General features: G+C 38.9%; 1 pseudogene; it reads left to right on the top strand.

Annotated features, from left to right (window-relative positions):
• Window positions 1–2,521: 2,521 nt before the first annotated feature.
• Window positions 2,522–58,761, top strand: LOC148521443 (uncharacterized; annotated as a pseudogene).
• Window positions 58,762–72,089: the final 13,328 nt, after the last annotated feature.

Consider the following 72,089-nt stretch of genomic DNA (forward strand, 5'->3'; position numbering starts at 1 on the left):
CAACTCCAGTAGTATCAAGGATGGGATTCAGTACCATCAAGAGTAAAACCCTGGGGAACCCGTCAGTGCATGCCTTTACCTGGTGCATGCAATAATTGTGGCCAACAGGGACACATTAGTCGATATTGTAAAGTCCCTGTGCGAGGGCGAGGCCCTGTATTTCAGGATGATCCCCCTTCACAAGAGACAGAGTGGGATCCTCGCATAGAGTTCCATGCAGATTGCAGATTTAAACCCTCACAGCCCAAAAGGAGAGGTTTTTTTAACCCACATGCTGCCCCTTTCCAGCAAAGGCCTTTTCCCCCTTATTGAAGGGAGGGCCATGCCTGTGTTCAAAATGTTTTTTCTGTGGATCCAGTAACAGAATCATTTGTAGATCTTACCATACAGGGGGAGGATTACAAATTCTTGACTGACACAGGTTGTGCCAAATCGCTAATTAATGATTTACATGCTTTACCATTGTCAGCTAACACCATCTCCGCAGTGGGGGTGACTGGACAGTCACATAATTACCCTGTTACTTCTCCTGTAACAACAACGATAGGGCCTCTAACATGTGACCATGCTTTTATTCTAGCTGAACAAGCACCAGTTAATTTATTGGGATGTGATTTGCTCATGAAAATGAACTGTGTGATTTATTGTACCCCGGATGGTATTTTCCTTGACATGCCTTATGAGGATCATCAGGCTCAATGTGCCCTGGATACCTTGCACTTGCCTAACCATTTAATGTTTGTAAGTATACTTTGCAGTTTCCTGAAGTGGTTACCCGAATGTTGTCACAGGTTCCTAAGCACCTTTGGACCACTGATCTACAGGAGGTTGGGCTCATGCATCAGGTAAATCCAGTACATATTGAACTGAAACCAAATGTGAGACTTCCACGGATTCCACAGTATCCCCTTAAACCAGAAGCAGAGATTGGTATCTTTCCAATCATACAAAGGTTTTTACAACAAGGTATAATTATTCGCACACATAGTCCGTGCAATACTCCGTTGCTTCCTGTATCTAAACAAAATGGCCGCAGTTACCGAATATGTCAGGATTTGCGAGCCATTAATAAAATCACAATTCCCAGTGGTGCCAAACCCTGCCACTATTTTAGTGCAAATTCCACCGCAGGCCACCCATTTCACTGTTGTAGATTTATGCTCAGCATTCTTCTCTATCCCGGTACATTCAGATAGTCAATACCTGTTTGCATTTACTTACAGAGGAGTCCAATATACGTGGACTCGAATAAGTCAGGGGTTCATTCATAGCCCTAGTATCTTCTCTCAGGCATTACACGATTGTTTGGCAGGGTTTTTGCCACAAGGTAATTCAGTGCTGATTCAGTATGTTGATGACCTGTTGCTGTGTTCAAACTCTTTGCAGGAGTCTCTTACTGATACTTTTTTGTTGCTGCTATATCTTTCTGAGACAGGACATAGGGTTTCAAAGGATAAACTACAGCCCTGCCAGTCCAAGGTAATTTATTTGGGTCATTGCCTTACAAAGGGGAAGCATCATCTTACACCAGAAAGGGTTGCGTTTATTCTCAAGCACCCACTTCCTTGTAACCAAAAGCAGGTGCGTGCATTTTTAGGTCTTTGTGGATATTGTAGACAGTGGATCGTAGGATTTACGGCACTGGCCCTTCCACTTCAGTCCCTGGTTTCACAAAATCTCCCTGACAGAGTACAACATACTGACGAATCCATTGCAGCATTTGAGGCTCTTAAACAAGCTTTATCAGAGGCACCAGCATTAGGTATTCCAGATTATACTAAGCCTTTCTGTCTCTTTTGTAATGAACAACAATCCGCTGCTTTGGGAGTTTTGACACAAAAACATGGGGGATCATATAGACCCATTGGGTATTATAGTTGTACACTTGACAGGGTGGATTCCACTTTACCCACATGTTTGAGAGCTGTAGCGGCTGCTGCAGCCTTAGTGGAGAAAGTGCAGGATATTGTATTGCAGCATCCCCTTACACTGTTTGTTCCACATGCTGTTGCTTCTCTCATGAACTCCTCACAGACACGACATGTCTCGAGTGCACGATTCACTCACTGGGAGCTCATGCTCCTAGCTCCACCGAACCTGACCATTGTCAGGTGCGGAATGTTGAATCCTGCTACTCTGCTGCCTTATGTGACTCAAGAGTCCCAGAGGATGGAGTCCGGAGAGTATCAGGATTTGGATCATGATTGTGAGAAATATTTGCAGCAAAATTTCTCCATCAGACCAGACATCTCTGACACACCACTGAGTGGAGCGGACCTTACACACTACACAGATGGCAGTTGTCACAGGCAAAATGAAACAGGATTACTCTGTACGGGATATGCGGTAGTATATGATACAGAAATCCTGGAGGCTGGTCCATTGGGCCCACCTCACTCAGATCAGGTTGCGGAACTGGTGGCTCTTACCAGAGCCTGTCACCTGGCTGAGGGCCGGATGGTTAACATTTTTACAGACTCCAGATTATGGCGTCGTGCATGATTTTGGTATGATATGGGCTATGCGGGGATACTTGACTGCTTCGGGTGCCCGAATATCTCATGCCGGACAAGTAAAAGAGCTTATTGAGGCTATACAACTCCCTGCCCAGGTAGCAGTTGTTAAGTGTCAATCTCACACCTCACGAAATGACCCCGTGTCATTGGGTAACAAGAGGGCGGATGAAACCACCAGAATGGCAACTGTCGTGAATCACACCACTGTAAAAATTAATATTTTTCAGACTATAGATCAGCAAAAGCTAATAGAAGCGCAGAAGGTATGCACTGCACAGGAACATGCCATGTGGAGGATGAAGGGATGTGTGCAAGATGGTGATGGTCTGTAGAGAGATGGTAAGGGTAGACCAGTGGCTCCTAGATCCCTCCTTCCAGCGCTGGCAGAAGCTGCACATGGGATGACCCATGTAGGAAGAGAGGGAATGTGTAAAATTATTGGGAGCTACTGGTGTGCACCTGGGTTTTCATCTTACGCAGAGGGTAAGTCTTGCTCATGTCTCATCTGCCTGAGGGCGAATCCTGGGAAATCGATTCCCACAGAACCATCCCACATTCCTCCCTCCACTGGTCCATTTCAAAGATTGCAGATTGATTTTATTCAAATGCCTAAAGTAAGAAATTTTCAGTATGTCTTAACAATAACCGATATGTTTTCAGGTTGGGTAGAAGCATTTCCCGTTGTCTCATGTACTGCGTCATTCACAGCAAAGAAATTGGTACAGGAATTTGTGTCTAGATATGGTATACCATTTGTTATTGAAAGTGATAGAGGTACACATTTTACAGGGAAGGTATTTCAAGCAATGTGTCAATATATGGGCATAAAAAGTAGCTTACATACGCCATATCGACCTCAGGCGTCAGGGCAAATTGAACGAGTTAACATGACTATTAAAAATAAATTAGCTAAGATGGGTATGGAGACTGCCATGAATTGGCTGGAGGCTTTGCCCCTGGTTTTGTATAGCATCCGCACCACTCCGAAACGGCCACTTAACTTGTCACCTTATGAGATACTTTTTGGAAAACTGCCTAACATGATTGTAAGTCCAGCAGTAGACTTGTCATTGTCACATGATTTAACTACGGACTATGTTATACAATTCTCACAGCATCTGAAGACATTGCAAGAAAAGCAAGGAAAGCTTATGAAAGGACTCCCAGAGGGACCTTGTCATGATGTCCAGCCTGGATACTATGTAATGGTGAGAAATTTCTTGCATTCTGGTTGTCTCGTAGATAGGTGGCAAGGCCCATTCCAGGTTCTGCTAACCATCTCGACGTCCCTAAAAGTAGCTGAAAAAGACAATTGGATTCATGCGGCACACTGCAAGAAGGTTTCCGACCCAGCGGAGAGGCCAGTTACAGCAAAAGGGGACGCAGATAAAGACATTGACTGTGGTTTGAATTTAATAAAGCTATTTGGCAATCGGCCTGAATAAAATCATAGTTCAAACAACCAAGATAAGGTTCACGGAATTGGGAAATATCCTTTGTGATGTTTCTGTGGGTTGTGAATAAAGAAAAAGAAAGATGGCTATCGGTGATCAAGTCTCTGTGTATTCATTGATTGGGACAATTATTTTTGTTGCATTTTTAAATTTTTTAATTTTTGCATAAGGGCTGGCAAGCATTGGTGATGGATGAGGATGGTGTGGAGAGTTATCCTAGGGGTACTGCTGGGGTTATGATGGTAGACTCCACTCCTGTTTTAAAATCCATGATTGTAGGGAACATCATAAAAGACACACACACTTCTTTTAATACTGATACTCTCAGGTATAGGTATGGATCAGAGGATGGTCCAAAGACAGAGGTAAAAATTCTTAAAATGGTTGAAAAGAAAATACAGGTAATTAAAAATTTAAATACTGCAATCTGGTACCTGGCAAAAGATCGAAGAAGAAGAGCTGTAGTAGAAGGGAAAAAATGTGTGTTGTCTCCAATTCCAAGGTGTATATGTGAATATTGTGGTCTAAATCCAGAAACAAGGTGTGTACAATGGTGTAAAGATAGTACCTCTATACAAACTGACATTTCTTCACTGGACACCTATCATGAGTTGATTGGGAAAACAATAAGGTTAACTGATTGTTGGGTATGCAGTCATCTACCATACCATTCAGGGAATGTTGGGTTAATGGCTATTCCATTACACTCAAATCAAACAACATTTCACTCGTTATGTGGAATCCACACACTTGAACCTTATAATGTGAATGGCTCCATGGGTTTAAAATTAACAAAGTATCAGAGGTATAACCAAGGTAATATTACATGCATTAACAAAACGGTATGGGAAGAGGGAGCCGAAGGGACCTATTTGGGAACCAGCGTGTGTAACACAGTCTTGCAAGAAGGTCCTTTTAAAACCAAACGTGACTGGGGAAAGGCTCTTTTAGAAATGATTAAATACACAAAACCTAACAATAAAGAATGTGTAAATTAATTGGTGAAATGTGTGATGGCAGATGGAGTGTTGGGGTACAATATAACATGCAATCATTGTATGGTGGAGTGTGCACAGGAACAAAAAGGTACAGATGAAAAGAGTGCCCGTTGCAATGTTCCTTATGATACTTTTTCAAACATATTGTCTAATAGACCATGGACATGGCCACAGGGGTTATATTACGTGTGTGGACAGAGGGCTTATAAATGGTTACCGGTAAACTCTTTTGGAATATGTTTTATAGGAACATTGCTACCTGACGCAGTGGTAATTAAACATAAGGATCTAAAAGAAACATATATGCAACATTCACTCCCGGAAAAGGGAAAAAGGGTAAAAAGGGAAATAAATTTAGTACATGAGAGGTACAGACATCTTTTTTCATTGTCACAAGGGTACAAGGTTGGTTTGGGATTTGGTAACATTTGGTACATGGGGAATAACTGCAAATCAAAGAATGATACAGGAACTAGGAGATCTAATAAATAATATCACAGACATATATGATGGTACTTTTAGATTTGTGGGAAGGGAACTTCAGGCCATAAAGACAGAATTAATGCAACATAGAATGGTGTTGGATTATCTTACAGCGGCAACTTCAGGATATTGTGTAACATTACAGACGGTGTATGGATTACAGTGTTGTACCTACATTACAAATTCTTCCAATGCAGAAGAAGTAATAAAAGAAAGGTTAAATGAAATTACTCAGGTAAAAAATGAATTTGCAGAACGAAATAAACGTGAAGGTGTGATTCCCGACAGTTGGTTCACCTGGTTGAACCCCAGCACGTGGTTTGCATGGGTTGGAAATTGGTTTGGCGACATTATGCACGCAATGGGAAGATTAATATTTTTTGTCATGATAATGTTGATTTTCCATATATTAGTGAGATGCTTCAAGAAGATGTTCCAATGCATTAAGAAGAAATCAGATGATGCGACATATGAGAGATATGAACTTTCTTCAGAGATATGAACTTTTTTCGGAGTTATGACCCCTCAAATTTCATGAGGATGGAACTGATAACGCCGGAATATGTGACCGTACATATTCCTTCAGCAATTCACGAATATATGCATGCTTATGTCTTTCATTATTTTCATTGCAATTAAGAGTACATAGAAATGATTTAGAATATATATTAGTTGTAAGTTACGGAGGACCGACATGTGTCGAATGGCCTCAGGCCTAGAGATGAGGTGTACCCTCTCTCTAAAGTAGGCAGGTGTGTGTCTGAAGCAACAAAGCAACAGTTATTATTGGTTAATATTGTTTAATCTAAAAGGTATAAGTGTTATTACGGAAATAGGTATAAATCAGAACTGTGGAAAACTATTTCTTTACTAGACAAGACAGAATCATGGGTTAGTACTAACAGACTAGAAGACAGGATGTCTCAGATCTGTCTAAGCAAGAAGGGAGCTAATCAGAACAGCCTTGGCCTATGAGCGGTCACCAATATTTTGAGAACATAGAAAGGAGATTATAGGTTTTGTTATGATTAAAACATATTATCAGTGAAATGTTTAGTGCGCATGAATATTGAATTAATTAATTAATATTCGCCATTTTAGAATATGTTAGTAGCAGAGAGGAAAAAGTGTAAAAGATTGATCAAAAAGGGGAGGGGCGGTCAGTCGGGCTGAGCAGGAGAGATCGTAGGTCATGAGAGTCGTGGGGCGCTGGGCTGTAAGTATAAACAGGGCTGACTGTCACCTTGTGCATCTCTGCTAGGCATTGCAAATAATCATTTTGTCACTGTTGCTGAACTTGTTTGTTTTTTTATGTTGTAAGTCTGATTTGACATTAATACCATAATACATGTATAATTGATTTGCTTGTAGAGTAGAACATTGTCATTTATTTTAAAGTTGGTATTGGTGTGAATTATTCCATTTCTTCCTATAATAAGTAAGGTTTAAAAATAATATCCAAAACACCTCGCGATTTCAGTTGTGTACTATGTATTTTGGCACTTGTGTAAGCTTTCCTTTCTAAAATGGAGTCTTGCTGCCATTCACAAGATGGCGTCGTGCAGGTTTTCCTGATTGGCAAACAGATTCTGTCCTACCCAATTATTCGGTTTTGACAGGTAGCATAGTGGTGCAAATCACATGTAGACTTGTAATCTTGTCTTAATGATGTCAGAATTTTGATTACAATTAATACAATTTTGATTTAGGGCCAAAACACCCATTAAGTACAGCAATATATGCTGCCTTTTAAACACACACAATATTGGCAAAGCCCATAATGAAAAATGGTGCATGGTGGAATTGTCCTTGGACCTTCCACCCACCCTTATGCTGTATATTAAAAATTACATGTACAGTCAAGCACTTCAGTGACAGGAACTGCCACTTTTCTGACTGAAGTGCTTGGTTTGTTTTGGCCCCCTCAAAAGAAAACATTTTATTGCTTTGGTTGAACTAAGCTACCAATGGGTTTAAAGCTAACAGTGGTAATCATCCTCAAAGTTGAAGATGTCATCATCCTCATTATCACCCTTGTCACTGTTGTTAATATCATCATCATCATCATCATCATCATTATCATCATCACACAGTATTAGCTCATCCACTCAGGAATCCACTGTTAAAGTCTTTAGGCCTGATTCATTACAGACGGCTATTGCATTTGCAGCTGCAATTACTTATGCAGTATTGCTGCAAAAGTATGGTAATGTTTTACAACTGCTCAGCCAGCATAAAGACGCCCACTACCACTTTCTCGCATTTGTAAGACCTTGCAGTCCTGCGTATACATTGGTACATTGAGTAAAATTGGACCCTCATGCAGAATTACAGCAAGTCTCACCTGTCTCAGAAATTGCAAGTCTTGTCACATGCAATGAGTACTCCAGCTGCGAATGCAGTGGCTATTTTATGCACAACCAGGAAAAGGAATTTAAACAGGCAGACATGCCTGCATTTATCCAAGCACTCCCCCATCACCACCCCCAAATGCTGATGTCATGTCACTCACTCTGAGATGGCTTTGTAACTGTGTACATGACAGATCGCAGATCGCATGCGCAGTATGCACCATCAGCTGAGCTGCGTATGCTGTTGCAATTGCAAACTGTGATGAATCAGGCTCTCTATTTGTAATTGGTGGTATTCCTCATAGAATTTGCAGTTAATTTTGATGAACATCAGTTTTCTCACATTTTTTGGAAGTAGCCTCGTATGACAATCGCAGGTAGTAATACACCATAGCTAGTTTGTACAAGGGGCTCCAAATATGTACAGTACCAGTCAAAAGTTTGGACACACCTTCTCTTTCAATGGATTTTGTTTATTTTAATTATTTTCAACATAGTAGATTAATACTGAAGACATCAAAACTATGAAAGAACACATATGGAATTATGTTGTAAACAAAAAAGTGTTAAACAAATCAAAATATGTTTTATATTTTAGATTCCTCAATTTATCCCCCTTTTGTTTTGATGACAGCTTTGCACACTCTTGGCATTCTCTCAATTAGCTTCACAAGGTAGTCTCCTGGAATGGTTTTGAATTAACAGGTGTGCCTTGTCAAGAGTCAATCTGTGGAATTACTTGCCTTCTTAATGTGTTTGAGACCATCAGTTGTGTTGTGCAGAGGTAGGTTTAGTACACAGTGGACACCACTATTTGACTACTGTTGTAATCCATATTATGGCACCAACCACTCAACTCAGTAAAGAGAAACGACAGTCCATCATTACTTTAAGACATGAAGGTCAGTCGATACGGAAAATTTCAAGAACTTTGAATGTATCCTCAAGTGCAGTTGCAAAAACCATGAAACACTATGATGAAACTGGTTCTCATGAGGACCGCCCCAGGAAAGGAAGACCAAGAGTTACCTCTGCTGCAGAGAATAAGTTCATTAGAGTTACCAGCCTCAGAAACCGCTACTTAACAGCACCTCAGATTAGAGACCACATAAAGTCTTCACAGAGTTCAAGTAGCAGACAAATCTCAACATCAACTGTTCAGAGGAGACTGCGTGAATCAGGCCTTCATGGTCGTATTGCTGTGAAGAAGCCACTACTGAGGATAAACAACAAGAAGAAGAGAATTGTTTGGGTCAAGAAACACAAGGATTGGACATTAGACCAGTGGAAATCTGTACTTTGGTCAGATGAGTCCAAATTTGAGATTTTTGGTTCCAATCACCGTGTCTTTGTGAGATGCAGAGAAGGTGAGCAGATGGTTTCTGCATGTGTGGTTCCCACTGTGAAGCATGGAGGAGGAGGTGTGATGGTGTTGGGATGCTTTGCTGGTGACACTGTTGGTGATTTATAAAAAATCAAGGCACACTTAACCAGCATGGCTACCACAGCATTCTGCAGCACCATGCCATCCCATCTGGTTTGCACTTACTGAGACCATCATTTAATTTTCAACAAGACAATGACCCCAAACACACCTGCAGGCTATGTAAGGGCTACTTGATCAAGAAGGAAAGTGATGGAGTGCTACGTCAGATGACCTGGCCTCAACAATCACCTGACCTAAACCCAATTCAGCTGGTTTGGGATGAGTTGGACAGCAGAGTGAAGGAAACACAGCCAACAAGTGCTCAGCACCTCATGGAACTCCTTCAAGACTGTTGGAAAACCATTCCAGGAGACTACCTCATGAAGCTGACTGAGAGAATGCCAAGAGTGTGCAAAGTTGTCATCAAAGTAAAAAGGGGCTACTCTGAGGAATCTAAAATATAAAACATATTTTGATTTGTTTAACCCTTTTTTTACAACTTAATTCCATATGTATTATTTCATAGTTTTGATGTCTTCAGTATTAATCTACTATGTTGAAAATAATTAAAATAAACAAAAACCATTGAATGAGAAGGTGTGTCCAAACTTTGACTGGTACTGTACATTATTATTAAAGTAATTTTTCTCCATTCTATTGATTCTTACTGTATCAGATAGAGTCATGGTAGAGGTGTTAATATATGTCAACAGTTCTTATAAAGCTTGACCAGATGTCATGATGTTTCTCTCTGGTAAGATGAGTTGACTCATATTCATCAGTGGGTCTCTTGTTTTAATCATCCTCAAAGTTCAAGATGTCATCATCCTCATCATCACTTGCATCACACAATATTAAACATCTCCACTGGAATCCACCATTACAGTCTCTGTTTGTAATTGGTGGCAAAGGTATTCCTCATAGAATTTGTAGTTCATTTATATGAACATCAGTATTTCCACATTTTTTGGAAGTAACCTCCTATGTTGATCACTCACAAAGTTAAACACTCTTTCCAAGTACACACTGGAGGGTGGGCAGCTTAAGTACACCATAGTTAATTTGTTCAAATGGCTACAAATTGCTATTTTTTCATCCCAGTATTCAGAGGGACTGTATGAAAAGATAATTTGTGCATTATTATTAACATTATCCTCCACCATTCTATTGCTGCTTACTGTATCAGATTGAGTCATCATAGAGGTGTCAATATACTGTACATGGGCATTTCATTTAAGCCTGACCAGATGTTATAATGTTTCTTTCTGGTGCACTGAGTTGACTTATCATCTGTATGTCTCTTGAAATAGAATTTGCAGGAGAAATTGAAGCAGGAGATGTTGTGTCATGTGCCACTTAAGCTGAAAACTTGCTCACAAGCAGCTCTTTGCATCTTTTGGGATCTCTGTCAATTGGAAAGAAAGACATTACATAGGACTTAAACCTAGGATCAATCATGGTTGCCAAAATTTAATTATCCAATTGCAAGATGTTGCAAACCCTATGGTCCTGACAAAGCAAATAAAAACATATTCTACAAGTCCAACAAACTTAGCAAAATCACTAACTTTCATCTCCTCCATCAGCTTCTCTAGCTGCTTTTCCAGTAGTTTAATTAAGGGTGTGACCTGACTCAGACTGGCAGTGTCTGAACTCATTTCAAAGTTTACAATTTAATATGGTTTTAGTAGCTTGAATAAAACTGAGTATTTCCTGGTTTCCTGCAAAGTGGTAACATGTCCCTCCTCTCCCTATTTCATGGCTTGATGTGTATGTCATAAGGCCTTCTTGCTTTTCTTCCAGTCACTAAAGCATATAAAAGGTTATTTCCACCTGGTTACTACCTTTTGCTTAAATTGCCAGCATTTCAAATGGAACTATTCTTGCAACTGCTGCAATGCTCTACAGAAATTTACAGGCCACAGCCAGCATCAGACCTGAATTAAAAGAATTGATATTTATTTTTAAACCAGAAAAAGTATTTTTTTTTCAGGTATTATTATTTTGGGGTGCCTCAAATGGGGTCACAACACCCAGCCAGTACAGTAATATATACTGCCTCTCAAACACAAACAATCTTCTCTTGAGATATATACAGAAAATTAATAAAAAGTTTTGATATTTTTAAAAAAAGAAAAATATGTAAGGTTTTGGGGTACAGCTCATTCAGACACATCATAGTAGTTTTGGTAAACTAAGCTTGCAATCACATTCTTTGTCACTAATGCACAAATTGTACACACATATACACCAAGATATAGATGTACAACCTTTACATGTGCATACATTAAGTACAGCTCAGACTCTCAAATACAAGTAGGAGCCTGTGCAGATTACTAACTTTAGTGTCTGTACCTTTATCTCCCCATGACATGTACATTTTACAAGACTGCTTCTCTGTCCACCAAATAGTCAGCAAAGTTTGAAATCTGATCACAGTACTGTCTCTTCACCATATTAACATTATATACTGCAGTGTAGATAGAGATAGCCTTGTGAAAGACAATTGTAGGTGCAGGTCACTTCAATAAATAAAAACAGGAGTAGGCTGCATTGCAGATTGCTTGCTAGTGTCTGATCCTAACAGACATACAGATTGAAATTGCATTCTTCTACACCCTTTGTCCACCCACTCCATCCATCTACAACTCTCTCTAATGACAACTTTTGCAACACAGCCACAGCTCGCAAACCTCCCCATGAACTCTCCTTTATTAGATGATGCCTGAAATCACAAAACATGTGAGATAAAAGATTTCTGAGAAAATTATGTTTTGCCTCATTTTGAGAACACAATTTTGCCGGAAGACCCGAGTCACAACTCAGTTCTACTTGGAAACCATAAATTTGGTTCTGTCAGATCTCTATGAATCCAAACCATTCATCTCTAATGTGACCTGAAGCAGAACTCACTTACGATGTTTCCAACTTCAAACTGGCTCTCTGAAGTACAAAATGGCTTCTTTAGATTAAAGAAGATACCTTATCTTACTTTATTAAATGACTGTAAATAAAGTCGCAATGTGGATTAAAGCACCAACAAAGAGCAAATTTTTTTTTTAGAAAAAACAACTGTGATCCTGTTTATGTGGACCTAAACAGTAAGTTGGCAAGATGGCTAGACCAATTAAATGAAGATTTGCAGAACTCCATAGAAACATACTCAATAAAGTACATGCACATTGTGCACCAGGATACCTCCTTTAATGTTATAAGAGTGATCCTTCCAAAAACAAATTCATAGGAACTGAACAAGTCCCCACAACACTGATTTTTTTTTTCATCTTTTTTCAACATATTCTCATATTCTCTCTCTCTAAATATATGTACAGTATGTATATAATTTTGACTATGTATCTATATATACATAAGGGATTATTTATGACATTTCATCTTTGCATATTAAGTGTATTTTCAATGTTTTAATACATTTTCAAAATAAGAAAATAGGAAGAGGAACATAGGCATAGGCATTATATTATCAACTGCAATATATTTATACTTGTTTTTGCCAAGTTAAACAAGTTACTTTATTTTCTTTGATGCTTTGTTCAAAATATTTGAAATAAAACTAAGTATTTTACTATTAATGTAATAGAATTATTTAATTAGTTGCATTCTTAAGTGCAGAGCTGGACAAACCCTAAAACATATATAGCCAATGTACTTACAAATTTGCAGTGATCTCCTAACTTTTGAGAGTAATTTTCATAGTATTTATATTAATGGTACATATCTTATTATTTATTAACAGTTATTGATATAGCACATACACTTTACAGAATACAGTATTTGGCCATTCTTATCAGTCCCTGTGCCAGTGGTGTTTACAATTTATAATTCCCTACCACATGTACACACACATACACAGTAAGGTTACTGTTTTTCAGGTGCCAATTAACCTACTGATATATTTTTTATTGTTGGAGGAAACCAGAGTACCCAGAGAATCCCATGCAAGCATTGGGAGAATATACAAACTCCACACAATTAAGGTCGAGGTTGTATTCCAAGCCAAGACTTCAGTGCTGTGAGGCAGTAGTGCTAACCATTACACCAACATATCTTTCCTGGTTCCTTAAAAGTTCCTGATGACTCTTATGTTTGATAAACTGGCTTCTGAATACTCCATTATTTTGTTATTCTCAGCTCTAGTTGGGTTCATCTTATGTCAGCTGTCAAATTGCAGCTGAGGATGTGTCTCCAATGAGAGGGGATATTAGACAGTACCCTGCATGCAAATTGCTTTTTGCACCATGGCCAAAAGTTGCCATAACCGACAGTAGGAGGTGAAGACTTTTAAAATACTGCTCCACTGAATTTGCGTAGGCTGATAAAAGTGGTTGTTGATTGGAGGCAAAACATGAATGCCAAACATGTTAGAGGTTTGTTACTAGGTTGAATTGAAGACTGCAATCACACCTTGCTGTTTCCATCCATAGCACATTAAGAATAGTGCAGGCATCCAGACTCTCACATGGTGATTGACAATCCTTACAGTATGCAGTATGCATTGGACATCTTAACAATCACTATGTCAACAGTCATAATGAAGACACCAAATGGAAAATGTTGACATCTAACATGTCGACAACTGGAAAATGTCCACATGAACAAAATGTCAACATAGATAAAATGTTGGCTTTAGTATTAGGTTTAGGGGTTAGAGTTAGCATTAAGGTTACTATTACCTTAAAAATGGCTTGTCTTCATTCTGATCATGTTGACATTTCATCAATGTTGATATGCTGAACATGCAAACATTTCACCATGTCAACATTCTGAAGTCGCCATTATGAATTTCAATATGGTGACTGTCAACCTCATATACCAAAGTCCATGGGCATAGCTATAGTGGGTGCAAGAGGTGCCATTGCTGTGGGGCCCAAATACTTAGGGGGCCCCAGACCAGGCTGATATAGTTGCCAAGTTCCTGAAATTGCATGCTAAGAAATTGGGTCTGAACAGGGGGACCCATCAGTGTAATCTCTATCTTCCTCTCAATAAAGCTCCACACTGATAAGATTAATCTCCTACAATCCTGTTTCATGCAGAACACAGTTAAATGAATCAGTAATCCCAGCACTGTCGGAAAATAATGTTTTCCTTGTTTGTGAAGGTGGGGGGGCAGGAAATGAGCTCAGAGATTAAAACTGTCCTAGAAAGAGACAATGGCCCTCATTCAGAGGTGGTTGCAAGAAATGACTGCTTGTTCTGAATGAGGGCGGCCACTTCTTTTTTTTAAGTGCGGCCTCCAGGTCACTAGCTAAGCTTTGGGTTACCACCCACAGCTTAGCGACCGACCAGGGTGATGGTCGCGATGGTGAAGACCATCGTGACCATCAGGGTTTGCGATGAGACCCTAAGGTTGGGTCTAGGCAGCTGCAAGGCCCAGGGAGCTTCCTGCTCTGATCGAGCAGGAAACTCCCCACTTATAATCACTGCTGATGTCAGTGCGGCTGCCCACAAAACTGCAAGCATTTCATCAGGAACACCTCCACTTATGTAACCACCCCCATGCCCCACCTACAAAACGGGATGAGCTGTCAATCAACATCAACAGCCGCCCTTTTTGTAGTGAGCTCTGGAGCGAGAGAGTTTCTTTCTCGCTCCGGGGCTTGCGCATGCACAGTGTGACCACTGCACGTGCGCAGGACCAAAACATTGAGTTGGTTATGAGCGCTTAGCGCTTGTGACCGACTCTGAATGAGGTCCTACAGTCAGGTCCATAAATATTGGGACATTGACAGAATTTTCATATTTTGGCCTCTATTCACCACCAGAATGGTTTTGAAATGAAACAAACAAGATGTGATTTAACTGCAGACTTTCAGATTTAATTTGAAGGTAATTACATCCAAATCAGGTGAACGGTGTAGGAATTACAACGGTTTCTATATGTGCCTCCCACTTTTTAAGGGGCCAAAAGTAATGGGACAAACTAAACAATCCTAAATCTAACTATCACTTTTTAATACTTTGTTGCAAATCCTTTGCAGGCAATTACAGCCTGAAGTCTGGAAAGCATACACATCACCAGATGCTGGGTTTCATTACTGGTGATGCTCTGCCAGGTCTCTACTGCAAATGTCTTTAGTTCCTGCTTGTTCTTGGGGCATTTTCCCTTCAGTTTTGTCTTCATCAAGTGAAATGCATGCTCAATCAGATTCAGGTCAGGGGATTGACTTGGCCATTGCATAACATTCCACTTTTTAGCCTTAAAAAACTCTTTGGTTGCTTTTGCAGTATGCTTCGGGTCATTGTCCATCTGCACTGTGAAGCGCTGTCCAATGAGTTCTGAAGCATTTGACTGAATATGAGCATTTAATATTGCCCGAAACACTTCAGAATTCATTCTGCTGCTTTTGTCAGCAGTCACATTATCAATAAATACAAGGGAACCAGTTCCATTGGCAGCCATACATGCCCACGCCATGACACTACCACCACCATGCTTCACTGATGAGGTGGTATGTTTTGGATCATGAGCAGTTCCTTTCCTTCTCTTCTCTTCCCATCACTCTGGTACAAGTTGATCTTTGTCTCATCTGTCAATAGGATGTTGTTCCTGAACTGTAATGGCTTTTTTAGATGTTGTTTGGGAAACTCTAATATGGTCTTCCTGTTTTTGTGGCTCACCAATGGTTTGCATCTTGTGTTGAACCCTCTATATTCACTCTTGTGAAGTCTTCTCTTGATTTTTGACTTTGACACATATACATCTACCTCCTGGAGAGTGTTCTTGATTTGGCCAACTGTTGTGAAGGGGTTTTTCTTCACAAGGGAAATAATTCTTTTGTCATCCACCACAGTTGTTTTCCGTGGACTTTTGGTGTTGCTGAGCTCTCTGGTGCGTTCTTTCTCTTTAAGAATGTTCCAAACAGTTGATTTGGCCACACCTAATGTTTTTGATATCTCTCTGATGGGTTTGTTTTGATTTTTCAGCCTAATGATGGCTTGCTTCACTGATAGTGACAGCTCTTTGGATCTCATAATGAGAGTTGACAGCAACTGATTCCAAAGGCAAATGTCACACCTAGAATAAACTCCAGACCTTTTACCTGCTTAATTGATAATGAAATAACGAGGGAATAGCCCACACCTGTCCATGAAATAGCTTTTGAGTTGATAGTCCTATTACTTTTGGCCCCTTAAAAAGTGGGAGGCACATATTGAAACCGTTGTAATTCCTACACCGTTCACCCGATTTGTATGTAATTACCCTCAAATTAAATCTGAAAGTTTGCAGTTAAAGCACATCTTGTTTGTTTCATTTCAAAACCATTGTGGTGGTGAATAGAGGCCAAAATCTGAAAATTCTGTCAATGTCCCAATATTTATGAACCTGACTGTATGTGCCTAAATAAGAAGGACTCAACATAAAATGGAATGTCCTGCTTTAGGAAGTATCCCCCTCTGGAGCTGGTTGCTCCACACCCCCTGTGTGGCATAATGCATGCAGGAGGCACCGTGAGGTATAGGGCATACTGGCAGCACTACAGTGTGGAAAATTATGAACTGAGGGGAATACAATGTGACATAATATGAACTGATGCCACTGTGTTGTATAATAAGAACAAGGGCTCATCTATAGGGCAAAAAATTAACTAGGACACAACTATGAAGCATAAAACAAACTAGAGCACTAGTACTGTATGATATTGCATAAAATTAACCAGGGCAATACTATGGGGCATAAAATTAACAACTACTGGAAGGGGTCCCTTCAAATGTTGCTATGGGGCCCACAAAGTTTTGACAATGCCCCTGCTGATCCCTCGTATGTCTTGTCTATTCTCAGTGTTCTATATATGCTGCCAGACTTTTAAGAAACTTTCACACTTAAGTTTTAGTGTCCAGAACATCCCAACCATTGGAAAGCTCAATTGACAATTATACAGGCAGTGGATATCTATAATGAATAAATGCTCACTGGACCTGATCTGCTCAATATCAATGGATCCAATAATGAGGTCACAAAAGCCAGGAGTGAAATCCAAAACATTGAGACTCAAATTTGTAGCACTATCTTTACAGACCAACTACAAGTTTGGCAAATCAAGTATAAAAAAACATTATCGACAAACATCATTCTGATTTACTTACCTTTTAAAAGGAAAAAGGAAACGCCCAAATACCAAAATGCTGTCATTGCAGAATATTCAAACATAAAATACTGCCATTGAACAAGATACTGTATATTCAACAGTGTCACTTCTCTCAGCATCACAGACTTGAGTAATCAAGGACACAATTTAAAGTTTGTGGTACATTTTTTAGGAACCGCTACAAGAGCAAAGTATATGACTCAAATAGGAGAAGTACTATACATGACCAAACAGATGTGGGCACCAGTGGCAATGTCAAAAAGTGGAAAGGGGAAACCTATTTATACTTTAACCTTTCAGACTACCAGTTATCAAGAAAGCAGGAAAAACGGGATGCAATCGGGAAGCCGGCTGACATGATCCCGACAGCCGGCTTCCCGATTGCTTTATCTCGGCATGGGTTAAATGACAGGCATCTATATCTAGACGCCTGTCATTTTCCTGACGCCGGGAGACAGGCGCCCGGCATCCCGATCGAAGGGGTGCCAAGCGCTGCGAGTGGACAGCCATGGGGTGGTAGGTTTAGGTGTAGGGCACCTGGGGGGGACTTAGGGTTAGGCATCCCCCTGGGAGGGTTAGGGTTAGGCTAGGGGGAGGGAGGTTTAGGGTTAGGCACCCTGGGGGTGACTTAGGGTTAGGCAACCCCCGGGGGACTTAGGTTTAGTCAGTGGGGAAGAGGGGGTTAGGGTTAGGCACTTAGAGGGGGGATTAGGGTTAGGCACTTGGGGGGGAGGTATTTCATACCGATTCCAGAAAAACTACTGCAAAGAGGTCTTTCTTTTGTCCTCACAACCAAATTCTCCAAAGTTGAATAGAACTCCACAGGATGGGACGTAACCTTACATTGAAGGATTTCTTCACCAAACATGAACATTCTATCCCTTTGTTATTTAGAAGACCTATGTGCCTCTGAAAAAAATAAAATCTATGTCTGTTTGGAGACTGAATGCTCAATATTTGGCAATTTGCAAAGCCACAAACTGTTTCTCAAACAACCAGAAAAAGCTGCATTTTTAGACATGATTGTCACAGACAAGATAGCTTAATGCACATCTGTGTTATCTAGCTTGTCAGAACAGAAATACAAATAAGGTAAATAATTTTTAGGGAGAGAACTTTGAATTATTGAAGAGACAGTAATAAATAATTTATTAAGGAGCCAATATTCATTTATAATTTTATTATAGTCAAAACTAATTAATGTTTTATTTTGTGGACAATGGTGATTAATTATGGTGAAAATAATAGTTTATTTATGATGAGGAAACACATATTATATCATGATAGGGGCATAAATCATAGTGAAATTTGGAGCTAATTCCCCATGATAAAGCCATGCAGGTGAAATGTGCGTCGGTCCCCAGGGTGCCCCACAACTGCACATACCCCTACATCCAGGTTGTATTTATTTATATCCATTTGATGCAGTGGTGAGCGTTCTTCGGTATATCAGTTACATGATAGGACTGTTGGTTTCCTATAGTGTATGTATGTATATATATATATATATATATATATATATATATATATAATGCATTCTACGATCTGAAGAGGTGCCTTGCAGTCCAGAGGGCATATTCAATTAGCCGCAGGGTTTCACCCTCAGCTAATTCTCATGCAAAAGTCCTGTGATGCAGGGATTAGCTATTCAATTAAATAGCTTTTTCCCCACATCATAAGAATGGGACTCTTGCGCGAGAACACACTGATTCCGTGAGAACTGCGGAATCAGTGTGTTATACTCTGTCACGTGAGGCCGAGCAGGGAGGCTTCATGCTGATTTGCTATCATGAGGTAAAGCCCAACAGTAGAGACTCATGTGCGGGGTCTCAGGGACACCCGCACATGGAATCCCCGCTAATTGAATCCCAACTAGTGTGATAATTAGCGCTAGTTATTCAGATATATCCAATTAGCCATGGGGTAAACCCAGCGGCTAATTGGATATGCCCCTAGCAATGTCAGAATTGTTCTTTATTTCAGGGTATCCATACTTTGTCTGACCATTTGGTTGCTGTTAATCCAGCAGTATTAAGTTTGTGTAGCATAGGCACTTTATACACACTATGGCCCCCATTTATTAACGAGTTTTATCTCCAAAATTAGTGACAAATTTCACTGTGTATGATAAATGGTGCTCCAGCCAATCATCTCCCAACTGTCATTTTTCTAACCGTTAACAGTTGGGAGCTGATTGGCTGGAGCACCATTTATCATACACAGTGAAATTTATCACTCGTTTTGGTGATAAAACTCATTAATAAATGAGGCCCTATATCTGAATAAGGTGAATGCTAGCAAATCAGCTATATTTAAGATACAGATCTTTGGCTTTTTCCTAAGTGATAACTGGTAAGCCAGCAATGATATAATTGCAGAACACTAACACTTTCTTACAAATAATTACACTTGTTGTTTATTAGGTAATAACTGGTAAGCCAGTAATGATTTAATTGCACAGCACTCGCACTTTATTACAAACAATTATATTTGTTATTCATTAACTTTTGTTTCTGCTGTTATCTATCGTTTGATGTATACAACTGCATGAATTGCTCTCCTTAAATTATTATACAGCTCGAAAGATAATCCATACAACTGATTGTTTCCAGACTCAGCACTAGCAGCTTACAGTTGTATAATAAATTTATTATGCTATTGTGTTTTATAATTGAAGCATTACCTTGATATATGTTCATATCTCCATCTGCTGCTTCTATAGACATTTTTTTTGAAGATTGCACTCTAGTCCTTTTTCATTATCAGTTAAATTGAGGATAGAGATAGAGAATGATTAACAAGTGAAGTGAATTAAATAATGATGAACTGAGGCACCTTGCCTGGTATCTTTACTTTCTTACTGTATATTTCCTATCAGCCTTCACGATAGCCATTGAGCCCTCTCATCAGCTGTCCTATACCCCTGGGCATGACAGCTGAAAGTAGAAGTGAATGACTATAAACAGTAGCTGATACTTGCTGTTGTTTCTATGGGTTTCTGTATAACACAGGCAGGGGCATTTCTAGAGAGGAGAGGGCCCGTGTGCAGTCTCCGATACAGTCCACTTCCTCTCTGTCCAGCGGCTGGCAGCGCACTGAGCTGTGCATGGCCAACGCCGGAGTTATAGACCCTGGGCACTAGAGTGCGCCCAGATTCTATAGAGTATGCCCAGGTCACCGGGAAAATGGTTGTGGCAGCCATTTTCCTTATACTGCGCATGTGCAAATGACAGAAAATGGCCGCAGCAGCCCTTTTTCAGTCATTTTTACAGTGCCAGACCCCTGCACCGACGTGGGACTCCAGAGAGGTAAGTAATACTATGGGTGCAAGGTGTGCGGTGTGGGGCCCCCTGGACCCAGGGGCCCATGTACTCCACACACCCTGCACTCATTATAGATACGCCCATGAACACAGGTCTCTCACTCCCTATCCAATACCTAGGACAAGATAGGAAGATGCAGAACCTGATGTATAACAGATCTCCCTGACTTTTTCCTAATCCTATTACGAATTGATCCTTTTAGAATTACAGCAAAATTTCTCATTATTATTACTGCTTCAAATTTCATGAAACCTAGCATATGCATTACAATTTTTCTGTCTGGACCTTGTGTGTATTTTAATGCAATATATGTATATTATGTGTCATTGTATTATAATATTTTGCCGCCCCAAGAAAAACCTAGGACACTGTCTCACGTCCCTCTCACCCTCACTCCAATTTTGAAATTCACATGCACGTTCACCCCTTTTGTATTGTTTTATGTTTGTAAGGTTATTTTAATTATCTATGTAGAAGACAATAAAAGTTATGTTTTATTGATCGAGATCGATCTAATTGGTGCTATAAGAATGCTCCCTAATAGAGTCTTTTCTGGTCTTATTAGACCTGTCTATTTGTATATACAACTTACTCTGAGCAGCCCCACCACTATTCTAAATCTATACATATTATTACTATGATGTAAAATTAGTGGATGTAGCATTTTCTACTTATAATCAAATAAATGTAAATATTTTTTAACCTGTGCAGTGATATCCCTCCCCTTCTCAAACCTTTACTTGTAAGCACAATTTATAGTGCTCTCATTGTGAAATAATATAGATTAAATACAGATAAGATCGTTAACTCTACCAAGTTCAATAATGATCCATATATAACATGTGAACATATCAGTTTAAAATTAGGGATAAGTACCAATACATTATATAAACAAAAAAGAGCCTGTGTGTAGGATTAGTAGCAGCTTGAACAATTAAATGTTCATTTTACCTAGGTGGTTAATTAAAGAAACACCACTTAGTAACAATTCAGAGAGTCTTAATTTCCTAGTTTTCCTCCTAAGCACATGGGAAAATAAACAGTCAGTGTAATACCTCTGGGTATAAACAGTATTAGGACAAATCTATATTAGAGAATTGAGTGCTCTGGGGTGATAAGATGTATGGATAAGACTAATGACTGTGGGGTCTTATTTAAATAGTGTCTAGGAATCCCTTAGTTAGTCTGATTAGAATCTCAACCATGAAGGGCCCTTGAAAAAGTCTCCAAGTGGGATGAAATGCGTTGGGCTCTAACACTCGTTATATGTATTTTAAATATCAATCCCTGTTTGAAGGGTATTCATGTGCTAATTCATTTGTTCCAGCCAAAAACACAATAAATAGTGTTTTTAATATTATTTTGAATTGATTCTCTCAGTAACTGGTTGCACATCTAGGGCCCCTCATGCACACACATATACAGTGATTAAGGATGCAGGGAAGTGATGGACCAGCAGACATCATGCTATGGTAAGTTTGTTTATCTTACCGAACACTGCACACCTAGTGTCCCTGTCACCCTGATACTACATTCCTTTCCTGAGGTGGTGAAAGCGGTGAAGGAGGTGGTTATCTACAGCAACATTGAATGAGGATTGCATCTATCTTCACAACACACTGCCTACAGTTTTTGCATACCTGCCATATTAACCCTTGTATTGGGATACTGACTGCTTCTGTCACGACTGATCAAACTGTGGCCAACATCTTTTATTGTTGACGTAGATTTGTGATGATCATTCCTTCATGGTTGAGATTCTAATCAGACGATCACTGGATACAAGTTCTGAACCTTCAGCCTCAAGTTATTGCCCACCAGTTTTTTTTTATTTTGATTTATGACATTAATTTATATACTTATGGACGTAATTTGATAACTAAGGGATTCCTATATGCTATTTAATAAGACCCCACAGTCATTAGTCTTATCCATACATCTTATCACCCCAGAGCGCTCAATTCTCTAATATATATTTGTCTTCATAGTTTAAGGAAATTGGGATACTTCCCGAGAGAGCAGCTAGTGGTGAGAAACTTACCCTTTACCTATGAGCACCGACTGACCCATTTCTGGTCTAATAAACTGTATTAGGCAAGTGTATCCAAGTATGTATAGTGTCCAACCTCTAACGGCTAGTAAGGGGCGTCCCCCTAAGGCAGGTCAAAGTAGCTTAATATCTGGTACAGCCAGACTCACCATCTGCTGATTGTAACTGACAGGCGGGAGAAGCTGTGATCACGGTGCCGCATTCAATCCAGTCTTATAGCCGGAGCGCTGGCTACCATTGCTTTGTCAGGTATACTGGTCACGGACTGTTGACTGCTGTATGCCATTCAGGTCAGAGGATACCACACAAGAAGAAATTCAAATCACCAGTTGTTCCTGGTGCATTATTTTCAGAGATTTGGCAAATTTCAGAACCATGTCTAAACAAATTTCCTATTATTTGCTTGATATTGATACATTGCACAATTTTCATACATTAAATTAGTAAAAATTGGTATTGTGAATTCAGAACTGTTATTCTGAAATAATGCAGTTTGATGTGTGGTTCTGCCTTTAGGAATTCACACGGTTTACAAAACATACATAAAACTGACAAAAATGATGCAGTTTAGAAAAACCTTACTTTACTAATTCTTCCCTTTGTATTTCTTATAATGTTGTTAAATATTTAACAGCTTCTAATATCTATCATAAACAAATCACACATTTTATTAAATATTGTGTTATGTAATGAGGCAGTTTATTGTAACATTCACAACACTTGATACAAATAACTAATGGATTATTTAAAGTATATTCTCATTATCATAATATGCAGCAATAATAATAGCAAATAATTTATTGGAAGTAGAATGTGAGACTAAGTTTCAAGATAATTGAACAATTTATGATGCTTTACTGTATTTCACCTATTTAATAGACATTGTATTTATATATTGTAAAATGTCATTTTTAAAAATTGTTAGTTTCTATTGTTGGTTTTCACTAATATGTTGCTCCTATATGTAATAGAGGTGAATTATCTGAACTTTTTACTTTCCAATATATTTATCTACAGCAATTTTTATAAATGTGCACATATAGCTAATCCATCTATATTAGACACTTATAAATTATTAGATCTTGCCGTGGCTTCACCCATGATGAAATCACTTCTTATACATTTTAGCAATTTGAGGTTTCACAGGAGTGGCCCACGTGACCAGCAGCGATATATAGACATTGGGCAGCAGTGCCTTCACCCAATGTCACTGTTGGCCTGATTCAGCAAGGAATGCACGCTAGCAGATGCATGCACCCAGCCATTGCTAGAATATGATAATCAATACATATGCACGGAGACCGCAACACAAGAAGCAGACACTCAGAAAAACATAAAGCCACCCACCTATGCCATGATTGACAGCATATACATCGGGAACATCGAGTGCCATTGAAGCTGCGTGTAAGCTAAGGGTAGACCTCACCCTGTCGCAGGACTTGAGAAATTCCTGCATGCAGAGAGGCACCCAGCTGCATGCGGCACTGCTGAAATTAATTTATGCATGCCCGTGTAACAGTGTGTGAATGCACAAGCCTGCATTCTGCCAACCACCCCCTGTCACCACCTACAAACAGCACTTCCTGTCATAAATTAGTGGTTATATGTAATGTAATCAGTGTTATAAATAAGTGGTACCTGTAAAAGAAGAAATAAGTTATACTTATGTTTATAGATCCTTTATGGAGATTTAATTATGGTGGGTCCCGTTCCAAAGTCACTATGAGTTATGATGAAAAAAGCTATCTTTCCCTATCTTACTTTTCCTAAGGACTCCGATTCCTCCACCCTCTCTCCAGAGAGATATCCGGGCTACGGTAGGGAGCTAGTTGTTCGAGCCTGGCTCAATGTGGGATGCTGGCATTTGGCTGTGAACAGCCGGGGATGATGACGTCAGCAGGTTTGCGGCGGGCAGAGTGAACGGTCATGCGGCCGGGGTGTCCAGTGTTCGGGGAATGACACCAATTGGCTCCAACGTGTTTCGTGCGCTTGTGCACTTTTTCAAGGATGGCATGATTGTCAGCAAAGTGTCTTAAAATACACAAAAAACGTAATTAAACTTGATTAAAAAACAGAACTTCCTCCCGGAAGTGTGTTAAAGGAGGTATCCATGTGCTTCTCCATGTTGGAATAGATGATTTATTCAACATTAGATTTGATAAATAAAATTCGGGTTTTGCCATAAATCTAATTTTGTAAGGTGCCACATAATGATTAAAATTGGAATTAAAATGTTACTTGTTAAAATATGCATGATTTATTAAAAAATTAAATATTAAAATGTTAATTTGTATATATGAAAGGGAACCGATTCTTTCAAATACTTACAGAAATTATTTTTATAGGAAAGCATTCAGTTTAGTTTCTGTTCTTCTCATTATTAACTTTAGGCATTTTTGGGTCTTTATTGTGTATTTCAAGAAAATGGTTGGAAAGGCTATATATCTTTAAGCCTCTTTTTATATTATATAGGTGTTCTGCCAACCTGACCTTCATCTTTCTTTTGGTTTGGCCCACATACTGCAGTCCACAAGGGCATTTTAATAAATATATCACTTCTTCGCTTTCACAGCTTGTGAATTCTTTAGTTATATATGTTGTTCCCGTGCTTTTGGATATGAAATTTTGTGTCGGCTTTATAGTCGATATTCTCTGATTTTTACATGCTGCACAATTAAGACAATAGTGATGTCCTTTTCGCATTGAAATTTGTTGTTTGTCTTACAAAGGGATGAAACTCCTGACTAACTCCTATTTCTTTGCTTTTTTTGCTTTTTGTAAATGATCTGTGGATTTTTTGGAATTTAAGTATTTAGGTCCTCCTATAATTTCAGAATATGCCAATGTTTTTATACCAATGTTTTCTATAACAGTAGTATTGCTATTAAATTGATCAGCAGTAAGGCTAATCTTAGAGTAGCTTCTACAGAAACAAATCAAGCATCCAAGTTCATCCATGAGCCTGCTCCACCCCTAGAGGAGGGGGTGGGGCCCACCGGGGATTTCCCTTCCCTGTGGGCCAGTCCGACCTTGCACTGGTCTGCTAACTACATCCCCAAAGCCATATGTCTATAGTTTACAGTATATGCAGCAGTAGTGTAAAGGAAAGTTCACTCACTGAACAATGCAATTACTGCTAGCAAAATATGCTGGGTCATGACAAATATACAGAGCTTTTTTCTCTATAACACTTTACATCATCCATATGAATATTACTGTACATTTCCACTTATTTTTCAGGCTCATGTAAACTAGTGCCATTTACATTTTTAACGTGTCATGTAAAGCAAACTGTTTTGATGTAAAGGGGACATACTGTATAAAGATTGTGCTAAATACTAGTGATCTAGAATAAAAGAAACCGATTTCTATATAAATATATTTGCAACTTATTGCGGGATGCAATCGGGAAACTGGCTGACATGATCCCAGCAGCCGGCTTCCCGACTGCTTTATCCCGGCGTGGGTTAAATGACAGGCATCTATATCTAGATGCCTGTCATTTTCCAGACATCAGGAGACAGGTGCCTGGCATCCCGATCAAAGGGATGCCGGGCGCCGTGAGTGGACAATCCGGTTAGGTTTAGCACACCCGGGGGGACTTAGGGTTAGGTGACCTCCTGGGAGGGTTAGGGTTAGGCTAGGGGGAGTGAGCATTAGGGTTAGGCATCCCCGGGGTAGACTTAGGGTTAGGCACCCCCCTGGGAGACTTAGGTGTAGGCAGCGGGGAAGGGGTGGTTAAGGTTAGGCACTTACAGGGGGGATTAGGGTTAGGCACTTCAGGGGTAGGTTAGATTTGGGGGTTAGGTTAGTGATTACTTACCTTAGGATGATCGGGATTTCCGGCGCTGTCAGGCTGCCGCTGCTGGGATCTGTTCAGCTGTCAGGCTGCCGCTGCCGGGAATCGAACCGATTCCACTTATTGCATATATAATTCTATAAAATAAAAGTACTATTCATAAAATGACACATAAAGAAGCAGTGATTGGAGTATAAATTTAATTAAATACTATTACTTACCAAATCACAGAACTATGCTGTCTTATATACAGTGAGCCATTTAAAACCAGCCAGCCTCAAGCATGGCTTTGTGGCACAATGTAGGGGACAATTAGTATAGTAAGGAAAGAAAACTAAGAAGCTATAGTAGTACTTATTTTTATTTTCGTGGTATGTTGGACGTGGGCTCCCTGTGAATGTACACATTTTTATGCATGAATAATTATGTTGAAGTACAAAGTACGCAAAATGGTCAATTGTTTCGATAGCATTTTGAATATTCTCCTTCAGTCCAATGTGTGGGTGGTTGTGCTGTAAGCTACCCCCCTTCAGCCCCACAGAAAAATCAACAGTATGTGAATCAAGAGAATGTGAGCGCCACAATCCTTCCCTGGTAAAAGCATTATTAACATGACCAAGCAAATTATGAGATGTGTGACAAGTTGCTCCATCTGTTGGAAGAAGCAGTTCTCCTGCTCATTATCATTTAGTTGTGCATAGAATTAGTTGAAAAATCCAAGAAACACCTGTGTGTTTACAAAAATATTTGACCCACGATACAATTCCCAGAAACAACCTGATTTTTTTTGGGCATGTAGTGGTTTCTAATACTACTGTTGTGGGTTTTCTGCATATCAATGCCAGATATAATTCAAATTTTCATGGCCAGACCAATGAAACTATGTTTCATCACTCATTAAGTACTGCAAAGAGTCTTGTTTACCATCAATGATCTTGTTTAGAAGCCAATGACAATAATTAACATATTTCACCCTATCAGCCTTTTTCAATTCTTGCACACAAGTTACACAATATGGTTTCATATTCAGAGAATGAAGTAAGTGATGGCATGGTGTGTATTTTATACCGCTTTGTTATGATCAAAGCCATTCCTCTGGAGTGCTGACAGAAATTAGACTGTGCCATCTGGCATTAATTACATATTCTGTTGAATGCCATTTTGTGACCAAGTCTTGTATGCTGCTCTTCACTGTAATGCTAGACCTTGGAAACTTATCAGCAAATATTGCATGTGTTTCCTTAGTGGATCCCGTGTGCACATACGATTCCACTTAAGCATTCTTATCTTGCAGAGAAACTGGCATTCTAGGAAGTGGCTCACCCTCTATAAGTTGATAGTTCTCTGCACAAAAAAAATCTATAGAACATATAATTAGGGGAAGATTACAGAACTCCACAAGTAACTACTGGCATAACTCAGAAGTTATTGTTCCATTAAAGTGACGCAGCCAGTTTTTAACATAAAGGAGAGTGAAAATGGAAAAACAAGACCATGTGTGTAAAAATTCAAAAATCAGCATCAAATTATATCAATAATTACCCCTGACATTACATTATTACCTCCATATGCACATGCACTATGGAAGCAGTTTAAAGCAACAATGCCAGAACTCAGTGACTGCCATACAATAAACACAGCCTCTAGTGACCATCATACAACACACACAGCACACCACCATAAAAACCATAACTCAAATTAATATAATTTATGTTAAATTATTTGTTATATTTACAGTATTACTTGTAATCTTTAAACTCTTTCATATTCAACCGCTACATGTTTTTAGACCACCACACATGCCCCTTAAATGCCACTCAGATAAGAAGCAAGGGATCTTATGTGATGTCTGAGACCTAGATGCCTCAGATAAGACCCACCACTGCTCTAGAGCTGGCCATGGATATAATGAGAGATTGTTAAATATAGTAAATAGGGCAAAATAAGGTAGTTGAGTATATACTGTACAGAAATAATGGTGAAGGGATAAAAGATCTGATGTGCAATAAGAAATTAGTTATGTGTACGCAGTATAAGGTGTATAGGTCAATCAGAAGAGAGAAAGAAATAAGTATGTTGAAAACCATCTTTTAAACAGAGAAGGGATACATTGAAAAATATATATATACATAGCATTAGAGTATAGAAATGGATTGGACCTTTGTCAAGAGATGGATACCTATCAAGGGAATGGGTGGGTGCATCTTAAGAGTAGGTGGCTCTATGGGCAGGAGAAAATATAAAGGGAATGGTTATACTAAGTTGCAATAACTGTGGTAAGTTACCTGTAGTTCAATTGTAGGAATGTCTGCGATCCAACAGAGGGTTCTGTGAGCTGCTCTCAGACAGAGTAAAAGAGGAGAGTTTTAGAAAGCCATTATGTCATCTGTAAGGGGCAGGGTCCCCAGCCTGTGCACCCTCCCTCTTTTCTCTTCAGCAGTATTGCTGATGGGGTTGAACATCAGTTATCTGTCCTTGGCCCCTCAAACTGATTTTGCAGATGCATGGGGGGCCCTGGTAATCCTTCCCTGATAGTGTAGCTGCTGTATTTAACATTCATTCAGCAGGAGGAGTGATTACAATCCCTGCACCCCACCGGCTACACCACTGCTCCATTGTATATAATAATAGTGTATTCCTTACTATACAATGTTCACACAAACTGATTGCAGGATCTGTGTGAAAAATACAAGTGTGGGTGCTCCTTTCTTTATCACCAATGGTACTTGATATGTTTGGCAATTAATTCTGACCAAGGGCTCAAAGGTGCAATAGCACTTAACACTTTTTACTTCCCTTATAGACAGTTTCTTCAGAAGGTCCTTATAGGCAGTTTTAGAACAGTTTTAATTTGTCTTATTTCTTAAAGTATTGACAGAAGCCTTACAGATGGGATATAGTCAGTTTACCTATTATCAGGATGCTGGCAGGAGAAATCCTGGCACCGGAATCCCAACCTGCGGCCACAACACCAGTGCCAGAATCCTGACATCAGGTGAGATGCCGATGCCAGAATCCCAACAGCCGACAACCCGATCACAAGTATAGCAGCCCAGGTTAGCTTTTGGCTGCGGGTGTGGGAGGATTAGGTTTAGACAAAATGGAGGGGTTATGGTTAGGCTGTGGGGGTGGGAGGTTAGGATTAAGCACCACCAAGGGGTGTTAGGGTTAGGCACCACCAAGTGAGGGTTAGGCACTAACTGGGAGGGTTAGGGTGGGTTAGGGTTAGGATGCAGGAAGGGAGGGCTAGAGGGTGAAGGAGGAGGGTTAGGATACTTACCTAGCCCCTGTCAGGATTCTGAGCATTGGGATGCTGCTGTTGGTCTTTTGACAGCCGGCATACCGACTGCCGGTCTTCCATACCCAACCCCTTACAGACTGCTGCTTGTGCTATTATTTAGAAACTAAATACATATAATTTGTACTGATTTATGTTATTTGTTTTGCTAGTGTGAAACAATTTTTGTTTTTATGTAAAGAAGGCAAGAATAGCTTAACATTTTTCATATTTTCTTATCACAGCTACACTGAAGCAAATACTAGTGTGAAAGCCCAATAACATAACCCCTATAATCTATTGAAGGAGTCCTAGGTAAGATAACCATGTCATGGTGACAAGAGAATGTATGTTTTCTCATATCTATTTCCAGCAACACTGAGTAACATAAACTGTGATCATGATAGTCAGGTGCACTAAAGTCTGTGACCAGATGTCTGTGTACAAAACAACATAAATCTTCATGTATTCCACAATAGTTTCCAGATGATTTCAGCAAACGTGTATCCAGACCCAACCAATTGTAAGACTAGCATTCACATTACAGAGCTTAAAAAATCATTTGGAATTATTTCAATTGGGTTCACAAACACAGGTAGTACATTGATTGGTTAACGTTATAATAGATTTAAATGAAAACCCCAAAATATTTATTTACTAAATATATAAAAATGTATACAAAATATAATTACTCTTAAGATAATAAAATAAACAAGTACTGATGCAGAATTTTAATAATGTGTATATTTATAGCAACCAAGATATCTATTTTATTATTTTCTTTATCCAAAGTTAAAAACTAGGACATGCAATTTACTTCAATCTCTTGTTTAAACTAATTTTGGAATCATTTCAATTTATACAAAGACTATTAAAATTTTCTATTGATATTTTCTATTTTATGCCATAGAGTAAACTGAATAATAAATAAATTGTCTTAGTTTTCTTTTAGCTTTTTCACCAATATTTTTTAAAATGGTATCTGTGTACTTTACTGAACCAATATGGGGTTATCATAATCACAATTCCTCCAAATGTACAAACATTTGTTAAAATGAATATTAATTATGCATCTCTTATGGTGACAACTTGAATGATTTAAGTATGATTAACATTAGTATCTGGGGACTCAGTAACTGTGGCATTATTAATAATAGTAATATCTAGACCTAAATATTAGTTATAGAGTAATCAACTACATATTTTAAATTGCATTTATATTAACATTTACTTATCATCAGGATGAACTGTGGAGGAGACATACTGAATCACTGAATGATGGAGGAGACATACTGAATGGTTTGCAAAGATCTTTCCACAAATTTAATAGGTCTCTCTCAAAAAAAATAATTGTTGGTGTTTAATAGATAAAGAACTATTGTTTATTAAAATTAATTGTCATCAACAGTGACCAAAATATATTTAGGTGACAAATACTTAATAGTTACATATTATATAGTAATTATCCTGAGAAACAAAATATGACTTTTGAGATAGTTAATGATGACAAAAAATGTGGGGAATAGCATTAGAAGTAGGTAGCTCATGGAAAATTTATATTAAATACAAAAAAATCTGCTCTAGAAATATATTAATTGGATTTAGCCAAAAGTTTTCAATTATAGTGAAAATCTGAATATACAGTACATTGAATCTTTAGTGGATTCCCTTTATTTTGAGAAAATGGTCTACATAAAGCACACATCCCAACATCGGCTTAGGCTAATTTGGGACAGAGTCTTTGATACAATATAATGTGATGTGACTGTATGAAAGTATGTGTGGCCATTCTTCATATAAAAACACCATTATATGGCATTTTAGTGAAAATACCACTCAACCAATGCCAAATCAGGAAGGTACCTAAATTGGGATGTATTAAGACATCGTGTAAATAAAAATTAACTAGTGAGAAAAATTAAACTTAACAACACAATATGGTCAACATCATCATAATGGCCATGTCAGCATTCTCATGTCGACACCCATTCTAACCACTCTCACAGAACAAATGTCCGATTATCTGTTCCTCCATAATATACTGTAGGGATGCTACAGTATATCCATTATACATTTATGTATTGCAAACAGTGGGGTGTGCAGTCTCAAATGTGTTCCTTAAAGCATCTTCTTTCTAAGTTTGGTGGTTTCATCAGAAGGGTAGTTAGCTGGTTTCAGTCTGAGAATATACATTTATTTTGGGTCATCAATTATCCAGGCAGTCTTAAAATATATGATTCTGCACAAAGCAAAGGCAGATCGCGAAAAAGCACAATGTCAAATCATCACTAAAAGAGAACTGGTTCCTGAGAAGTTACAAAGTTCTCAATAGTGAGCAAACAAAATGTTAAACATTCAGCTAATATGATCTGTCAGGTTTAATTGGTATAGAACAACTTTTCTGTTAAAAAAGGAATTTTTCAACTTGGCTATTCATTTCACCACTGACGTGTAATTAATTTTAAATACGCTTGTGGTTAACATAATATACTTCTCTTTGTACATGAACCTTAATTGGCATGTGTTCCTAAGAGCAATTAATTATAACTATGCAGACTGTGCATCCATTTGTTTTGAAGGCATCAAAGTCAGATACAGTAGGCCTAAAAAATAAAAATTTTGTCTGGTTTTGTAATATAAATACACTAACGTTTTCTGCAAGCTCATGAATACAGAACAAATGTGTCCTCTCACATCTTTGCTCATAGCACGGCATTCAGGCAGTTTTTCATAGAGAGATCATTTCAGGTCCAGTACTCGTAAAGTACTCTGCTCAACTTCATGTATTACCCTGCACTTTCCTCATCCCTTCATCTCTATGTTAAGCCACCCAGCTGCATTAGACTCTGAGCTACTGTAGACATTGTATGACATACACAACAGGTGTGAATGCTGATATGGCTGGCTTGCGTGGGCGAGTGCGTAAGGTGAGCGCTTTTACATAGCTGGCGCCTTGGGTGCGAGGCCCAGAAAGGGATGATGTCATATTGTAAATCAGTATTTTATTTTAAATATTCAATACAGGATTAATTAAAGTGTTAAATCAATGGCGTGTGAGTCCTGTGTTTTATAAGAATACATATCTACATTGGTGTGAAGACACACGTGCAGCATTTCATAAAGACAGAGCAATTCAAATATTCTTGGGGTACTTTGTCGAACGTCGGGCCTGATTCAGCAAGGAACGCAGTTGGTAATACGCATCAATTGGCCGATTGTTGCATACTGCGCATACGTATGCATCGCAGTGCGCGTCCGCGAACCAGCCACTGTGATCGGGACTGTGATCGCAGTGACTATGCAGACCCAACGCAGAGTGATTGACAGGAAGTGCCATTTGGGGTTGGCCGGCAGAACACAGGTGTGCCAATGTTTTTCAACGATGTTGCATGGGCGTGCATAAATTATCTGCTGCGATGCCCTATGGAGCTAGATGACTGAAAGCGTGCGATGAAGTTAGCAATTCCTGAGTAAGGTCAGGGCTTGTGCAAGTGTGCATGAGGCTGTGATGCTACTCGATTGTACCAATGTTTTCACAGTCTGCTAAACATTACGGATGTGTGTAAGGTAAATTGGGCGTCCTTATATAGTGCAACATCTGCATTGTTATCGCAGTGAATTAGCATACTATCGCAGTTGAACTGCATGTGTAATCGCTATTCCATTCAAAGTTGCATTCCTTGCTAAATCAGGCCCTTACTACATTGCTCCAAACTTGCCACCACCTTTCCTCTCTATGTTATGCCACCCAGCTGCATTTTACTCTAAACTGCTATAGACATTGCTTGTACTAGTTACGGGCCATCAGTACTGTTGTTACATAGTGTAAAGATGCCTGGATGCATGGGCAGTTTTTCATAAAGAGAGATCAATTCAGGTTCAATATTCTTAAAGAACTCTGCTCAACTACATGTATTTCTCTGCACTTTCCTCATCCCTTCATCTTTGTGTTATAGCATCAAGCTCCATTAGACTCTAAACCACTATAGATAATGTTTTATATTGTACACATTACTTGGAGTAAAGATGCATGCAGGCTTGTCTTACTGGATGGGTCCCTTCCCCCAAAACCTAAGCCAGCATGAGTCATTCATCACAAATCTCACAGGGGGATGGGGGTGGGGAAGCTGCCTACAATATGACACAGTTACAGACTGCAATATATGCCATGCTCATGGTCCTTGCAATTTCGGTGGCCTCCAGGGGCGCTGCTTGAAATGATCACACTAAACCACTACAGACATCGTGTCAACAGGTGTAAATACTGCTATGGCTGACTTGCGTGGGTGAGTGGGTAAGGTGAGTGCTTTACATAGTCAGTCAATCAAAGCATCTCAAATTATGTTCACTATTGTTTGTGCACTGTGTGGAACTCACTGCATGCTTCAGCACCTTCCCCCACCTACACTCATTTCTATTCAATCCCACTGAGCTCACTATATGGCTCCCCACCTCCCCCCACCAACATTCACTTCTATTCAATGCCGCCGCATGTGGAGCCCACTATAGACATTGTAATGTACAATAGCAGTTACTGTAGTCAACAGGTGTGGCTAACCTTACAGTTGGACTGTGCGACCTAGTGGATGAGGTGAATGCTTCTTCTAGACATAACCTGGTGTTCAAATCCCAAGCAAAGTCATTTAGCAATCAATATTATTGTACCTTCAATATAGTATATTGTATTATTATATATTTCTTTTTGCGTCCCAGAACACAAAATTGCTGGTGGTGTCCTGATGCAAGTAAGCTTTTAATCAAAGCTTATCAAATTATGGACCTGATTTCAGCATGGAACGCAGTTGCTAATACGCATGCAATCGGCCGATTGTTGCATACTGTGCAAGCATATGTATCGCAGTGCGTGTGCAAACTAGCCATTGCGATCGGGACTGCAATCGCAGTGACTATATAGACCCATCACAGAGTGATTGACAGGAAGTTCCATTTGTGGGTGGTAACAGGGGGGTGGTCAGCCAAACACATGCAATGCCCTATGCAGCCTGAGGTCTCATAGCATGCGTGGAAGTTAGCAATTGCTGAGTAAGGTCAGGGCTTGTTCTTGTGTGCGTCAGGCTGTGATGGTACTTGATTGTACCAATGTTTTTGCAGTCTTGCTAAACATTATGGATGTGTGTAAGTTAAAGTGGGCATTCTTATGTACTGCTGCGGTGGAATAGCCATTGCAGTGGAATAGCATACTATCACAGTTGAACTGCATGCATAATTGCTATTGAATTCGCAGTTGCGTTCCGTAGTGAATCAATATTTTCACTATTGTTTGTGTACTGTGTGGAACTCACTGCATGCTTCAGCACCTTCCCCCACCATCACTCATTTTTATTCAATCCCGCTGAGCTCACTAACCTGGTGTATAGCATCAATGATCAGTGTATGTGTGAGACCCAGGTGGAACTATAAGTCTCAACATGACTTGAGACAACACTGATGGTGCAACATGTAGTGCACCTGGTGAATAGCGTCAATGATCAGTATCTTAAAGGTGCGACATGAAGTATGCCCCCGATGGATAGTATCAATTCCTAATAACCTTTATACCCAAAATGTCGCTAAATAGTGTTATAGGTCGCACAAGAAATAATTGCTTCCCAGACTTTGATTGTGGTTCCGGAGCACAAAAAGATATTATTCACCAAAAAGCATATAGTTACACGCTGTGATCTTAATACAATTAGTGCAAAAAATTATACATAAACAAGGTACAGTCAATACATTATGCAGGCGCTCTGGATCCAGATTTCCGGCATCAAAGGTGAAGCATCCGTCAACAGAATGAATATGATGACTAACTAACAGGTCCATGGTGCTTGCATATAAACCCTTGCAGAGATTAGGCAATACAATAGAAACAAGTTAGCATAATCCTATTGATTCTTCTTCTTGGTTCTTCTGTCATAGGTCAGTTGGTATAATGGTAGTTCAGCCCTCCAATGGCTCTTTGTGTGTGTTTTAACTACTCAATAGACACTACATACAGAGATACATTCTAACCTATAATTCATATCTTGTGAATGCCTGCTGTGATCTCCTTGCCAATGGAACCAGAACTCTGCAAATAAACAGTGGTTTAGAATAGCACCAAACACGGTCTGCTTATCATGTACTAAACCTGAGATCTTAAATACAGTCACTTCATTATATAATATATAGTGAATAAACCTTGAATATTAACCTTAATGCTAGGGAACCTTTTTATGTAAGTGTGCAATGTGTAAGTGAAGTGTAAGAATATTGCGTAGTTTCCCTAATATGTGTGGTGCATTTATGTGTAGAGTGCTTATGATAAACATCGCAATTGTGCACTGTGTGTCTTGTATATTTATATGTTTTATTTAATGTGTGTATGCATGTAAGTCTGTGTGTGTGTTATGCATGTAAGTCTGTGTGTGTTATGCCATTCAGTGTATTTATGATGGATTTAATATATATATAGATTATCCCTTTCTAACATATTTTAAAACTACAGTGCAAGGTGTTACAAGCAGTGAGGTTCACTTTCAAGCAGGATGGAGACCCCCAGCTGACTGCTGTTGCCACTTTGTCTAATAGCTAATTCAAAGGTTTTCCTCTGCCTATTTAGAATACACTTGTCAGTACTTCTTAAGCAAACCTCCGACCATTGTTTCTAACTTCTCATTCAGACAAATTCAATTGTGCATATCAGTGTCTGGGTTATATTTCAATTGCCACAGCCATACTTGTCTGTATGCAGGGCTTCTCAATATGTATGTTAAACACTCAGAGTATACTGGTGTGTTTTCTTTTTGAATTACTTTTCTCAGAAATGTATACAGAAGCTGTTTCTCATTACTAACTAAACCCTGCATGAATATTGTGTTTGTCAGTGTGAGAGTGTTGTATATTATTCGCTATTTAGTGTTGTGCGAATGTGACAGATACGAGCGCACACTAGGTGCGTGCACACACAATGGTGCGCCATGGATTGTCCCAACATAAATCGGACAGCGGATGACCAAATCATCCAATAACAGTTGAATTGCGGTTGCATGCAATTATTCAACTTCGACAATAGTGTCAATGATCAGTGTGTGTACAGCTTGCTACTGTGTCATTTGGTGAATATGGGTGCAAGGGTAAATTTACTGTACTGTGATTGAGCTTTTCCTATTTTTATTTTGATCCTAAATTTAGACTCAGATGGAACTATAAGTCTCAGCATGAAAAGCATGACTTGAGACATCACTGATGGTGCAATACTAGTCCAGTGGTGCGACATGTGGTGCTCCTGGTGAATAGCATCAATTATCAGTATCTTATGCTGTAGGTGCAACTTGTAGTACACCCAGTGGATAATGTCAATGATCTGTGCGTGTGTGTGTATGCGGCTTGGTACTGTGTCATACTGTGCATTTGGGTTGAAAGAGACACTTACTGTGATTGAGCTTTTGTGTTTTTTTATTTTCCTCCGAAATTGAGACCCTGGTGGCAGCATGAAACTTATGAGCAATGTCAATAGCAGTTTATAGTCTAATGCAGCGGGGTGGCATAACCTAGAGATGAAGAGAGGGGGAAAGTGTGGAGAAATACATAAAGTTGAGCAGAGTACTTTAAGAGTATTGAACTTGAAATTATCTCTCTTTATAAAAAATAACCTGTGTGTCTTTAGTCCAGGTGTCTTTACAACATGTACCTAACAGTATACAATACAGATGGCCCATAATGAGTACAATACAATATCTACAGTGGTTTACAGTAAAATGCAGCTGGTTGGCATAACATAGAAATTAAAGGAGGTGGCAAGTTCGGAGCAAGGTATTAAGTACAGCAGAGTATCTTGACAGTTTTGTCAGCCAATCAGCAGGCAGTGCTACAGAAGATTTGTTGGCTATTTGAAGCATGCGCAGTACAGTTTGGGAAAAGTGACATCTGGTGGATGGAAAGTTGTATTACACTCTCCGGTTTTTCAAGCACCACAGTATGTTACATTGCAACATAATGCAGCATAATGTGACTTAGAATGCCAAGCAGCGGTATGCAAGGGTTCGAATAGCAGGGCGCGCTACATGAGGTATGGAGCAGAGATGTAGCAGGACTCATTTGTTTATTGTATGATAGCCAAAACCACTCCATACCATAGAATGATAGTTCCTACATTCCCATTAGATCATTTCACACATTTTATTATTTATGACCTATTACAATGGGAATCTAACATTAGTTTGAACACACACACTCATTATGTAATCATCTATATTATACATTAAGTAAAGATTTTGCAATGTACAGGACAGTATACATGTGGTATTTTTATCTTAACCTGTCAGATTAGCTGAATTTTTTACATTTTGTTTGCTGTTTATTGAGAATGTTGTAAAATTGCAGGAAGTATATCTCTTTTAATGATGACTTGACTTTTTAATTTTTTCTTTATCTATTTCTGATGTGTACCTAATAATATATTTTAATACACTCAGGTGGAAATTGAATGCAGTGTAATTTTGGCAGTGAGTTCAAAATTGCCTTAAGTTAATTACTCAGAAGCTGTGGGATTTGCAAGTCCCTGGCAATATGTAGCTATGCCCTGCATTTTGGTAACCACCAAACCAGACCAATCAAGTTATAGTAAAAACAAATATGTCTCGTTGGCTCTGAGTCAATACATCTTTATGGTTACCGCACAAAGATGCAGACCAAAATTGACCTCAGTTTCATGTAGCTTCAGTTGCATTTCTGGAAGGTAACAGGGGGTGGTTAAACAGATGTGGGCATGTCGCAGTCAGTGACTGCGTCCAGAGACACAGTTGCCCTGATACTTGTGGCCATGTTCAGATGAAGAAACTACAACCTCCAATGATGCGACCAATGTGACAAATGGTGCGTCTTAATACACACAGAGGCGTATTAGCACCACAGCTCGTGGGCATCTCAGTAAGAAGCCCATCGGGTGCAGCATTACCATAAAGAAATGCAGCTGCTGCTGCAATAGCGTTCACCTCTAAATCTGGCCCTGAACAGTAGGAGCCAGCAGCAGACCCAGAGCTGAAGGTTTTCTTCCAATACACAATGGAATCTGGACGTGCAGTGTAGACAAAGTATATCACCCTGACCACCACGATGGCCACCAATACATAATACCAGTGAGACCTTGGATGATTTCCATAATTTACAAACTGGATTCATGCATGACCAGTGCAAGCAGATATGTAACATATCAAATGAAGTGAGAAAGGTGTGCATACAGGTACATTGCAAATAGGGCAGCATTCAAGGATGTGTTTAACAATTCTTTGGAGCATACAACCAGAAGAAGGCCCATAATGCACTGCAATAGATGACATCAATAATCTTTAGTGCACTGTCCCAGCTGCAGGACAGTATTGTGCAGCATTTGCTAGTGCCAAATGCATCTGTAAACAAAGAACAACCCCACCAGCTTCTACACCCACAATGCATCAGGTGAAGTATGCATACCAGGGAGGAAGCAGGAGTATTCAGAGGTTCACATGAGGACAAGTTAATTAGAAAAAAATAAAGTACGAATGAAGTGGCATTATGGCCCTGATTCAGAGCCAGACGCTCTGACCAGAGCGCTCGTTCTGAATCAGGGCCCACCTCCATTAATATGGAGCGTCCTCCTGGACGCTCGTATAGCTGTGGGTCACCACCCACAGCATATACGAGCGTGCAGGATGATGGTCGCGATGGTCTTGACCATCGCGACCATCGAAACTGCAAGCAACAGCCTGCGTTTGAGTTTTTCAACCGCAAGGCCAGGAGTGATTTTGGCTCTATCAGAGCCAAAATCACTCCCACTGACATCACTAGTGATGTCAGTGGGGCTGGCTTCAGACGGTAGGCGGACCATCGACCCACTTGCGAGCGGACAGCCGCTCGTGAGTGGGTCTGAATGAGGGCCTATATGCCTTACAGATGTTTGATCACTACTTAGTTAGAGAATATATAATACTTTTTGATAAATTCCAAGCATTAATTTTTCGGGTGTAAGCAGAGTTGAAAGTACGCCTTTGTTGTAAACATGTTAACATAATCCTGATGATTGTGTGCATGACATGCTTTTTACTAAATATGAACATATTTCTATTAAAGAATAGCATCAGTGGTACAGCCGCCATTTTGAATTACTGCTGACAAGCGTTAGAGGCTGTGGTTCTGCAGCTTCTAGGGGGTACCTCTGGACTGCTACTGTTCACTCTTGTGCCCCCTTAGCCTCAGAGTATTTGGGGTGCCCCACATTTGGACCTCCTCCCCACCACCCCTATTTACACCAGAGCCTGCAGAATAGTGGACTCTCCTACTGCTTTAGGAGTATATACAGAGGGCAGATAGCTGGTCTGAACTTTCTTTTATACACGCGGCTGTGTGCAGCTCTCCCCCTGTGAACTTTCCCATTACCCTGCCAGACGATCACCATGGTCACTGGCACCCATACAGAGACCCCTGGACTCCCACTACACACTGGGTCCACTGCTTGACCTCTGGGGTCATCCTCAGCTTTGGAGCAAGTTGCAGCCTACCTACCTTCCGGGAGTCGCAGCCTCGAATTGGAAGCAATTGCAGTGCAGCCACTCAACCACCACAACCACAGCCACCAACCATTGTTACTGCCTCCAGGTGGCCCCGCTGACTTTTCCATGTTGGAGAACTGATCACTGATAACAGTGCCTCTTCAGGTGAGACATCTTAAAAATCCCAAAATGGTGAGGAGGTGGTAAATTCCAACAACAGGGAAACTAAGGCACCACTCTATAACATTTCTGGTGAGCGGACTCAACTTAGTGGCCACATTTTAAATGAGCCCCCCACTCACTCCCCTGTGAAAAGCAAATCCAAGGCACTCTTCCTGCCTCAGAGTTGATGATCCACAAGGGGATTGTCAGACAACCATCTGGGGATAAGCCCTGGCAAAGTGTAAACATATGCACTGGCTTCCAGCCATTCTACTCACCGGTACCCGTGCTGACCGCTGAATAACCGACAACCACTTGAGAAAACTGCTGAAGAGTACTACATTCTGTGAGTACTGCGCTGGCCGCTTCTCATAATATGGAAAATGCAGACAAAGGGTGAGAACATGTACTACCTCCCCCTCCACATATGTACTCATTCTTTTGCATTCTTCTGAGACCCTGGGAGTCACATCAGCACCGTCATTATACATGGTGGAACGGGCACATCATATCGATCCAGACCACCAGTCCTGGCAACAACGACCCAGATCAGTCATCTTTAAACTACTAAACTATCTTGACAAGGTGAAACTTCTGGAAGTGTATAGGAAGCACGATAATCTCTGCTATGAAGGAAACATACTACTTTTTCAAGACTTATCTTTTCAAGTATCATCAAGAAGATGAGAATTCTCTCCAATATGTTAAGAACTCTTCTCTAAAGGAATCCGCTTTGCCTTACTGTATCCCGCAAAACTGTGGGTTATAAACATGGGCAGGCCGTATTACTTCGACTCCCCCGAAATGGCAAAGACCTTCCTTACTTCTTTGAATTCTGCTTCTACTGGTTCACAGATGGATGACAATATATGAATGCATAGAAGATTGATAAGTGTCGTTTTTATATTTGTCTTTTATCATTATGTTCATGCCTATTATATTGTTATTGTGGCTAAATACTGTATACTTATTAATATTGATGTTATTGAGTTATTATTATTATTATTATCCTTTATTTATATGGCACCACAAGTGTTCCACAGCGCTTTACAAAGTACATAAACAAATAATTTCACAACTGACTTACAGTACAAAATAGGACAAGGACAATGATCATATACATTGATACATAAGTGACCATAACACCTAGATATGCAACAGAGTGTAAGCAACCAAATGTTAGGTGCCCTGGTGGGGGGTAAGAAGTAGGTGAAAGTAAAGTAAGGAGAAGCACAAGAGGTAGAGGCCCTGCTAATAAGAGCTTACATTCAATCTGGTTAATTAAGCGGCGTGGGTACGTTCTCCCACTTGTATTCTTTTCTTTATACTTACTACTTTTCTCTAAATGATTAACTTTTATTTTTATGAAACGACGATTTTTGAAATCGTCCTTTTGGTTTAAAAAAAATGAAAAAAAATTTGACAGGTTATAATTTGTTTGGATATCTGGTAAAAATGCACACACTGAGGTACATAATTTTATTTTACAAAGTTTAACGTTCACTTTTTTCATAGTCTTAAATGACCTTACATCTGCTAGCTGGGACATGTGGACAGTATTTATAATATGGCTTCACCCTTCTTACATCCATAGGCTAGGTATTGGTTTATGTCAGTGACACCTAAAAGTGCAGTCTCTGACACTGTTGCCGAAAATACTCTTAAACTAGTCTCTTGGAACATGGAAGGGTTGAACACCACAATTAAGCAAAAGAAAATATTAAAACATTTAAAGAAAATCCACCCTGATGTGGTGCTCTTGCAAGAGACACATTGGAAAGCAGATGATCCCAACACATTAAAAGACATCTGGATTAGTCAATACAAATGTGCTTCTTTTGTTACGAAATCCCATGGTGTACTTATTTTATATTATGAGATTAAAGATGAATGGATTGATTCTGAAGGGAGATTTATATTCTTAAAAGTCAATATTGAACACAAAATATTTACTTTGGCCTGTGTTTATGCCCATACAGTTCCAAATGCCACTTTTTTTCAGATATATTGGTTCATTTACAGGGCTGGACAGAGGGCTCTTTTATTTTTTGTGGGGGTCTAAATGCAATTCTTGACTCTTCCTTAGATACCTCAGGTGGTCCTAGACAAATGAAATACTCTCATAATGCTCCACCCACGTTATCCTTAATGATTGAGTTACTGTAATTATTAGACCCATAGCGATTTTTACAACCCCTTCCTAGAGAATTTTCCTTTTTCTCACACCCACATAAATCTTTCTCTAGACTAGATTACTGGCTCATATCAGACTCTTTGTTACATAGAGTCGAAGATTCAAAGATCGCCAAAATCCTCCTCTCTGACCACGCACACATTAGTCTCACAATTTATTTAACTTCACCACACTATAGCTCTTTCAACTGGAAGTTTCCTGATTACCTAGCCTCCGCTGATGACTTTAAAAATCACCTACTCCAATACTTTCACAAATACACACAAGATAACCAAGCTCACACTAGGAACATTAACCTGTTCTGGCAAGCTTCAAAACCATTTTTGAGAGGTAATTAACTGTCCTATGTGGCTTCAAAAAAGAAGCAACTCCAACAGAGGCTTTCCTAGGCCAATCGTGAGGTAACAGCGGCATATTCAAACTTATTGGCTAACCCTTCAGAGGCCCATAGATTGCTATATAAAGACGCTAAATCTGTCTATGACACGCTATTCACTGAACAAGCACAACTCCGTTTATCATAATTTTTGCAGATGGGGTAATCATCCAGGGAAGCTATTAGCTGGTTTGGCGAGGCCCTTTAATGCTTACAAATGAATATCTTCCCTCCGGACTGTTCAAGGTGCGACTATAACCGACCCAGACCACATTAATAAATTATTTTTGGAATACTTTGAATCTTTATATAATGCTCCTCCTAATGACCTATTCAAGGTTTAACATTTCTGAAACAAGCAGAACTCACAACACTCACTATGGCAGATAGAGTATTACTCATATCTCCAATTACTGAAATGGTAATAAACACAATTATCAAGTCTCTACCCGCTGGGAAAACACCAGGTCCTGATGGTCTTTTGGGCTGCTTATTTTAAAATCCTTTCTTCCCAGATACAACCCTATCTCTCTACACTATTCAACTCTATTCTCACTGGTAATCCTGCTCCCCCAGATTTTAACACCGCTAGAGTAATATTGATCCACAAACCAAACAAAGATTCTATGCTTGTCTCCTCATACAGGTCAACTTCCCTATTGAAACAAGATTTCAAAATCTTTACGAAAATTATGGCTTCTCACCTTCAATTGATATTACCTAGACTATTGCACCCATCACAAACAGATTTCCTTAAAAACAGACACTCTGTACATAATGTGTGCACTCTACTGGTGGCCATGCTTCACACTCATAATTCACTAGAACAAGAAAACATCGTTATCAGCTGTGACTCTGATAAAGCATTCAACAGAATCTCCTGGTCCCATTTAACCAGAATTCTCCAACTTCAGGAATTTGGCCCAGAGTTCCTACATGTATTTCACTAAATATACCAGACAACAAGGGCTTTCCTGACCATAAACGCTCAGAATACTAGTTATTTTAATTTATCCCAGGACACAGGACAGGGGTGCCCACTCTCCCCACTATTATTTAATTTGGCATTTGACCCCCTATTTCAGCATTTCTAAAGGAGGATAGATGGCAAGGGATCAGATTGAATCATTTAGAAATTAAATTCTCTGCACTTGCTGATGACATACTGCTTCACTTCAGGAATCCAAGGACCGCTATTCCTCATCTATTAAAGATACTAGAAATTTTTAATTTGGCATCTGGATTTAAAATTAAATATATTAAGACAGAAGCCTTAGCCTTTTTTCAATCTGCAAAATTGAGATGGGGCACCTCCTTTCCATTTCATTTGACCACTGCTATTTGTATTACTTACTTGGTCATAAAAATTCATACTCACCCTTCTAAACTATACATCTCAAACCTCTTGCCTCTTTTTACTAGAACTTATTCTGATTTTATAAAATGGGCCCACCTCCCTCTGACATACACAGGCCATTGCCATTTTTATAAAATGGTCTGTGTTCCGAGGTTTAAATATGTAATACAAATGCTCCCTATAATTCCACCCACATCTGCTCTTGATCAACTTAACAAAGCATTATCTAAATTTATTTGGGCAGGGAAACGTCCAAGAGTTTCACTATTTAAGCTGCAACAAAAAAAACTCTACATAGATTTTACTTCACACCCAAATTAAAATTCCTTATTGGAGATGCTCCTAACTCTAACTGCTATAAATGTGGATCATCAGAGGTGGATATTGTACATTGTCTGTGGACTTGTCCACAGGTACAGACAATATGGGAATCGCTTCAAATCTATATCACTAGTGAATTAAAAATCCAGTTTACTATTGATAAAACTTTGGCTTTTTGGGGAATTTATCCCAACACACATTCGAATATCTGGGCAAAAGGTAACCGCATCTTACTTAACAAACTAGCTGCTGCCACAAAGAAAACCACTTTCCCAGTGGATTGCCCTTGATCCAATCCCTATCTCACTAATGTATCCTAGACTCTCATTCCTATTTTCAATGGACTGAACAAACACCACATTACAAAAAGAGAAATTAGCAGGGAAGTTTTTCGACACCTGGCTTCCATATATACACACGCTATCAGCTACATTACAAGAGGCCTTAAGGAAATGTTTTGTTCTCACATCCTGGTATAATATGGAAATACTCAGTTCTGGGAACCCCTTTCAAACTTCAAAATAGTATTTTTATATTTGGATAAGTATATGTATAACTCATTTATATTCTGAATGTTTTCAATATCATTATGTGACTCTCTGTATATGATTTGTGGTTTATTTTTATTATGATATAACATGATTGTTATATTGATGTACTTTGGTTGTGTACTATGGGCCTGATTCATACCCACTCGTGAGCTCATACCGCTCACAAGCGGGTCGATGGCTGGGCAGTGCGCACATGCAGTGTGCATGAGCCCCGCAGTGAGAAATCACTTGCTCCAGGGCTCGCTACAAGACGGGGCACCTGTCAATGTTGATTGACAGCTTGCCCTGTTTCGTAGGCAGGTCAGGGGGGTGGCTGCACAAATGGAGGTGTTCCCTTAGGAACACCTGCCATTTGTGGGAGAACCTACTGACATCACACGTGATCTCAGTAGTGAACTTCCTGCTCTATTAGTATCTAGAGCAGGAAGTTCACTGGGGCTTGTGATGGATGAGTCTATTAGAGCAGGAAGTTCACTGGGGCTTGTGATGGACAAGACCCTACCACAAGGGTCTCGTCGCAAGCCTGATGGTTGTGATAATCGTGACCATTGCCAGGCCACCCGCTAAAGCTGTGGGTGGTCACCCACAACTTAGCAAGCGGCCTGGAGGTCGAGGTTTTAAAAAAAATTGCCTGCCCTGATTCAGAGTGAGCGCTTGCAAATAGCGAGCGGCTCTGAATCAGGCCCTTTGTACCTTATGCTAAATACCTGTCAATAAAAATGAAAAAGAAAAATAAAAAATAAAAAAGAATAGCATCAGTGTGGCATGCAGTTGGTTTAGAGCCATAGGTGACTAGATGTGGCTATATAATGTTTAGTACACTTTGAGGATAATTGTGACACTGTTTAAGATCACAAATGAAAAGGCCTAGCTCTAAATATTGTAAATAAACTATAAAAGTTGGTTGTTCCCTAACTGGTAAGAGAAACCTGATCATACTGAATGGAGATTTGGACTAAGCACTTACAGACAAAAAAGCTAAATCTGAGTTGGACGCAAAGTGGCTACATTTGCGTTATGCCAAGGAAGCCTGATTTACTACCTTATACTAATTCTAGTTTCCACTGGGCTAATGTGAGGATCTGTGTGGCTTTAAGCGGGAAGCCACATGGCACACTGTTTTTTTTATCCACAGCTGTAGCCATCATCATTAGTAATAACATTTACACCAGCTCCATGCTAGGTGCAAGAGATCTGTCTGAAACAGGAGTCCTTTCTCCGTATGCATGATTTAGAATGTCACAAAATTGAAGCTACTAGCTCATGGTACTCCCACAAGACAGAACAATTCTGTGGATTTGTCCACACACAGTTCCCACCCCACATGGCATCCATTAAGTGCTAGGAGGAGCCTGGGTGTTAGCACCCAGTGTGACATAAAATGGGTGTGTGGCATACTCCAAGGGCATGTCCTATCAAAAATTAGATAACACCCCCATTTTAGGCATGTGTGCAGGGGTCCAGAATATGACATCTGTAGCGGTGAAGCCCATTTCATATTGGAATGGGCGTATTAACAAATTGCACTGTTTACATTGTATATAATATCTATCTAATTTCTGTAGGAAAAATGTATTTTAAATTGTATGACAGATAGCTGAGAGGTAATTGACTGACTAGTGTATACTTATTGCCCTAGGCTCAGTGTACCAGCTGTTAATCTCTGTGGTTTTGTCACTTGAAGTGCTGATGTAAGACTGGGGTCCATTTATAACCCACATTGGGACAGGCTTAGAGGATGGAGGGAGAAATTAACTAACCCCTGCTCATGTGACAAGGTGACCCTATGTTACAGTCACCTAAACAATTAATTCTGAGTGGAGAAGGGTTAAACTATCTCGGGGGGAGGGGGAGTGATCCAGAACAGCCTGCGAACGGATAAAAAAAAGGTGTGTTTGAAATTAAACATTTTAATTTTTGTGAGGAGGCTTGTTGGTCAGAATGCACCATATCCCCAAGAAGAGACCTCACTTCTGTCAATGCTCAACCCTGGATAGGTGACCTGAACTTTGTTTTTTCCCTTTATTTTATTCCTTGAAATTGCTAGTAACTTGTGTGTCCTTTTAAAATTATTATCATCTTTGTAACTTTTGTTTGGAACATAAGCTGTGAAGTATTCTTGAAATTAAAATCTAATTTCTAGTTCTGATTTCTTTGTTCTTAAACCCAAGGCCTCGTGTGGCCCATATTACCTATTTTTACTAAGTGTGCATAATTGTATGTGCAGGTAAGGGCAAAGGCTTACCTTGTGTTTTAACACTAAAGTTCCCCTTTTCTGGTGGCAGTGACCATGTTTGAGTAACCACACATGCTGGGACAACCAGTAAAAGTCACAGGTGGCGATTCTGAGATTGGCGTATCTGGAGGGTTGGCCCACAGGAACCTGACAACATCCTTAAGGTTGGGAGATATGTTTCATGTACAGGTGATTATTCATACATTTACAAGGGCTGTATGCCATGCAGTGTGATTCATGTGTATTGACAGTGTTTCAAATCACCCCCTCATTGGAAGCCTTGCAGCCATGTCTCCATTTTTCTTTTATATTACTCATTTCTTTTAGATGCTATTTCCACAGCACTGCCAGAAATGTCAACAATATCCAAACAGAAAGAGCAACACCACAAAGACATTTCAAGTAGTGCATGTAGCTTGTTTTAGGATTACATTGAAGGCCTGATTCAGAGGTGGATGCTAATGCAGTTGCGACTGCCGATGGGATTCATACAGAGATGCCCACCGACTGTGGCGCTAATCCACCACTTTGCATATTAAGGAACACAAATGGTGACACATCGGTTGCACCAACTAACATTGCACCAGCCCTGCGAGGGGCCAAAATCAGTGCAACTGCAAAAAAATCAGTCACTGACCGCCACACGCCCTGCTACCACCCAGGAATGCCCACTGGTGCCCACTGAATTTGCCTCTCTTAGCATCATCAATTTCTTCTTCGACTTTCAGCAGTAAATATTGGGACGCAGGTACAGTGCGACTCAGAGGCATCTGCAGACTGAAGAAATTGGCCACATGCGTCTGACATCAACATTGCATCCACCTCTAAATCAGGCCTTGAGTAACATGATATGGTTTTCTGAATTGTCACATGTCATCTATAGTGACAGTTTTCCCTTTCTCCCAAAGGTATTATATTTACTTTCAAGATCAGTTCTGAAGATGAAAAACAAAGAGAACACAAGATGAAAGATAACCAACAGAGAGGATCACAACATATATTAAATATGATTTAGAAACTGACAGAACTAAAAATGGCTATAGGCGAATGTTATTATTAGTAACAGTTACTTATATAGTGAAGCAAATTCTGTTGCGCTTTACAATTTATAAAAAGAGTAATAAAACAAGACTGGGTAATAGCAGACAGACATAGAGTTAAGAGGGCCCTGCTCAAAAGCTGAAAATCTATAGGGAAATAGGCATAGATACACATGGATAGGTGCTACCTATTGCCTAAGAGTCTAGCCAGATTGCAGAGGTTCTAGGTGGGTTGTATGACCCAGTCACATAGAGGATGTGAAAGTGAAGAAAGAGAAAATATGTAGAATGATGTATTGACTGTATAATGGGGATGTAATTGGGATAGCTTTTGGAGGTTTTGTGGGTAATTCAGGTTTTTGATAAGTTTGTCTCAAGAGCAGAGTTTTCAGGGAACGTTTTAAGGTCGGGAGATGAGAAGAATGGGAGGGTATTCCACAGAGTAGGTGCAGGCCAGAAAAAGTCCTGTAACCATGAATGGGAGCATGTAATGCAAGAGGATTAGAGATGCAGATCTTGTGTAGAGCAGAGAGATTGTGTTGCGAGTACAGATGTGCACTAACCCTAGTGTATTGGTTATGATTCTAATTGGTCTGGTTTTGGTTTTAGTTTTGCAAAACCACCCTCATATGTTTTGGTTTTGAATCTGTATTTTTTTTAAATGATATAAACAGCTAAAATCACATAATTTGTTCAGACAGTATTAACCTCAATAACATTAATTTCCAGTCATTTCCAGTCAATTGTGACCACCTCCCAGCTCACAATATTGTTTTCATCCAGTTTAGGCCAAAAGGTTGCACCAAGCTAGCTGACTAACTAAGGTAAGCAACAGCAGTGGGCAGCACATCTAGGAAACAGAGTGGCACTGCAGTGGCAGACAGTAGGGCAGTGTTATAAAATATGAGGGTAGTTAAAAAAGTAATGCCTAAATGCTCACAGCTCAAATTTTATTATAGATACAGATTTGAAAATTTGCAGTAAAATAATTTGAAGTCTTAGTAACAGAAAGACTCTACTCAAAAAATTCACCATCTTCCCTCAAACATTTTCTCAACCTCTCAACCCAAGCTGTGAATCCATTCTGGAAAAATTCCAGTGGTTGGTGTTTGACCCAGTAACGTATAGCATTTTTAATAACCTCTGTCTTCAAAATGTTGACCCTGGAGACAGTATTTGAGATGCCAAACAGATGAAAGTCAGAAGGGGCCAAATGAGGACTGTATGGTGGTTGTGGCATTATTGCCCACCCCATTTTGGCAATGGCCACAGATGTTGCCATCAAAATGAGAGGTCTGGCATTGTCGTGGTGTAAGATGACATTTGACAGTGGAATTGTTGACCTTTTTTGTGGATTGCTTCTTTCTTCTTCTTAAGTGTAATAATGTATCAATCACTGTTGCTTGATTGGTTTGGTTCCAAGTAATCGATGAGAATAACACCTCAGAAATCCCAGAAGAATGTGGCCATGACTTTGTTTATGGATCGCTGTGATTTAAACTTTTTTGGCCTAGGTGAACTTGGGTGTTTCCATTGCTTTGATTGGGCTTTGCTTCTGGGGCATAAAAGAATACCCAGGTCTCATCTCCTATAATGACATTTTCCAAAAACATCTCAGGGTTGGCTTCAAAGTTGGTCAAAAGGTCATTGCACACTTCCACCCTCTGGGGCTTATGATCCCTGGTTAATTGCTTTGGAACCCATTTAGCACACACTTTACGATATCTCAAATCATTGATTAGTGTTTTTACAGTGCCATGGTCACACAACTGTCTTTCTGAATTATGGCATTGACTTTATGTTGGTTCTCTGCTGTCACTGCAGTTGATGGTCTGCCACCACAAGGTTTGTCACACATGGATGATTCTCCCAATTGAAACCGCTTCATCCACCATCTGACATTGCTATAGTCAATTGCACGCTCACCAAACACTTTTTTTCAGTCTTCTGGGGATTTCTGTAGCACTGCAGCCTTCTTTTTCCAGAAATTCAATGACGGCTCTTTGTTTCTTCTTGGATTCCATGGTATTTCTTGGACTACCTAAAAAAAACTACATAAATAGCTAGCAGACATATTAAACTACAAACTGACAAAGTTTCAAATAAATATTGCATATTATTTCAGAGTTATGAGCATTTAGGCATTACTTTTTGGACAACCCTCATATATGACCCCATATTAGAAATCAAGAATGTTTTCATTATTCAAAAACTAGATCAAAGGCCCAAGGGAGAGGTATGTAGTTGTAGGTAGGAAAAAGGAAGGAAGGATTGATTCATTTTTAAATTTAATATCTTGATTCCAAATCCATGTTCCAGTGGAGTTTACAACAATCTATGTTTTCTATCACATGCACACACATATACACACTAGGGTTAATTTTTGTTCGGAGCCAAATATTAACCTACTGGTATATTTTTGGAGTGTGGGAGAAAACCCATGCAAGCACAGGGAGAATATACAAACTCCACATATGATTAGTGATGATAATTTAACCATAAAAAAGGCAAATCAGAGAAATGGAAAACATTGTTAAGTCAAGCTTCCACAATCCAAATGAAATTGATTCCTCAGGATGTAAGGCTTAGTCAAATTGAATAATTAATTATATGATTTAGTAAACACACATTCAAAGAGAAAAAAGCAGAGTATATATCCAGGTGCACTCTTTGGATCAATATTATATTTTTTTCTATAATTTTCTGTCAATATATAAAATTCAATACATCTTTATTAGTTATATTCTTTAAAATAATGTGTTTGTGATTTTAAACAATATTTTGCCTTTTTACAGATAGTATAGATGATTAGATAGTGAAAAAGAATTATTAGAAAGATGCTATTAAAATTCCCTTTCACCGCTGGTCAAGTAGTAACGTTTTATATATTTCTTGGTAATTCTATATCTCCAATTTTGATCTCTCTGGTGGAATAAAATGGCTGCAGCAAACGCTATGTTTATATAAAGGTTTGTGTTTGTTTCTTTTCACTGAGTTCTTGATAAAAGTCCTAAAGACTGAAACGTTGAACGAATGTTCCCAGAGTTGGTGTTATTCTTTATCTACAAGACCCGTGAGTGCCACAGCATTGCTACCTAAATATCATAGCAGTTTAATATATATTTGTATTTTATTATAAAGATTTCTTTAAGGTGTTTATTTTTTATATTAGAATAATTTCTCATCTATACTATTACAATGCTTACTCTATTATTATTATTATTATTATTATTATTATTATTATATAGATACTGCTATTATTACCATCTAACATAGGTGAATCATAAAGAGAAAAAGTATTAAAAGTAAATAAAATGGTGTAAAATTGTGGTGGTATTCCTAGTATCTTTTTGAAATCAGAATATTATTACCACCTATCATAATTTCTATTTTTATCTTTATTTATTATTATTTACATGCTATCTATTAGTGTATATGATAAATCAATAACTTAGATATATATTAAATATATATTAATTAAAATAGTGATATATTTGTCCCGTGAATTCATTTTATATTATAGTGTTAATTGTGAGTATCTTACAAATCATTAAATACTTTATTAGTGATGATGTGAGTGTGATTATTTATGTTTAACAATTATTATTGTGTATAATTAAGAAGCCTATAATATACAAGTCTTACTGTTGTCATGTCATAGATATATAACATGTTGTTATTCATATTACTTTCTTTTCATAATGTATGCCTTGTAGATCTATATTGATCATGTATTCTACCTTCTTGCTATTGTTCTTTGCTCTGTTTCATCATATCTCATACACAACCTAAAGGTTACCATGATGTTTGTATGACATTAATATGTTCATGGATCCATGTTTTGTTCATATATATATATAAAAGAACATGAATCTTTATAATATAGGGGATAAATAGGGTTACAAAATTAGTTATCTGTAAAAGTTTTTAGGTCTATCTTTATATTGGAGGGTGTTTGATCATTTAGTAATATTGTGTATTAATACATATTGGAGACATTTAATATTAAAGAAAGGTTCCAAACTGATTTTTTTCATTCATGCCATGGGGATCCACACTATTAAATAAGAATATCATTATAGACTCCCTCTTCAGTAACTCCTTATTTATTTCTCCACCCTGATTCCCAGCAGAAATATTTTTTCCAGGCTATATGCTTTTAAGTTATCAGGGTTTCCTTCATGTTGTCTTAAAAAATGTCTGACCACACTTGTGATTGGTTTAAATTTTTGCTGGTCTGTTTTGGCATTTCTTACATGTTCTAGAATCCTTTGTCTTAATTGTCTTTTGGTCATGCCTATGTAGTTTAGGCCACATGGACAATACAGACAGTACATTATGCCCAAGGTTTTACAACTGATGTATTCTTTAATATTTATCTCCTTGCCATATCCTTCAGTTGCCTTTTTCTCTGGTCTATGTACTTGCAGGCTGTACAGTTGCCACATTTGTAGCATCCCAAGACTTTGTTTTTTAGTTTCTTCTTTTCTCTACTAAAGTTGCTATATACCAATTTATTTTTTAGGGATGCTGATTTGCGCCAGCTAATATTGATCTTCTCCCCTAAGACTCCCTTTAGAGTTGAATCCAAAGCAAGGAAATTCCTATGTTTTTGTAATATTCCTTGTATATCCTTCCATTCATTACAGAATGTACTTACAAATCTTACTTTATCTTTTTCTTTTTCTTTGTTCTTTCTGTTAGTAGGAAAAATATGTTGTTCTCTCTATTTTCTTTTTGCTTGATTACATCCTTTCTTTATAATCTTCTTACTGTATCCTCTATTAAGTATTCTGTTCCCGAGCTTGAGATTTGATACTTTTCTGCATCTGCTGAGAAGCTGCAGGAAATTGGGCCCATCTGCCTGGATGGGAAGCTGGTGAAGGATGGCATTTCAAGATACAAAAGAACATGAATTCCCAAGTTAATTACAGTAACATACAGTACACTGCCTGTCAAAAACACAAAATCTTGGCAAGGCCCATAATGCAAAGTGGTGCAAGATGGAATTGTCCTTGGGCCCTGCCACTCAGCCTCCCACCCACTTTTTTGTTGTATATTAAAAAGGACATGCAGTTTAACAAACCAATCAGTTCAGCAACAGGGACTGAGGACCTTATTCAGAAGGGGCCGTACGGTCTATGACCGCACGGCGCCTCGATGTTTGGCCAGTGCGCATGCGCACGAGGGAGCCGGCTTCCTCATGCGCATGCGTGAGACCCACTACGACCGACAGTGCTGGTCATAGCGGGTCTCTTTCCCATGGGAACGCCTACCATTTGGGGGAGGCCCACTGACATCACTAGTGATGTCAGTGGAGAGCTTCCGGCTCTGACAGAGCCAGAAGATCTCGGGCTTACGACAAGTGAGACCTTACCCTAGGGTCTTGTCGTAAGCCCCGATGGTCGCGATGGTTTCTGACCATCGCAGCCATCACCTGAGCGGTCATTAGAGCTGTGGGTGTAAACCCACAGCCTAATGACCGCAACAGAGGCGGGCGGTCAGGATGCAAGTGGCCGCCCAGTTTCTGAGCGACCGCTTGCATCCTCCGACCGCCTCTGAATAAGGTCCTGACACTTTTGTGGGTTTAGTGATTGTTTTTTGGGGGGCAGCCACAAAATAAGCTACTAATGGGCACCTAACAGTGTTGTTAAAATTGTTAATGAATTATGAGATTAAGGCATGTAACAGTGTTATAATTAAGGAAGTTTAAAGTTAAATAAGGCATCTTAAGAAAACTAAGCTGACAGTGCTGTCAATGATGTATACAGTGGCAATATGTCATCATCATTATCATCCTCAGCCTCATCAGTGCTTACATAATCTTCACACAATACTAATTCATCCCTGCTGAAAATCCACAATTACAGAAGTCTCTGTACTTTGAAGTAATTGCTGGTAAAGGTTTTTCTCATGAAATGTATAGTTTATTTTGATGAACACCATCTTTTCCACATTTGAGGAGTAGCCTCCTACACTGAGCACTGACTAGGTTCCCGTCTGTGCTCAAAACTCTCTCTGAGTATACACTAGAGTGTGGGCAGCTTAAGTAAAGCAAAGTCAGTATATACAAGGACCTCTAAATTGCCTTTTTTCCAACCAGTAGTCAAAGGGACTGTCTGATATGTCTATTTGTACACTGTCATTAAAATAATCCTCCACCATTCTATGGAAGATGACCCTATCAGATGGGATTACTGTAGAGGTGTCACTAAATTTTGGGCAAATCTTTTAGATCTGCCAGATGCCAAAATGTTGTGTTGACTCATTCACAATAACCAGTGGGTCTCTTTGGAAAGCTCAGTTGTTTCCTGGCAACCGCAGTTGATGGAGAACCTGAAGGTGGAGACATTGTTATGTCATATGCCACTTAAGCTGACAACTTGTTCTTTCTTTCCAACTGACTGTGTCAGTTGGAAAGAAAGACATGGTGTATACCATAAACCTAGGATAAAACATGGTTGCCAAAATGTAGTGATCCAATTTCAAAATGTTGACAACCCTTTGATCCTGGCGAAGAGATAAAGGACTTGATCTACAAGTCTGACATACTTAGCAGAATCATTTCATTACATCTTCTCCTTCAGCTTCTTAAGCTGCTTTTCTGAAAGGCTAATAAGGGGAATCACCTGACTGAAGCTGGCAGATTTTGAACACACTTTGAATGGTTTTGGCACCTTGCACAACAAGGAAAGTATTATACACTGCAATGGACTATGGTACATTACTTTTCCACTCCATCTGTCATGGCTTGTTGTGTAGGTTTGGATGGCTTGTTGCTGTTCCTCTATTCGCTGAAGCATATAAAGGGTGGAATTCCATCCTGTTACATTCTCTTGCTTCAGATGGTCACTTGACAAATTGAACTTTTCTTGCAGCTGCTGCAAATTTCTACATGCAATTGCTAAATGGTGAAAATGTCACACAATTTTTTGTGCCACGGACAGCATCTTCTGCTTGCCCCTGTCATCCTGCACCACCAATTTGATTGTGTGAGCAAAACATGGGATGTGTTTGAATTCACCCAGCTGTAATGTTCTCAATATTTGTGGCACTATCACAAATCCCAAATCCCAAGGAAAATCCCAGCAAGGTAAGCCATTTTGCAATGACGTCCCTGAGTTTTTCTAAAAGGTTGACACCAATAAGCCTCTTAGTGAAGCCTGATAATGAGCTGGCATTTTGTACAAGTGGATAGTGGGTGCAATGGAATTTTCTAGGCCAAGAACTAGTCTTTTTTAATGTCCTTGTACAGATGAGGAAATGCTGTTCTGGTAAAATGGAATCAAGATTGAATTTGGTACCGGGGACACAGAACCACCTGTCTAAAACCCAATGCATTTATGGCAGATATTGGATGCAGATCTGATACTAGCATACTGTAGCCATCATGGCTTTAGTGATCTGCTGTGTGACTGGGTGACAGCTGTCATAGTTGCTTCATATTGCAAAGGATTATTTAGCTGTCAATTTTTTTAAACTACAATTGATATTTTTGGTCCCTTTCTGGGATGAAGATCCAATCTCAGCAGCAGCAGGCCTAGCATTTAAAAATTCTTCTGAGGAATCCTGTGTAGGGGAGGACTCAGTTAGCCTTTGCAAATTAGATGCTGGTCTAGCTCCAATCATTAGTTAGGATATTGATGATATTGAAACTACTATTGATATTCTTGATCCCTTTCAGGGATGAAGATCCACCCTCAGCAGCAGGCCTAGCATTTAAAGATTCTACTGAGGATTCCTGGTTAAGGGTGGACTCAGTTAAGCCTTAGCAAATTGGATTGTGGACTAGCACAGATCAATAGTGAGGATATTGATGATGAGAGAAGAGAGCTAGCTGATGCTGGACTGCTTTTATTTAATTTTTTAGCAAAAGTTTCATGAACATGCTGCAAATGAAATTTTTTGTCTTATGTCCAGGCAATGACCTTCTTCTTATCACAGGTAAGAACTACTTCCACTGGTGCCTGAATGACATAAACATCATCATCAACATCCTCATTAGCGCTGGCGTCAGTTACACAAATATTTCCCTCAACCTGTGGCACTTCCACAGTATTGTCCTCAAATTCTAGGTCAGCATCTTCTTTACTTTTGCTGTTCATCCTGACATTGGCAGAGGGTGTAGAAATGGTGAAAGGATGCTTCTTTATAAGTACAGTATAAGAAAGGTCAAGCTCACACATAGCACGTGGAAACATTTAGACTCTCCTTAGGGATTTGTGACGTTTCTGAACACAGTTTTTTCTATTGCCTTAGTAGGTTTTTTTAGCACTGATATTCCTGTTTTTATTTTTTTGACACCTCTAGTGAGCTTGTCTTGTATCATCATGTGAGGCAGAAGAAGATACCTGAATGACAGCAGTTGTAGAACCTCCACTCAGATATAAAGGACAAGGCCTGAGCCTTTCCTTGTCACTGCGTGTGGCATTTTGGCAATTTTATGTTTTTTGCAGGAAACTCCTTTTATTAGAGGTGTTTTTTTTATTAGCAATATAAAATATTGTTTTGATTTTAGATGTCCTGACTAAAACCCTCTATGCCCTGAGCATCAATTTTAGTAGATGACGTTAAAGCCATATTTTCATGACTGGTGGCAACAGCTCAGACACTAGTGCTTGGTTACTACTCCTGCAGTTCTATTGATTTGTTGTCGTGATGCATATTGAAGCCTGAAGTTTTTGAGCACCCAATATTTAAAGAAAAAAATAACAAACAAATTATGCACCGACTGCGACACACAAATAATATTAAGTTGGTGGCCCCTGACCTACAGACTGTTAGTGTTAGACTTAAAAAAACACAGTATCACAGCTTGAAGATTTTTGAACACACTATTTTTTTAAAATAAACTGCCCACTGACAGTGATGCACTGCGCAGATAATATTAAGGTGGTTGCCCTTGACCTTCTGACTGGAGGTGGAGATGTTGCCAATAGCAACCAATCAGATTCTACTTAAAATCTAAATATAACTTCTAAAAGATAATAACTAGAAACTTATTGGTTGCTATGGGCAACATCTCCACTTATAAAAACACTCACTTTAGTAAATTTTCCCCTTAGTGTTAGACTTAAAAAACACAGTATCATGGCTGTAAGTTTTTTAACACACACTATTTAAAAAAAAAAAAAAAATCCCACCGAACTGTGATGCACTGCACACTGCGGTTGCCCTTGACCTACGGACCATTTTTATTAGACTTAAAAAATACTGCATCAGTGCCTGAAGTTTTTTGAACAAACACAAATATTTTATTATTTTTTTAAAACACACTACTCACTGACTGTGATACAGGTCAAGGGCCACCACCTTAATATTATCTGCACAGTGCAGATAATATTAAGGTGGTAGCCCTTGACCTGCTGACCATTAGTGTTAGATTTAAAAACTGTTTAATTGCCTGAAGCTTTCTGAACACATGCTATTTTTTTAAACAATACACAACAAATAATGTAATAGAATGATGTTCCTGCACTATAAAAAATAAACTGCTGGCTGTCTATCAAAAAAACTAGCTCAGTCAGTATTTACTCTAAAGGAGATGATGGTGCCGCTACCCATCAAAAACAAACAGTGTCACTTTGAAGTTCTTCAAGTTGAACTTGATCTCTGCAGCTCCATTGTAACTCCTTCCCCTCCAGCGGTCCTATGACAAATGATGGCCGAATAACCATGCAAGATCCGATATCAAGAAGATGAAGTTTTGCCTCATTTTGGAATCTGAACCAGGGCTCAGATTAGCTTGGAACAGGTAAGTTCAGGTGGGTTCAGTTTCCTGAAAACCAAACCCACTCATCTCTAGTTGGGCAATATTTTGAAACAAGTGAAGAGATGTATTTCGGTGTGGTTTGGTTAATAGCCTTATGTGTTAGTAAAAGTATTTTATATTTACTACAGTAGAAAACTCAAATATAGCTTTGATCAAGGCCATACTCACATTGGATACTATTCTGTTATCTATTCCCATATTTGTTATACTATTACAATGTGGTACAAACATTATATAAATGTAGTAAAGTCACAAATTACTTAAGGAAGTCTTGTTTCATTGTTTCATTGTCATTGGGACACAATTTCACCTATAGTCATTTATGTTAAGTTGTAATTTTTGATGTTCTTGAGTTTTTGGAACAAACACATGAGTGAGTTTGAAAAAAATATAAATATCATGAAGGCATAGGGTGTGTTCAAGTTAAATTTCCTGTATTTTATCTTCTTGTAGATTTGACAACCATGGAGTTTTCCTTACATTTGAGGAATGCACACTTATATGAAGTTTGAGGGTAAATGAATATGATGTGTATGTGCTATATTTTCTTGATGAAGTGGTCATAAAGGGCAAAATGAATATACAGCTGTGTCCTCATTCACTATTGCCACTGTTGCGCCAAAAAACCTGTCTCAGTGCGCCTAGTCCAGAGTGACTTAGCTTGCACTGAGCTTCTTTTTTGCTTGAATATGCATCTTAGTTGCTATGCAAATGTGATTAAAGCATTTCATGAGGCTGCACTGATTAATTTGATATGCAACACTTGTATATCTATGTGTGACTGAAGAAAATAACATAAAATATTGCAGCGCTTCTAACAAATATTTGATAAAAATTTGATGCACAGAATTACCTCATAGTAATAAATGAATTTGTATTTAATTACAATATATGAAACAGATGAAACAATTAAAATCAGTTATCACATCAGATTGATAATACAGGAACCAATGTATATAACAATGCTTGTTCCTATACAGATAACTGGAATACACTTTGGCTGACCAGATCAGGTATAAGGACTTCTTGCATGTGGGGGCATAATCTACATTCTAGGTATTTACCACAAAGTCACCACTGGAGGATAAAGTCCCATATTGATAATGGTAGCAGTAATCCAAGAAAAATGGGGGGTGAATCCTCACCAATGTGCAATGTGTTTTTAGTGGAACCCTATCCACCAGTATATTCACATAAGTCCATGTCCAATGAGGTCTCAGCTGCAAACAGTGAATACAGTAGTCCAGTTCTGGTCCAAGCATTTCCACAAGGATACAATGGTCCTAGTGCAGCTTTATCAAAGGTGTTTTATAATAACACCCCTAATCAGTGCCCGAATATTACCTTATTAGTTATTTGCTACTATGTGTGACTGAGTCTGAATCTGTATATGAAGTGTTATGATGCAGCGGCTGCAGCTTTCTTCCACTCCAAGTTCCCTTGTGCTTTGTATGCAGATTGCACACAGAATACAAGTGTTGCACATCAAATGAATCAGTCTCATGACGTGGTTTTGTTGCATCACATTGCAACTGAGATGCACATTACAGAGAAAAGATGCTACAGCACCTAGCATGCTCACTCACAACAGGCATCTTGCACTGCATTATGTACTGAGGCTAGATGTATGAGGACACATCTGTATCTATGCTGATCAAGTAGAATGTTGATCACATCATCTATATGTTTATTGGGGCACTTCACAGTTTTCCTTACATTAGGGGGATTCACAGTTATAATAATCCACTTCCATGATTATCTTGCAATAATTACTAGTATATGTTTATATACTGTACTATTTGTTAAATGTATGTGGAACATTTAAACAAATTTCACACAAGTAAAAACATTATTGAAATATATAGTTTTCCATATTGGGTACAGTAATCTAAGCACTTCCCTATATTTTAAAAATCATGGCGAAATGAAGTGGGGAATATGTCCCTGCCTTAACCTAACAAGCTCCCCCCAGTATCCACGATCGTCCGCTGCCATCTGGAGAATTTGTTCAGTGCTTCAGCCTGTCAACCTGAGATTTCTGGCAGAGCGCTCTCCAAAATCCAAGGTCAGATGGGGACAAGGGAGCCACCTGCATGATGTCCCACAGTTGGTGTGTAAGTCTGACAGAGCTGGCGACCAACACGTTTCACCATCTACTGACTTTATCAAGGAAACACACTTCACTTTTGCTAGAATATACATTGATAACAAAAGTATCAATTACATGAGATGGTTTACGTAAATAATGTGGAACACTGTTTATCACATCAAATACATGCAGACATTAAGCGTGATAATGTTTGTAGACTCTACCGGAAGACAACATTGGATATATAATTAGAGATTCACATAAGCATGCCTAGAACTATCTGAAGACCTTCAATAAGATCAGACATCAGCACATACACACTGCAAAATATTTATGATAGCATGACCAGATATATTGTATCTTATTAGCATCCTAGAAGATACGATGAAGTGATCAGACCAATTCAACTGAGATAAAAGGAGATTTCATGTGCTTACACTTTATACAATCCTCAGATCATAGATTTCTGAGGTGAACTGACACATAATTGTACAGTGTGTACCCAGATTAACTTAAAACCTAGCTAATAAACAAATGTTAATAAATTAAATGATTGTAATTTCACATGCTTTAGCAATTTAATTACAGTGAATACAATTTGTTAAAAAGTTATAGCATGTGGAAAATTGAGCTATAACTCAAAGCTATCAATCTGATATAAAATTGTTTACACTGCACTAAAATCATACTCAAAATGTGGTTTGTTTGGATTTCAACATATTCTTCATATTGCATTATGGGCCAGCTTAAGATACTGTATGGATGCAGTAGTGTTGCAATTGCAACTTTTGTCACAGCTGCTACTTCATCTGTATGGTAATGCTATGGCTGATGGTCATCAAATTAAGGTGGATCCATCGACCACACCATCAGACATTGCACCTGAATGTCAGTGGGTCTATGGATATCTATGTTGTCCAAAAATGTATATATCCACAAATGTATCCAAACCCCCTGACTACAATAAAAATCCCTGGTTTTGTGATTATTGAAGAATAAATTCTTCTCAAACATATACATTTTTGAGTACAAGAGGGCTACAGACAAACCCATGGCACACCCTTCTAATTGCAAATAAAGTAACAATAGAAAAATAATAATTTCTTTGTAATGTTAACTCCAACAATTTAGGAAACAATTAATGGTCAAAGGTTGAACTCAAAAGGTTTGACTCCAGAAACTTTTTCATTGTTAATAACCCCCCATGGTGCTGGATTGAAGTGTATAAACTGCAAATGTCCCAGCAGCATAGTAAAGTACCTGGAGGTAACTCCTGGGGACCCAATAATTTCTTAAGGAAAGTTTTTGTGTCCTTTAAGAATGATTCTCATGACAGACATTAATAATATGATATCACCTATTAAGTTTACATACACGAACATTTCTTGTTAGGCTTAATTCTTGGATGTCAAAATGCTTGTGATGGATGGTTTAATTGAAACAGAGGTATAAAACAAATCAACAGACAGGAATTATTTCCTGATGGCCTCCAGTCACCACCCAGAGTCTCAGATGATGCAGGTTGCTCACATCACTAGTGATCAGTCCAAGGTAATGGTACATTTCGATATTCTCATTGACAAATTTCGATTAAAGGGTTATGACCTTGAAACCTTACAGGCCCAGATCAGAAATCCTAGAATCTCCTAAAAGGGCAACATTCCGTGGGTGAGTGATTTCACTACTTCCACCCCAGTTATATGCAGGGTGACTCAAGCACTGTGGCCCATTGTATCCACTGACCCAGATCTACCAGTGTTCAAACATGTGAGACCAATAACAGCCTTTAGAAGAGGATATAATCTTAGGGACCATTTGGTCTCGACGAATATTACAGGCATGGGTATCCCTTAATTGCCTAGTGTTTATTATAAACCACTGGGCTGCTATAGATGAGGCAGTGGTACAATCACACTGTTGTCACTACACTGTTGCATGTAAATCCTTTAAACATGTGCACTGTGAGAAGACCTTTGATATCAGATTTGTACTAACCTGTAACACTACACATGTCATTTATGTTATTTTGTGCCCCTGTGGCTTGTATTACAGCAGATTACCTGTTAATTTAGTGAAAGAATGGTGGTGCATAGATCCACCATTAGAATGACATGACTGGAAAAGAAGTGGACCAGCCAGTGGCCTCATAGTTTAAAGCCCAGGAACACACTCTTGAGTCACTTAAAGAGCGATTGATCATATGCCCTTGTCCTTAAGGGAAGGGGATAGAGCCAGTGGTGGAAGTGGGGCAGTATACAGTGGTATAACATACCACCACTTCCTGGCCCCACTTAATTTTAGCTGCAGAAGAGAATGCACCAGCGCTGGGATGCAGTATGGCATCCCAGTGCTGAAACAGCTGTGGCAATGTGTAGAGATGTGTACCGCAGTGGACACATCTCGATTGGCGGCTGGCATGTAGCCAGGACAAAGCATCCATCTGGTCCTGGCTGCATTGTAAGCAGCGCACAGTGGCTGCCAGGCAATCACAGGGCTTGCGGCCACCAGCCAATCGCAGAGCTCACAGCCGCCAGCCAATCATGGGGCTCGCAGCCACCAGCCAATGAGAAGGTGCCAAGTGGCAGCTTCTCATTGGCTCGCACTACTGCAGCAGCAATGAAGACCTGGTGCTCCTGGCAGCTCCATTCCAGCAGCGCAGGTAAAAGGGAAGTAGAGAAAGGGAAGGATGTGAGAGAGGGAATAGAGAGAGGTGCAGACAGAGGGAGGCAGGCAGTTAGTATTGTAGGGGGTGAGGGAAGAGAGGTAATCAGTGAGAAGGGCAGGGTGTGAGAGAGGGTAGCAGGCAGGGAGAAGTGTGGCGGTGGGGTGAGACATACAATGGGGTGATATGGAAGCAGGGGCCCAAGGGGGGGTAATTCAATCTCCATACCCTCACCTCTAAATTCCCACTTTGAGCACCAGATAGAGCTAAGTCTCTTCTCCATAAAGAAGCCAAGTGGATTTTAAGATAGGGGACCATTAGCAAATTAAGTGGAAATCTTTATGTATTTTTTTACTTACCATGGATATTGTATATATGTGGATGCAAGGTGTTCTCCTGAATATTTATGATGCCATTGCCTATAAGTCACCCCTGGATATCCTATATTAAGATTGATGTTTAAAAGTGATGGAATATTAGTCTTGGAAAACAGTGGGTCATGAATTTTTAAAATAATAACATTTAATATAATAATATTTATATATATTTACAATGTGAACTAAACAGTGTGTTTATTGTGGGCTGTATATTCACTTGTCTGCTTATGTTACCAAGGGTCTGCTGACTGGGTGATGACCCAGGAACTAAGGCCCTCATTCAGAGGCGGTCGCAAGCAGCGATTGCTCTCTCTGAATGGCCTCCAAGACTGATAACTTTGTGAAGCAAATGGTGCTTTATTGCAATGTTTTGGGGTCCAGCACCCCTTCATCAGGACACACAGTGAACACACAACAGTGCAACCTTAAACACCAATATTCTAAAGATTCACCTGACCTGTCTCCTGCCGGTCCCCGGCATTTCACGCCACACTTCCGGTCCCAAAATCTGACCACACACAGGAGGTGATGTCAAACTGTGTGGGGTCAAGTCACTTCCTGTGTGATGTCAGACTTTGGGACCGGAAATGTGTGGTGCGAGACGCTGGGGACCGGCGGGAGATGAGACAGGTGAGTCTTTAGAATATTGGTATTTAAGGTTGTACTGTTGTGTGTTCACTGTGTGTGTCCTGACAAAGGGGTGCTGGACCCCAAAACATTGCAATAAAGCGCCATTTGCTTCACAAAGTTAACAGTCTTGGAGTGCCACCTTATTCTTGTTTTGATGCATTAGGGGTGTGCAATCCCCAGGAAGGCACCCAAGCAAGGTCCAGTGAGGCTTCAGCTGCCTGCAGAGTGCCGGATCTTTTGTTTTACACATATATATATATATATATATATATTTTTTTTTTTTTTTCAATTATATAATATAAGCATACTAAAATTATATTATGTACCAATAGTCAACTGAAGGTCATACTGTTGCTAACTTGGAGATTATTTACTGGTTAAGGCAACAAGAAGAAGACTTTTTGTATTAGCTATGTTGGATCAAGAGAATAAAGAGAATAGAGTGGTGTAGCATTTTTTGTGATGTAGTTCATTTTATTTATTTTACAGAACTAATTTTTTTGTATATTGTATCAATAATAAAATTGAGGGCTTTATTTTTTGGGAACTGTGTGTTTTCAGGGATCAAGATGACTTAGGGATCAAGATTACTTAGGATCAAGATGAGGATAAAGCTTGACAGTGTCATACATTGCCATAATTAAATCTTACGTTGTTTCTAAGCTTCTTTATTTTCTATTGGTTTTGAAGATATTTCATAAAAAATAAATAAAAACAAATTTGCAAATAATTTTGGATTTGCTATATTAATCAATTTACCACATTTATTTACTTTGAACTATTTACATTTATAGATGTTATTTCATTGTAATTATAGGCCCTTCTATAATTACATTTCTCTGTAAGATGGTTTCTGTATAGGTCATGGATGTGTGACAAACACCAGTGATCTTTCACATAACATTTTAAAAAAATGTATAATGGTACACGTTACATAGGATACAATATTTAAAACAAACATTTTCTAAATTAAACTGAGGAAATATTAATCAAATTATTTAATACAATTTAACAACATACAAATGTGTTAACATTAGATTATACAACACATATTAAAAAAAATCTCCATTCCATCATCAGAGATTAGAATTGTGAAAAACTGACTGTTTTTTTCAAATAAAAAACAAAACATAAATATATAATATGGAGCACTTTAACAGTGATGACATATTAATATACTGTTAAAGACTTGTTTTTATTTTTAATAATGGTAAATTATAATTAAATAACATTATATATTTTTAATTTATTTAAGAATATTACAATGTCTCTAGTATTAGGATATTACAGAATACATAATAAATAATCCATTACTGACTAAAAATGAGGAGAGTGCAGGTAGTCATGCAATTAAATAATTGAGGATTTGAATAATTTTATATAATTTAGCTTCTCTACAGTATAATTGTTTTTTTATGTGATTTGCTGAAAAATCTCTTTATTTCACATTAGAGATCTGTTTGCAGTGTAAGAATCCTATAATTCTTTGGATTTTTGCACACTATGGCAATGTTAGATTATTCATAGAAAACTGCTTAATATAGATTTAACCTGAGATTTGTTTACCCTGTGCACATCTTTTGTGCAGGAAATGATCAATCTGTACTGCACTGCTGAATACAGATTCCCGATTATCGGGAATCCACGCATGCACAGGGCCCATTCTGCGAGTGTGCAGAATGGGTCCTGCTATTATGCATGCTAGCCCTTGAATGCCTATGCCTGATTGACAGGCAGAGGCATTTAAGGGGTTGTGCTGGTGGTGGGGTCGGCCAGCGTTCCCGGAAATGGTCCGTGTCCACCCTGTTTTCCATGAGTGGCCAGCCCATAGACTGCGTGGCCTTGCAAGCCAGCCAGCCTGAGTAAGCTGAGGCTTACTCAGCTAGCAGGCCGCACGCTGCAATCCACCATCATGACCATCGACCACTGATGTTCACGATGGTGTCATACACCTCCTGCTGCATTTGCATGATTGCAAGGATCGCATTGCAAAGCTGCCTGCGTGCAGCTTTGCAATTGCGATCCTTGCTGAATCAGGCACTGAGGGCCTGATTCAGCTTCGGGAATAAAGTGAGATTTAGCACTTATCTGATCATCTTGGTGAAACCATGTTGCACTGGAGGTGGGGCAGATTTAAAATGTGCAGAGAGATTTAGATTTGGGAGGGAGGTGTCCAAACTGACATCTAAACTATAGAGCAAGAATAAATCTGTGTAGTATTTGTGGGCTACATGCAAAAGCAGCCAGTATTTAAACTACATGCAAAAAAAAAAAGTATTTACACCCCTTGCATTGCAATATGGTTTGTCCAGGTACACACATAAGTGCTAATTCTCAATCTATTCCCAAAGCTGAATCTGGCCCTGAGTTTACTAAATATGTTATTCAAGGCCATACCTCAAATTGAATGTACCACAAACACAAAGCAAGAGGTTTATCTAGGCTCACGGTATTATTATTATTATTATTAATAATATTAAAAAATATTATCTTTTATTTATACAGCACCACAAGTGTTCCACAGCATCTTACATAGTACATAAAAAACAGGTGACCAGTGACTTAGAGTACAATACAATACAATGCAGGACAAGGACATGAATAATATACTATGCATGCTACATTAGTTACCATAGGACCCCAAAAAGCAACAGAGCATAAGCAACCAAGTGTTAGGTGCCCTAGTGGGGAGTAAGTAGTAGATGAAAGTAAAGTAAAGAGAAGCATAAGAGGGTAGAGGGCCCAGCTCATAAGAGCTTACATTCTGAAGGGAAGGGGCAGACAAACAGGTGTGAGACAGATGGGGTATACAGAGAGAAAGGAGCATGTTCAGTAGCAGCAAGTTAGGATGAGAGCTGGAAGGCTTTGATGAAGCACATTCATAAGAGATTTTAGAGTCACCAGTGGTGAATTACTCTATATTTCATCCGCTAGTAAGCAATGTTAAAATTGACATTCCAGATTTTTTAATTCTTCTGAACTTCAAAGATGTGCTGCAATATAATTTGTGAATCAGTCCCATTTTGCCCAAAATTTGGTACATATATGGAAATTGAAATTTGGGAACCCAACCCTTGTTTATACAGTAGTAGTAACCAAAATTGCTGCTTTACTATTATATCCCTCAGAGCCTGGACCCACAGCAAAAATGGAATCAGCCTACCCCTTATATTTTCAGACTCAGGATTATGAGTGATGTTAGTGATGTTATTTTTAAGAAACTGTGCACATTATGTGCTGCAGTAAATGCTATTCTGCATGTAATAATGAAGGGAAGTACCCTCGTCATTATCGGTGCCACTATACTTAACGTGCCGATCTGGATTTGAAAGTTATAAATGGTCAGTGGCACTGACCATTCTGATGAGTGCAGCTATCTATTTCAACAGCTCCACCTGTTGTTGCTGTACATACAAAAAAAACACTTTTTTATTTTACAAAAAGCCATAGGTGACACTGGTACATTTTAACAAGCGCATGTGCAGAATTCCTGCAAGTGCCGGTCAAAGCTGCCTCAAAAGGGAGAGGGAGTGCAATTCACCAGACAGGTGAGTTGACACTCTCCCTCTTTGGTAAATGATCTTGTAATACTGTACATCCATGCAGTATCTAGACTTACTTCACCATGATAATGGGTGAAGCAGGTCCAGACAGAATGTAGTCATGTGACCGGTCACAATCCCGACATCAAAATGCCAGCTAGGGATTTTTGAAAGGTGTCGAAATACCAACACCTATTATAATCCCGATGCCGGAACACTGAGGACGCCATCCCAAATGAAGGTAAGTCTGGGGCGCATTTGTGTTAGCAGCATGGGAAGAGTTAGGATTAGGGAGTCTAGTGGGGTTAGGGTTAGGTTTTGTTGGGGAAAATATTAGGGATAGGCACCCCTAAGGGGAAGGGTTAGGGTTAGGCACTAGAGGGGTGGTTAAGGGAATAAGGGGGGAGCACTAAGAGAGGGTTAGGGTTAGGGGAGACAGAGAAATTTTTAGGGTACTTACCTGCCCCAGTCGGGATCTTGATCCTGTCGGGCATCCACTGTCGAGATTTGAAATGGTGGCTAAACAGCCATCGGCATTTCAATCCATTCCAGTCCAGACAATTAATGATCTTAAATAACTTGATAATACATCTCCCCCACAGTCCTGGTTTAACAGAAGTGACAATATTTATAGTGCAGCAAATAAAAAAAATCTTAAAATATGGTTAAAATGCACAGTACTCTGTTCAAAAACAGGTTTTGGGCAGTGTTAATATTTATTTTAAAAAATGTTGTAAATATGTTTGTATTACTTCCCCCTAGGAATTTCAGTTTATCATAGTAGAACCACTGGAGGAGTAAAATTTCTTGGTAATTAAGCTTCCACCACAGCTTTTCGTGTACATTTTGGGATGGTGGGACAGTGTTTTGCAGTACATTGCAGGAACAAGATGCTCTGCAGAATGGTCAACCTACACTGAATAGGTAGATTACTGAGTAGAAATCAATATGCTTTCCTGCAGCTGTATTTTGGAATCTTATAGAGGTACAGAATGCACATTTTACTACGTGGGGCTTGATCACCTTGATTTGTACACATGTATCTTTCTTTTCAGTATGGGTTGTACTTCCTGCAGAGCATATTCTCCTTGCAATGTACTCACAGTATATCAACCTAACTACCAGCATCAGCACCAGATCTGTATCCTCATACACCTTTCCTTTTTTGCTTCATTTACAGTTGCACAAGATGCTGTCACAGTTTAGATGCACTACAACAAGCAGCACTTAGATAGATTCCATTTTTTTTCCTGCAAAAGTATTTGTATTAAGTATCAGATTAAAGTAGCAAATTTTTAGAAAAATCACAAGCCGTGGCTAATTTGCAGATTTAAAAGCATGGCACATTTGGCCATATGGCTAGATTTTAGGAAAGGTGTATGCGGACACATCTGTACCTGGCGCTGGCATTTCATGTACATCTGTGTTCAAATAATCTGTCACTACTCTGAGTAAAAAAGGCAAGCAACAGAGTTCCAGCTGCAATCACAATAGCAATCCTTAATGAATCAGGCCCTTAGTCCCTACACACTTTGACCCATCTCTACTCATTAAGTTGGAATGTGATGCCTCACATTATGGAAAAAGAGCAGTATTATCACATACTCTGTCCGCTAGCAGTGAGCAACCAATCACATGGCATTGTGATGCTTTACATTGGCAGAAGGTAAATATAAATAAAAATTATCATGCAGCTTTATGTCTTGTTGGAGGGAAAGGGGGAGTCCCATTACTACCATTATGGACAGAAGTTAATTTTGGTCACAGACCACCAGCCTCTTGAATTCAATCCTGAAAATGAAGTAGTTGCAATATTACAAAGATGGTCTGTTTTCTTGGGGGGTAAGGGTACAAAATGTCATGGTAATGCTGATGGATTGTAAAAATAATCTCTAAAACCAGCAGGTTCATTCATAGATCATATGTTTGTTAGAGATGGAGTAATAATCCAAGTGGCCTGAAGTACACAAGATAAATACTACATCATATGAGAAAACTGTTTGTCTTGAAGGCTATATTCTCCAGAAATGAGTTGCCCAAACAAATTTGTAGTGATAATGGATATAAGTTTGTTTCAGATGATTCCCAGAGATTCTTCACAGATAAAAACAAATTACTCTGCAACACAAAATTTTTAATGTCTTATTTTTTTTTTTAAATGTTGTGTATGCTACTACAGGGCAACCACCAGCAGTGATGTTCTATAAGAGGAACATGAGATCTCATTGGGACCAGATATAAATAAAGAAATCTATAAGTTGCAATTTTAAAATTTATATCAAACACTGACTAAATATTTCAAAGTATTAGTACATGCTAATTGGGATGACAAATGACAACCAGGAAAATTGTTTGTCTGTATCCTTAATTTATACTTTGGACTTCGGAGGAGGCTTATGTTGTCATCATTTAGATCAAATTCTTAATACACAAGGGAGAGAGGGAGGTCACAAGTTCTAAATCAATTCAAAACAACTGAAATATTGAATAAAAATGTAGTGCTAGTTGGAGAACTTAAGGTTGCTTCTACAGAAATATCTATTCAACAAGATTTAAGAGATCCAGAGTCTCTAGTCCATACATGCCTACTGTCAAGGAATTTATGAGTATCTCTTGTAATTGGGGGAGTTCACAAAGCTCTACAAAGAGTGGACAATGCTCCCGCAACCTGGCCAGTTCTTTGGTGAAATGGGCATGATGGTAATTGTGAAAATGTAAATCACAATTAATCATGCCATCTTGTCACTCGCTCCTGGGCTGTAATGTTATGAATCATCTAATTACTTTGAAGGGGGAGGAATTGAAATAATATATTTTGAAGCAATATGCCCTCACTCCTCCCACTTGAACTTCTCATCCCCTGATCCTAAGGTTCGGATAGGATGGGTATGTAACTATTTTCTAGTCATTAGTCATCAGTTATCCAACAAGAATGTGATTCTTCAACATTACTTGAGAAAATCCCAACATTTTTTACTTAAATTACAGCTGTGCTCGAGGATATTATTACAGTTGTCCTGAAAGGCAATAGAAGCAACTTCAAAGACTCAATTTGTTGTCTGAAGTGTTCATACAGTGAAAGTGCTTCTGCATGGTTGCCTCAAATAAATGATGATAATAATAATAATAATAATAATAATAATAATAATAATAATAATAATAATAATAATAATAATAATAATAATAATATATCTGTAGGCTTTGTCTTAGCTTGAAAGGAATGATTTGCAACCTTTCATTGAGGAGACTGTTGAGCCAATTGGTAGTGTTTTCTGACTAAAGAAAGATTCTGAAAATCTAACATTAAATTGAGATAGTTCTTTATGGTACAGGTCTTATCAATTGAAGATTCAGTATCATGTTCTTATCATTGGCTATAGGTTTATTGAAACTTCTTTGTAACAGAATCAATGGTTAGTAACCATCAATGTATGGCAAGTGATAATTAGATCTGCATGGTTGGTTCCACCTCCATTGGCCTTTGATCAGCAGCATAAGAGGATGCAATGATAAATAGTTGTGCATAAATGTGTGATGCATTTCACCGTCATGCTGCCCTCTTCTTCTGACTTTGTTTATGCAGGTATTTTTAGAAGAAAGAGGAGAAAAAACTAGTCACTTCAGTGTTAATCTGTTGTGGGGTACAAACTGCAGCTCTCCAAATGGGGGTGGCAAACCCCTATCACTTGCAAGAACAAAGAAAACAAATATTGGGAGCGCTGTGGTACCAGTATGAATGTATTTAATGTCTAAAATACAAAATATAAAATATCAATGTGAGCACAGAAATATAAATCAAATCCTATAGGTACAATATAAAAATAAATGTCTGACCTAATGGACCTAGGTGAACATGAGTAGCTGGTAGCACTGGAATAATTAAATAAGTAAGCAACAATGTGGCCACATAAAAATAACCATAAAAAATAAATATTAAATAAAAAATAAAAATATATGAAAAATAGTCCAGACAGAACCAATGAGGATCGAGAATATAGCTCCTTTAGTACAACAGCAAAAGTCACGTAGTTAAGAGCACAGGTAAAATCCAATTGGAGTAATGATCCAGCAGTGCAGAGATGGATGCAAATTGTAGTACTTGTAACTTAATTAGAAAACATTTTTAGTATGACAGATAAATGCATAGTAAATATCCTGCAAACAGGGAACAATTAGTAGGTAACACAATTAATAATCCACATTGGTGGATGTGTACCTGTGATCTCCAAGTGTGTCTGTGTCTCAAAAGTCTCTCATGAGAAAATGCAAAACAATCCTGCCGTGATTGTGCTAAACCAGCACTGAAAGTGAAGAGGCCTCTCCTACGTGTACCTCTGATGGGATCCTTGATGTCTATCAAATGCCATTGGTTGTGCACATGAGTGGCAGGATCACTGCTCCACAGTAAAGTATGGACAGTTCAGTGAACAGAAAAATCAGCTGTAAGATACTAAATCTGCATGGTAACAACAGGCTCTGCTGTATAG

The sequence above is a fragment of the Taudactylus pleione genome, unplaced genomic scaffold, assembly GCF_031769625.1.
Source record: "Taudactylus pleione unplaced genomic scaffold, aTauple2 ptg000162l, whole genome shotgun sequence".
Classification (NCBI taxonomy): domain Eukaryota; kingdom Metazoa; phylum Chordata; class Amphibia; order Anura; family Myobatrachidae; genus Taudactylus; species Taudactylus pleione.